The following is a 69,061-nucleotide window of genomic DNA, read 5'->3' as shown; positions in this document are numbered from 1 at the left end:
TTAAACCAAATGTTTCAAATGAGAATTAGACAGGTCTGATGCTGAGAAAGGACATTTTTGCCTACTTTACCCATATTTTATTTTTTACAAAAGAAATTGCTAAAAAGTTCACTTCTGAAAACACCAAGAATTGAAAGGACCCGGAAAGTTAAGAGTTAACCTCCCACCAATACACCTCACCTAAGCAGTGGTCCATGCCTAGATGGTAGACTTCCTGAGAGAAGTGAAGGCCAGTAGAGCACCACTCTCCTTGTTATGTATCATGTTCCAGGGCTGTGACAGAGACCTCACAGAATAATGAGACAGATATTTCAGGGGATGTATAAATGTGAAGCATCCGCTTGGCGTTTCCATTCACTACCAAATATGTTAGTGAGAGAGAGCCAAGTGGCCGGCAGTGGGAGAAGCTGGAGCAAGATGGATTTTGATCGACATTCTGCAAATGTGTCGTTTTCAACAGTTTGTCCTCAATACAGTTCTGTTCCCAAAGCTGCAGTCTGTTACGAACAGAGTGGACTAAATTTGAAAGACTTTAGCCTTTGCTAAAGTAAAAAAAAAAGGCATTGTTTAAAAGGAGTGCAAAGGCAAATTGAGATATTGCACTTCAAAGTAGGCGTTCACTAACAGCGATATGCAAATATATACTGCAACGCGCCAATAGGATCTTGCAAGCTCGTGCTTGGCTCTGCCCAGCCCCTTGCTTGTTCTGCCCTGACTCATTTGTTCTCATTTGAAATGACGGGCGGTGGTCTCTTAGTGTCTCCGAAGATTGTTATAACTAAACTGTCTTTCTATTTCACCAAATACATTCTAACCTGGCTCTCTGTTTCAGGTGCACCATCCTCACCCTCCCAAGATGCACCTCTGCCATCAGACAGACCAGCTTCAGCCGTGACAGCAGTATCCTGATTGCAGTCTGTGACGACGCCTCTATCTGGCGCTGGGACCGCCTGCGATGAAGACAACATTGGCAACGAGCAACCTATTCTATTATGACGGACCAGTCACTTTGCTGTCAAGAACCAGAAACATTTTCCAGGTACACGTTTTCTGTGTATAGTCTGCATCAGATCTGTCCAATGGAGGTGTTGTTTAACATCTCAGGAACCACTCCCAACATAACGGTGCTACAGGTCTGCACAGAAAAGTGTATCTGGAACCCACCAATTATTTTCCTTTTTGTTTCCCTTCTCCGGGTTATACTTATACCAGCCCCTCCTTATTAAATCCATGAGGGGGGTGGAAAGGTGTGCAATTTGGGGAGAAGGGTGGAGAATCAGACTACAACCCTGGAGCCCTTCAAGCTTTCTCTCCCCTTCTTGCTATTTAGTTCCCCTTTGCTTACTATTCACTTTTTAATGGGCTTTAATAAATGCTATTTTTCTAAAGGCTTCTTGTCTCATTCCGAGGTACTGAAGCTTGAAAACTCTAAGTAAATATATGGTCCGCTAAGCCCAGGCCATCTGAATGCATGGAGAAAATGAGTAGCGGGACAGTTTGGGTGTTAGCCTTTTCGTTAACTGCCCCAAAAGTGCATCTCATGCACTAGCAATGAACGTTTTCAACATGAAAATAAATGAAGCATCTAGGATCCGCTTGTATAGGCAAGCTAAATATGTATGGAATAAAGTAGTGGTGAAAAGAGAATTTTAAGAAACGTTTAATATTTGACAAAACATGTAGTAATTGTTGCTATAAAACGATCTTTTCGTCTTCTGTGGACCATTCCTGGACATTCTGGAACAGAAAATGAAGTCTTTGGTCTTCTCTGTCCATGCCCCTTTATCATGGTTTTTAACACTGTGGTATCGTTGAGACAACTCAAGTCTTCCAGAAATTAGGGTTTTGAGCCATGCGCCTCTGGAAGTTCTCATACCTGGGGAGAAAGATCAGAGGAGCACATGACTTTATGGTTTTGATTTAGGAAGCACATTCAGATCGTTTGCAGTGTCCATGCTTAACTGACTGAGAAATTCCTCAAATGTTAGTTTCCTTGTAGCCAGCCCAATAACCACAGGTTCCACAAACGTGGGTCAGGCAAATTGAAAATAATTGATTGGGTTAATTCAAGCAGGTGTTTAAATGGTGTGACTTTGAATAGGAGCAACAGGGAATCATTTTACCATTTGAGGATGGAACTGGCAGGGATGAACATTTCTGAGGGGTTTGGAGTCATCTGCGACTGGGAAACGGCAAAAGACGAGGAGAAATTATACAAACTGTCCAGCATCTTCTGAGTGAACTGAGGAGAGAGAGTTGAGTTGGTCAGCTGAGTGTGTAGGTGTTCTTTAGCAACATCAAAATAAAGGTCCTGCACATGTGCCATATGTGGACAAAAAAGGAATAACTTGTGGGGATGTATTTTGACACAAGGTAAGCAGAGAGGAAGTGGGTCTACAATAGACCCATGTTTGAGAAGTCTCAAATACCCCCTGTCATAATGACCAACTGTTCTGCACACTGACTGTTTGTGCAACCTAATACAATTGAACACAATGCTAGTGTGCCTGTAGAAAGTCTACCCCCCCCCCTGGATTTCTTCCCATTTTGTGTTAGTGTTAAAGATTAATGAAAAATAATTGCCAATATACCTTAATTAGTTAAACACCTTCGCAGCGATTACAGCTGTGGGTCTTCTTGGGTAAGTCTGAGCTTTGTACACCTGTATTGTGCAATATTTTCTCCTTTTCAAAATTCAAGCTCTGTCAAGGTGTTGGGGATCATGGCTAGACAGTAAGTCTTGCCATAGATTGTCTAGCAGATTTAAGTCAACTGTAACTTGGCCACTCAGGAACATTCACGGTCTTCTTGGAAAGAAACTCCAGTGTAGATTTGGCCTTGTGTTGCAGGTTGTCCTGCTGAAAGGTGAATTCCTCTCCCAGTGTCTGGTATAAAGCAGACTGAAGCAGGTTTTCCTCTAGGATTTAGCCTGTGCGTAGCTCCATCCTGTTTCTTTTCATCCTGAAATACTCCCCAGTCTTTTCTGATGTCAATCATTCCATGATGCAGCCACCACCATGCTGGAAGATGAGGCTCAGTGATGTATCAGATTTGCCAAAAAGTGTTTCCTTTCCAGTATTTAGTGCTTTGTCGCATACATATGTATGTTTTGGAATCTTCTGTGTATTTGTATTCTTTTCACTCTAATTTAGGTCATGGGATCACTACAATGTTGTTGATCTATCCTCAGTTCTCTCCCATCACAGCCATTGAACTCTGTAGCGGTTTTAAAATCAGCAATGGCCTCATGGTGACATCACTGAGCAGTTTCCTTCCTGTCCTGCAGCTCAGTTCAGAAGGACGACTGCATCTTTGATGTATTTGGGTGGTTTAATACAGTGGTTCCCAAATGTTTAATAGTCCCGTACCCCTTCAAACATTCAACCTCCAGCTGCGTACCCCCTCTAGCACCAGGGTCAGCGTGCTCTCAAATGTTGTTTTTTGCCATCATTGTAAGCCTGCCACACACACACTATACAATACATTTATTAAACATAAGAATGAGTGTGGGTTGTCACAACCCAGCTCGTGGGAAGTGACAAAGAGCTCTTATAGGACCAGGGCACAAATAATATAATTTTGCTCTTTATTTAACCATCTTACATATCAAATTGTGAATAACTCACCACAGGTTAATGAGAAGGGTGTGCTTGAAAGGATGGACATAACTCTGCAATGTTGGGTTGTATTGGAGAGAATTTGTCTTAAATAATTTCCCACGGATAGTCTGCCAGTATTTAGTTTTCATGCTAGTGAGGGCCGAGAATCCACTCTCACATAGGTACGTGGTTGCAAAGGGCAGAGTCTTAACAGTGCGATTTGCTAGGGCAGGATACTCTGAGCGCAGGCTTCTGATAAAATTTTCACTGAACCACATGAATGCAATTTCGATGAGACTCTCTTGTTCAGATATCGGTAAGTGGACTGGAGGCAGGGCATGAAAGGGATAACGAATCCAGTTGTTTGTGTCATGTGTTTCGGGGAAAGTACCTGTGTATTTGCGTACCCAACTCACTCAGGTGATTCGCTATATCACATTTGACATTGTCCGGAAGCTTGAGTTCATTTGCACACAAATCATACAATGATGGAAAGACCTGTGTGTTGTCCTTGTTAAAGCAGACAGAGATATCCAACTTCTTAATCATAGCCTCTATGTCCCGCACATTGAATATAGTTGTCCATGTTAATGCAGACAGAGAAGAGCTCCAACTTCTTAATCATAGCCTCTATTTTGTCCTGCACATTGAATATAGTTGCGGAGAGTCCCTGTAATCCCAGATTCAGATCATTCAGGCGAGGATTTAAATCACCCAGATATGTCACACGACTGACCAACTCGTCATCATGCTAGCAGTCAGACAAGTGAAAATTATGGTCAGAAAATAACTAAGCTTGTCTCTCAATTCAAAAAACATGTCAATACTTTGCCCCTTGAAAACCAGCGCACTTCTGTATGTTGTAAAAGCGTTCCATGGTCGCTGCCCATATCATTGCATAATGCAGAAAATACACGAGTTCAGAGGCCTTGCTTTAACAAAGTTAACCATTGTCACTGTGGTGTCCAAAACGTCTTTCAAGCTGTCAGGCATTCCCTTGGCAGCAAGAGCCTCTCGGTAGATGCTGCAGTGTACCCAAGTGGCATCGGGAGCAACTGCTTGCACACGCGTTACCACTCCACTATGTCTCGCTGTCATGGCTTTTTCTTCATCAGTACAGATACCAACACATCTTGACCACCAAAGTCCATTTGATGTCACAAAGCTGTCCAGCACTTTAAAAATATCCTCTACTGGTTTCCAGAAGAGGATGTCTTCCTTAATTGACCCCCCATAAATATAACGGACATGTGCCAGGCCAGTTATGTCTCATCCAGCTGTAACACATATTCACTGGCTTGTATGCAAAGCAGTAATGGTTTCAAAACATCTCCTGCCATGTCACTGATGCGCCGTGAAAGTGTTGTTCGATGAAGTCATTGTCTGTATAGTTTTTTGGACCTTTTCCCCCAGCATTGTTCCAGCCATATCTGCAGCAGCAGGAAGAATTAAGTCCTCCACAATAGTATGGTGCTTGCCTGTCCTAGCTACTCGGTAGCTCACCATATAAGACGCTTCTGGCCCCTTATTAATGGTATCTGTTGTCTGTCTGTTGTCTAATGTCTGCGCAAGAGTGAAGGTTTACTTTTGCACATATAACACACTGTGGCTGAGGAAAGGCACTACTCCCAATAAGTGAACCCCAAATCAATGTAGTTCTCATCATATTTGCGCCTCTTCGATGGTCCAATGTCCCTGTCTGTTCGGTGCTTTCCCGGAGAAGGGGGCAGTAGCTCTTCGGCTGCATCAGATTCACATCCATGCTAGCTGGTCTAACAACAAATGTAGAATTACTGATGCTAGCATTGGATGTGCTCGTGGAAGCAGACCAACTTGTTGTTGACAGGTGCAGGTTTAGTACTGCTGGTAGTAACAGTAGAGCTGGTATGTGTCTATTATATTTATTTTTATTTATTTTTTATTTTTACAGGGACAGTGCACATTAATCAACGTTTCAGTAAAAGTGCCGGTTTTAGCCAGCCGGCTAATTTTCAACCGCAGTCCCTGGGCAGGTTATGGACACGGGCCTTTTTTAAATTTGACCATTTATCCATTTTCCAGCAAACGGAATGAGCAGCAGCTATGTTTGGCTACATACGGACCATTAGTGGAATTTCCACGAGAGACTAATGTAAATTATTTGACTAGGCTACCTGTATTTGACAGTGTTGTTATTTCACTAAACGCTAGATGGTTTATTTTATTTTTTGGCAGTGAAGAGAGGCTACTCAGGTAAGAGAAAAAAAACTCACCCAAATGTACAGCCCTGTTGGAAAATATAAATGGACTTTTTAAAAATGTGAAATCACATTTTTATTTGGTGTACCCCCGATGGCATTGCACGTACGTACCCCAGTTTGGGAATACCTGGTTTAATACATCATCCACAGCATAATTAACTTTATCATGATTAAAGAGATATTCAATATCTGATTTGTTATTGTTACCCATCTCCCAATCACTGCCCTTTGAGGCTTTCGAAAAAGCTACTTGGTCTTTGTAGTTTAATCTGTGCTTGAAATTCAATACATGACTGATGGACCTTACAGATATATGTATGAGGGACAGAGGAAAGTGTAGTCATTAAAAACAATGTAAATCGTGTGAGTCCATATAACTTGTGATATGTTAAACCAAATCTGACTTCTGGACTAATTTAGGCTTGCCTAAACAAAGGGGTGAATGAATACATATGCAACAACTATAGTTTAGTTAGGTTTTTTGTTTTTTTTACACGTGTAGAATTTTATTTTCACTGACAGTATTTTGTGTAGCTCAATTACAAAACAATTGAATGAAATCTATCACTTTAAAAGCAAGGTGAAAAAAGTTGAAGGGGGTGTAGACTTTCCATAGGCACTATAAATACACCCGTGTTCCTGGTACACAGCAATCAAACCAAGCAGCTTGAGTATTGACTCGTATACATATTATCAAAGGACAGTTACTTTCACTGGTTATGTACACTGCAAAGCACCCATAATGCTCTAACCTGCATAAAGGAGTCAACAGCCCACACAGTGGCACCTGATACAGGCGTCTGCTGGACCAGCTGCTCCAAAGGCTCAATAGACACACCAACTTGGGCCACGGAGGCAAGCCGAGGTACTGTCATAACTCCAAATGGATGCTCTCCACCCTCACCTATAGGAAGACAGCAGAAACACCAATGATGTGTAACTTTTGCTCAACAGTTTACCCACCTTTTGCAAGAAAATGCATTGAAAGAAGAGGAAGGGTTCTTTTTTCCCCACCACAACTGGCGATCACAGTTTACCCAACTATTGTTTTAGCACTAAAACACACATACTGAAAAAACACCTTGTGACAACTACTAATGAAAGACGGGCTTTATTAAATACATTTGAATGATACTCACCTGGTTTTAATTGAGATATTTTAAAGATGGCACTTGGTTTGTCGTTGGTGATGAAACCCAGGAGCTGCCAGACCTGCCCACCGACAGGGTCCGGGAAGGAGAAGTAGACGGCTCCACCCATCCCCGCAGGGAAAGGCACTGTGCCCAACATGAACACCACTACATGGTTCACATTCTCATAGTCTGGTAGGTTGAAGACAAACTTGTCACCAGCAACCTGCTGGGCGTCAGTCTGGACCTAAAAGACAATTGTGACTCCTACTTGAGCTGGAGTTATTTCAAGAGGTACTTTTCATTTAATTAAAGGCACAATCTGTTTCTGTATTTCAGCAGTTTGACCCTGCCATTTTTTTGGTCAACTGATAATTGGGGTAGGTAGGGACCAGTGGAGGCTGGTGGGAGGAGCTGTAGGAGGATGGACTCAATGGATGGAATGGAACGGAGTCAAACTTGGTTTCCATATGTTTGATACCGTTCCACGAATTCCATTCCAGCCATTACACATTACAATGAGCTTGTCCACATAGCTCCTCCCACCTGCCTCTGGTAGGGACATCATGATGTATCTCTTTTGGGACTCTTACATTCATAGACAGCCATGCTTGCAAGTCCATGTACCCTGTCAGCTATACATTTTCTGTTTAGAATGACACCCCAAAACAACAAACATTTGAGTACAATTTGGGTTATGATACTAGCTAACTACGGTAAGAAAAGTTGTACAAGCTAAACAATGTACACAAAACCTCTGTCTCTGTTAGAGCATGTATAACTAGCTATATTGTTCAAGAATCAATGGGTATATGTAGCCTACGAGTAGAAATGACCAGTCAGCAGCCGGGAATACAATAACACATTGTTCCTTCATACCAAATGTGTAGTTAGCTGTCATTTCAGTCCCAAGTTAGCTTGCTGCCGTTAGCAAGTTCCATACTTACCAATCTACCAGCAACCAAACATCCAAACATTGTAATGTCCTTGGTTTACTTTATATTTCGGTCAAGATGACTGTCTTATACTTAATCGATAGCACCAGCTGAGTCCATTTCACAAAACTCCCGAGAAAGTTAGCTAGCTAACTCCAATGTTTTGTTACTTGTATATGTTCTGCTTCAGACCACGTGTATACGAGAACTTCCGGTTTAATTGACGTTTCAAAATAAAAGCAACCAGAAAGAAAGTGATAAAATACTCATTAGAATGTGATAGAACGCTTGCGTGGTTCTAATAGGTAGGCTGTTTGTTTAAGAAGAAAAAAAACATACAAAAAGAAAGCGCCAGAAAAAACAAATGTCTATAATCTAAGATAAATTGTATTGTGATGGGACTGCAGAAAAAATACATCATGTGAGTCCATGGAAGTATGAAAACAGAAATACTTAGTTCCGTGTAACCAACATAAGTGATACAATCCCAAAAGATCCATCCTATATCTCTCCCACAACTCTCCAACCTTTACTTGCAGGTTTATATTTGGAATTGAAGGAGCATTCAGTAGGAGTCAGTCAAAGGCTTCATTGTGTGGCCTATAAACCCGAGGATCTGTTCAAATCACTGATGCATGGCTCAGAGGAGAATGTTAGGGTGAATGTGAGCTGTTCGTCAAGGTCTGTGACCTCTGAGTCTTCTATATTCTTGTTTGGCTTGGAATTAATCCACATTTTAAACAACTGCCATGGAAGTCATGAGAATTCACCTATTATTGGCTTATTGGTCATCTAAAATTGGGATATATTGGGAAATGTAACCTAGATTTGTTTCATTGAAGAGTATTGTATTTTATTGAAGCTGGTTGCACTGGGTTGAGCAATGTTTGTTGATATGTCAATATAGATTGAATAGCACCAATGCCTGCCACAATGAATCCATTATTGTCAGCCAGGCCATAGTCGCCAATATCTAATAACTGTCACCAAAAGCTGCCAAGGTAAACCTACACCCCCCTAACTATGACTATGTGGACTTTTATAATCACACTCTATCAAACTCTATTGGTTTATACTATAGCTTTCTCTTTCCATGAAGTCAAGCACTCCAGCATTCCAGTGATGTGATAGTTTAGAGTTGACATCATCCATTACAGACAAAATTGGATAACTGTGACTTGTGTCATGTGGCTCATCCTGTTCGGACTGGAGTTGTCCATTGTTGTCTTGCCTTCAGATCCGTTCTCTGAAGAAGACTGCAGAAGGCCCCTGATCCAACTGGAAGTTTACCATGTATGGATCCACATGGCCCACTAAGTGGATGAGGAATTACCTGAACTATGTGAGTAATCTGGATACAGTGTTACCTCTATGTGTTTACATGTTCATGTTATTATCAGGCTTCAGACTACTTCTAAATTCAGAAAATCTCTATACTCTGATCAATGGCTTGGGTCAATAGACAATAGACAGTTGTGCTATATTTGAGACAACTTCAAGCATATGGGTTGTCGGGACATTCATTAATATCCTTCATAGAGCCTTTATTCAATATATATTATGTGTGACATTGTTGTTGAATAGTATGTCATACTCATATCGCAGACATATTTATATTATCTGCTTCTGCAATTAACTTTTTTTTTTTTTTAAACATTATAGTATGACAATTAAACAACTGTATGTATTAGTGTAATTGAAAAATAACGACAAGTTATTTTTATGCATTTACCATTATGAAAAGGTTATTTTCAATTCACAGAGTAGGTTTAGGCTAGGCTATGCTGAAGGTGTGAGTTTAGGATTATATATGCATGTTTGTAGCTAATACATGACACAGCACCGAGTTTGCTACGTTGTTGCACTCGTTTCCAGTATAAAGTGCAACGGGAGGGGCTTTGCGCGCGTCCTCTTCTAGCCAGGTAAATGATCTACAATACACGCCGTATCTGCACTACAATACAGTAACACAATCACCAAACTAAGTGCCCAGTGAAACACTGTCATGGGTTTCCGTGTTATTGTGGGGGTTCCACAGCTGTGCTGTGAATTGTTGTGATCATTCACGTGCCCACTGCTTTTTTTACTTGTATTATTACGTGTTATTAATTGACCGTTATTTATATATTTTTATTTCTCTCTGCATTGTTGGGAAGGGCCCGTAAGTAATAATATCACAGTTAGTCTACACCTGTTGTTAATGAAGCATGTGACGAATGAAATTCGATTTGTCCAAGAGCTGGGCGCAAAAGAAAGGCATTGCCAGAGACAGAGGTAACCGCAAGCAGTGCGACTGGACTTCAATCATGTGCACAGCTCTGCACTATGCGCTCTCTGACATTATAGTGGCGTGTTGCCTAATAGAAACGTGAACCACGAACTTTTGCCCTCTCTGGGTGTTGTGAGAAACAAATAAAGAACCACAGAGAAGTGACCATGTTTTCGCAAAATCCGATAAGTAGCCTTACTAAATATGTTTCGAAGCCGTCAGTCGTGGGACAGGTTGAGGTTTGTATGGTTGAATGTCAGTCGCCTTGCGCTGTTAGGACAGCTGTACCAGACGGACAAACCGCAGACCATGGGAGGGAAGCAAATCAGGCTGAACTAAAGGTAAGAAACACTAACTGACCGGTTTCTTAACTGTTTAAATTTAAATGTATATTCCCATTTTAGATATACATGTATGGCGTTATACTGCTCACAAAAATTCGGAATTTATTTATAAATTCTGAGTTGATGTATTTGAAATCTGTGAAAATATTGTTTTGAGCCACGAAAGTCAGACCATGTTGTGTGTTCATATCACATCTATCCCTTGACCCGTTGGTTTGAGGTAACTACTGTACATAGAAAGCTCTCTCTCGGTTGACATTCCCATCAACAAACATGGAATATCTTAGTATTTGTTTAACAGACAGTGTGAGCTGTGGCTTTCCTCATAGGACATACAGTAATGTAGGCTAATATACAGTACTGTAGGCTAATATACAGTAATGTAAGCTAATATACAGTAATGTAGGCTAATATACAGTAATGTAGGCTAATATACAGTAATGTAAGCTAATATACAGTAATGTAAGCTAATATACAGTAATGTAGGCTAATATACAGTAATGTAGGCTAATATACAGTAATGTAGGCTAATATACAGTAATGTAGGCTAATATACAGTAATGTAAGCTAATATACAGTAATGTAGGCTAATATACAGTAATGAAACAAATATTGTAAAAATGTATTGCCCACATGTGACACAAGGTCAGGAGTTCATATTGATCAGGTGAGGTGGTGTTATTTCTTATTGTATGGTAGACTGCAGTTTTACCATATTACAAAATGGCATTGGTAGTGTTCACAATGACTGCCAATGCACCGAATGCTCCCTGGCCTCTCCTCTCCTCCTCTCAGCCTGGGTGTCAGATCCAGATGAGCGTTGACTCTAAGCAGAGTCACATTGTTACCGTGTGAGCAGGGTTACTTATGGTCACGTGGTCCTGGAGCTTCTAGTAATCCATGGGTCTTTCAACACCTTTGTTTTACACCAGCAGTCTCTGGTCTGTGTGCTCCATCCTCATACAGTGGATGACCAGAAGTACTGTACGTTCCCAGAGTGGGCCACTAACGATGTTGACATTGGAGAATTCATTGTGAAGCAGTGGTGACCTAACTTGTCCTCTGCTTCAAGCCTTTTTAAGGGCCGGTCACAAATCTAACTCAAGATTTCAAGGAGCTGATTGCAATCAGCTTTTCATGGCAGCCAGTATTTAAAGGGCTATAAAAAACGTTGCTGCTTCGACTTCTGAAAACACTGAGCCTACATATAACTGACATGATCAAGTATGTGCATCTCAATCTGTTCTCTCTCTCTTGCTCTCGTCCTCTACCTCTCTGACCCTCTCTTAAGGAGAAGATGTGTCCCTGTGAGGCCTGGTGTTCCCAGAAGCGGACCTATGAGAACCTGGCCTACGAGCCTGGGAGTCAGAGTGAGCTCTACCCCCAACCTAAGGCCCTCTCCCGGGCTGTTTTCCAGCTCTCTGGCCTCACCCCCAAGTCCTCCATCCAGGCCATCGAGAGCCACATCGCTAGCCTGAAGGGAGTGGTGTCTGTCAACTTCTCTGTGGCCAGTGGCCTGGCTCAGGTGGATTATAACGCATCATCTATCTCTACCAGGGAGTTATCTATGGAGATCCAGGCCATGGGCTACAGCGTCGTGGACGTGGCTGGGGAAGAGGTGACTAAGATCGGGGAGACGGAGGCCACAGAGTCCCTGACGAGGATCAGGGTGAAGGGTATGACATGCCAGTCCTGTGTGCGCTCCATCGAGGGACGGATAGGGACTCTGCCTGGGGTTCTGCACATCAAGGTGTCTCTGAGCGATCAAGAGGCAGTAGTACAATTTCAGCCCCACATAGTGACATCTGAGGAGGTAAAGGAACAGATTGAGAACATGGGATTTGGTGCGACTCTTACGAACAAAGACACAAGTATAGATTGTGGTCAAGGGGAGACACCTGTGTCATCCTCCATCTTGGATTCACTGACTCAGACGTCTGTCATTGGGATTGTAGGGATGACCTGTAATTCATGTGTCCAGTCCATAGAGGGCAAGATCTCTGAGATGACTGGGGTGTGTTCTATAGCGGTGTCATTAAAGGAGGAACAGGGGACCGTCACCTTTGACCCCAGTCTGACTCAGCCAGAGGAACTAAGGGCAGCCATTGAAGACATGGGATTTGATGCTTCACTCATAGGTATGCTTAATATGTTTATTTCACCTTGAACAAAAATCACAACTACACTTTTCTAATCAGACATTTCATTCATGTAATATGGGGAGGGGGGCTCAACTGAGTAGGTACATCGTTGTACAGAATGCAGAGAAATAGATTACTTCAACATTCCAAACTCACCAAATTGGCAGTCTCACAGCAGTGGGCATACAGTAATACTGCTTTCAATGGACAATGCTGTTCAAAGCATTCTATTTCCATCCAGCCTTGCTATTGGTGGAGAGTATGCAGCACTTGGGCACAGGTCTCCTTGGAAACAAGACAAGTGTGCTTTCTAGTGTGGCATCAAGTGTTCTTGAATTACCCAGACTTGGGGCCAGTAAAACAAGCTTATAAACGGATTATGAACCGGTTTGGTTATTTTATGTCACCCCCCTTACACTGAAAGCACTCTCTCTCCATCCATGCATAACCCATCCAACCAACGGTCTTGTTAATACACTGCTCAAAAAAATAAAGGGAACACTTAAACAACACAATGTAACTCTAAGTCAATCACACTTCTGTGAAATCAAACTGTCCACTTAGGAAGCAACACTGATTGACAATACATGTCACATGCTGTTGTGCAAATGGAATAGACAACAGGTGGAAATTATAGGCAATTAGCAAGACACCCCCAATAAAGGAGTGGTTCTGCAGGTGGTGACCACAGACCACTTCTCAGTTCCTATGCTTCCTGGCTGATGTTTTGGTCACTTTTGAATGCTGGCGGTGCTTTCACTCTAGTGGTAGCATGAGAGGGAGTCTACAACCCACACAAGTGGCTCAGGTAGTGCAGCTCATCCAGAATGGCACATCAATGCGAGATGTGGCAAGAAGGTTTGCTGTGTCTGTCAGCGTAGTGTCCAGTGCATGGAGGCGCTACCAGGAGACAGGCCAGTACATCAGGAGACGTGGAGGAGGCCGTAGGAGGGCAACAACCCAGCAGCAGGACCGCTACCTCCACCTTTGTGCAAGGAGGAGCAGGAGGAGCAGTGCCAGAGCCCTGCAAAATGACCCCCAGCAGGCCACAAATGTGCATGTGTCTGCTCAAACGGTCAGAAACAGACTCCATGAGGGTGGTATGAGGGCCCGACGTCCACAGGTGAGGGTTGTGCTTACAGCCCAGCACCGTGCAGGACGTTTGGCATTTGCCAGAGAACACCAAGATTGGCAAATTCGCCACTGGCGCCCTGTGCTCTTCACAGATGAAAGCAGGTTCACACTGAGCACATGTGACAGACGTGACAGAGTCTGGAGACGCCGTGGAGAACGTTCTGCTGCCTGCAACATCCTCCAGCATGACCGGTTTGGCGGTGGGTCAGTCATGGTGTGGGGTGGCATTTCTTTGGGGGGCCGCACAGCCCTCCATGTGCTCGCCAGAGGTAGCCTGACTGCCATTAGGTACCAAGATGAGATCCTCAGACCCCTTGTGAGATCATATGCTGGTGCGGTTGGCCCTGGGTTCCTCCTAATGCAAGACAATGCTAGACCTCATGTGGCTGGCGTGTGTCAGCAGTTCCTACAAGAGGAAGGCATTGATGCTATGGACCGCCCGTTCCCCAGACTTGAATCCAATTGAGCACATCTGGGACATCATGTCTCGCTCCATCCACCAACGCCACGTTGCACCACAGACTGTCCAGGAGTTGGCGGATGCTTTAGTCCAGGTCTGGGAGGAGATCCCTCAGGAGACCACCCGCCACCTCATCAGGAGCATGCCCAGGCGTTGTAGGGAGGTCATGCAGGCACGCGGAGGCCACACACACTACTGAGCCTCATTTTGACTTGTTTTAAGGACATTACATCAAAGTTGGATCAGCCTGTAGTGTGGGTTTCCACTTTAATTTTGAGTGTGACTCTAAATCCAGACCTCCATGGGTTGATAAATTTGATTTCCATTGATAATTTTTGTGTGATTTTGTTGTCAGCACATTCAACTATGTAAAGAAAAAAGTATTTAATAAGAATATTTCATTCATTCAGATCTAGGATGTGTTATTTTAGTGTTCCCTTTATTTTTTTGAGCAGTGTATGTTGTGTTCTTTTCTCCTGAAGAATCTGGTTCTGCAGAAACTCTACCAACCCCTCCCCTTCAAAGACGAAAGACTCCCCTTTCCCCCCACTCCCCCAGAATGGCTCACAGTAGCTTTGGCTCTACCAAGACTTCCATTAACGGTAGCTCTGGCTCTACCAAGATGGCCACTGCTGATGAGGAGGGGAAGGTTCAGAAGTGCTTCATCCGTGTGACAGGCATGACCTGTGCCTCCTGTGTGGCCAACATTGAGAGGAACTTAGTCAAACACAGAGGTGGGTGATGTTATCCTTTAGGTCACTATCATTTCCCATAGAGTCACTAAGCAGAAGGCTTGACCTGGCAGTACAGTTTCTATCATGAGGATAAACAAGTATTTTGTGGTGATGCCACTTTCCCTGGTTAGGGGTTAACTGCACAACATTGTGTGTTCCAGGTGTCATCTCAGTGCTGGTTGCCCTCATGGCTGGTAAGGCGGAGGTGAAGTATGACCCTGGTATTGTTGATGCCAAGCGGATAACACAGCTCATAGAGGGTCTAGGCTTCGGTGCCACACTGATAGAGGACAATGCTGTTATGGATGGGAAACTGGACCTCTCTGTGAGTCCTCTCATTGGCTGAGACAACATGGAGAAAGAAGAAATACATTTCTATGCTTGGCTAAATACATTTCTATGCTTGGCTAAATACATTTCTATGCTTGGCTAAATACATTTCTATGCTTGGCTAAATACATTTCTATGCTTGGCTAAATACATTTCTATGCTTGGCTAAATACATTTCTATGCTTGGCTAAATACATTTTCTTTGATGTTTAGTCCAGTACTACATTGGGCCAACGGATTGTCTGGTACAGCTGCATTAAGTTTAAATTTGTTTTGCTCATCTCATGTGTAGGTAACTGGGATGACATGTGCGTCATGTGTCCATAACATTGAGTCCAAACTCACCAGGACCAAAGGGATTCTAGAAGCCTCAGTTGCACTGGCAACCAATAAAGCCCAGATCAAGTTTGACCCAGAAGTGCTTGGAGCTCGTGACATCATCAGAATGATTGAGGTAGCTAGCCAGAAGTTGACTTTGCTGCCATGTCTCTTTAAATTTGGTTGCTACATTTGTTTTTCCATCACCAACATCTTGTAATTGTTTTGATCACCTATATATTCACATTGTGCCATTACAGTCTTGGTACATATTCTTACCCATATTTACAACTGTAGTAACTCTGTCTGTTCTAGGGGCTGGGCTTTGGGGCGTCTCTAATGAAAGCTGAAGGCTTTGGGAACAACCTGGATCATGGGGAAGAGATTCAACAGTAAGTATCTGTTTTGGTCCTCTGTCGATTTTGACTTGAGATACGTGTTTTTGAATCAACCTTGAATTGATTTAACACACTCTCCTCTCTGCATGCGTCCTGCGTGTGTGTGTGTGTTCCAGGTGGAAGAACTCGTTCCTGTTCAGTCTGGTGTTTGGGGTGCCAGTGATGGGCTTGATGATCTACATGATGGTGATGGACAGTCAGCACGGGGAACACGGTGGCTCTATGCCCGAGGAGCAGAACCTTCTCCCAGGCCTCTCCCTCCTCAACCTGGCCTTCTTCCTGCTCTGTACACCTGTCCAGGTATACTAAGACCCTACCTATCCCTGCTACTGGCTCAGTCTCAGTACTGTAGATGTGTCTGTGACCCCCAGATACTATAGGATCCTACCAAGCCCTGCTACTGGCTCAGTCTCAGTACTGTAGATGTGTCTTCGACCCCCAGATACAATAGGACCCTACCAAGCTCTGCTACTGGCTCAGTCTCAGTACTGTAGATGTGTCTTTGACCCCCAGATACTATAGGATCCTGCCAAGCCCTGATACTGGCTCAGTCTCAGTACTGTAGATGTGTCTGTGACCCCCAGATACTATAGGACCCTACCAAGCCCGGATACTGTCTCAGTCTCAGTACTGTAGATGTGTCTGTGACCCCCAGATACAATAGGACCCTACCAAGCCCTGATACTGCTGATCTACTGTATGTCGTAGTCCATTATATAATAACTGTAAGTCACATTTCTCTCTCTCTTCATACTTCTTTCTCAATCTCTCTCTGTCTCTCTCTTCATACTTCTTTCTCAATCTCTCTGTCTCTCTCTCTTCATACCTCTCTTTCTCAATCTCTGTCTCTCTTGCTCTCTCTCTTCATACCTCTCTTTCTCAATCTCTCTCGGTCTCTCGCTCTCTCTCTTCATACCTCTCTTTCTCAATCTCTCTCTGTCTCTTGCTCTCTCTCTCTCCTCCTCTTTCCCTCCCCCACATCCTACTCCTCCATCAGATCTTCGGGGGTCGTTATTTCTACATCCAGGCGTACCGCTCGTTGAGACACCGCACGGCTAACATGGACGTCCTCATCGTCCTGGCAACCTCCATCGCCTACATCTACTCAGTTGTGGTCCTCATTGTGGCGATGGCAGAGAGAGCCAATCAGAGCCCTGTCACCTTCTTTGACACCCCGCCCATGCTCTTCGTCTTCATCGCCCTGGGCCGGTGGCTGGAGCACATAGCAAAGGTAAGGCTATTCTACCCTACTCTATTCTACTCTACTCTATTCTATTATGCTATATTCTACTCTATTCCATTCTATTATATTCTACTCAATTGTATTCTACTCTACTCTGCTCTATTCCATTCTACTCTATTATTTTCTACTCTATTGTACTCTATTCCATTCTACACTACTGTACTCTATTCCATTCTACTGACCTCTATTTCATTCTACTCTATTATTTTTACTCCACTGTACTCTATTCCATTCTACTCTACTGTACTTTATTCCATTCTACTCTATTCTACACTACTCTATTCCATTATATTCTACTCTGTTCTACTCTACTCAATTGTATTCTACTCTGCTCTATTCCATTCTACTCTATTATTTTCTACTCTATTCCATTCTACTCTATTCTACTCTACTCTGTCTATTCTACTCTATTCCACTCTATTCTACTCTACTCAATTCTAGTGTTTCTCCTACGATTAGTTATGCGGGTTTCATTCCACTTTCCTTTACCTGGACCACAGCTAAAGTCCTTTTGGTTGGAAGTACTTCTGTTGCTCTCAGCTTTATGGATGGTGGATCCCCAGGGGGTTATTCTAGGTCATATCTGATCAGTTTTTGTGGCATTTATGGTCATATTATGATTACAGATTATGTGTTATTATGGTGTCAGTGTGGGAAAGCAATCACCAGACTACAGGCTGAAGACTTATGCTGAGGTCGGCTGGTAATTCCCAGGTTTAATCAACACCCACTCATGTCATTGTCTCTGTGTGTCCTGTTCCTGTTCTGCAGAGTAAGACATCTGAAGCACTGGCCAAGCTGATGTCACTGCAAGCTACTGATGCCACTGTGGTCACGTTAGGTCCTGACCACTCCATCCTCAGGTGAACCTAAACCCAGCTTCATTTTCCCACAGTGAACACTTGTGGAAAAATATGTTTATTTTATGTGATGTTTATTTTTATAGTGGCCTCATATAATCAAACCTGCCTTAGCCATGATTTCTTTACAATCTGTTTAAAGCTGTGTCCATAAACTATTCTGAGAATATTTCACCACAATAAATCAGTACTGTGTCTGTGCTGTGTGCGTACGTGCTGTGTGTGTCAGTGAGGAGCAGGTGTCGGTGGAGCTGGTCCAGAGAGGAGACATAGTGAAGGTGGTGCCTGGGGGAAAGTTCCCCGTGGACGGGAAGGTGATCGAGGGAAGCTCCATGGCAGATGAGTCCCTCATCACAGGTAAGAACCGTTTTGTTGGGAAGCCAATGGGCCGTAGTGGTTTACTGTCATTATGGTCCTTTTGTGGTCTATTGGTGATTGACTGTGTTGCAGTGAAGGGTAAAGGCATGTAAATGCACCTTTTTTTATTTAACAGTAGCAAAATACCACTACATGACCCACCTAGTGTGGAGAAATGCATTGAAAATCTAGGTGCATGACTCTATTCACTAACGACGATCGTTGTCATTTAGTAGTCTGTATCGGTGGTTGCTGGTAGTCATTGTGGTCATTTAGTAGTCTGTATCGGTGGTTGCTGGTAGTCATTGTGGTCATTTAGTAGTCTGTATCGGTGGTTGCTGGTAGTCATTGTGGTCATTTAGTAGTCTGTATCGGTGGTTGCTGGTAGTCATTGTGGTCATTTAGTAGTCTGTATCGGTGGTTGCTGGTAGTCATTGTGGTCATTTAGTAGTCTGTATCGGTGGTTGCTGGTAGTCATTGTGGTCATTTAGTAGTCTGTATCGGTGGTTGCTGGTAGTCATTGTGGTCATTTAGTAGTCTGTATCGGTGGTTGCTGGTAGTCATTGTGGTCATTTAGTAGTCTGTATCGGTGGTTGCTGGTAGTCATTGTGGTCATTTAGTAGTCTGTATCGGTGGTTGCTGGTAGTCATTGTGGTCATTTAGTAGTCTGTATCGGTGGTTGCTGGTAGTCATTGTGGTCATTTAGTAGTCTGTATCGGTGGTTGCTGGTAGTCATTGTGGTCATTTAGTAGTCTATATCGGTGGTTGCTGGTAGTCATTGTGGTCATTTAGTAGTCTGTATCGGTGGTTGCTGGTAGTCATTGTGGTCATTTAGTAGTCTGTATCGGTGGTTGCTGGTAGTCATTGTGGTTCTTTGGTGGTCTACCATGGTTGATGGGGTGGTCAATGTTCTCTCTGTGGTCAGGTGAGCCCATGCCTGTGAGTAAGAAGCCCGGCAGTTCAGTGATAGCTGGCTCCATCAACGCCCACGGATCTCTACTGTTGCAGGCCACCCACGTAGGAGCAGACACCACCCTCTGTCAGATAGTCAAACTAGTGGAGGAGGCACAGACATCCAAGGTAAACAAACCACTTTATGGCCAAGGTCAAGACGGGACATCTTTGATTGTAGGCTACAATTACCTGTGTAAGTTACAATATAATCAGTTACTTATTATATTTTCTAAGTATCTGAAACATCTCTTGTTGGACTAGGCCCCCATCCAGCAGTTTGCAGACAGGCTGAGTGGCTACTTTGTACCCTTCATAGTCATTGCCTCAGTGCTAACACTGCTGGTCTGGCTGGTGATCGGCTTTGTCAACTTCCATGTTGTGAAGGAGTACTTTCCTGTGAGTAACCACAAGAGCTTATCAAACTCCTAACAAAGCCTTATGGCATTGATGTACTTTCTGAATGAAAAGACCAGTTCTGAATCATAGTGTTTGTGTGTTTCTGTTTGTGTGTTTCAACCTCACAGGGTTACGATGAGAACATCCCCAAGACAGATGTTATTGTCCGCTTCGCCTTCCAGGCCTCCATCACAGTCCTGTCCATCGCCTGCCCCTGCTCTCTGGGCCTGGCGACCCCGACAGCTGTCATGGTGGGCACGGGGGTCGGAGCCCAGAACGGCATCCTCATCAAGGGAGGGGAACCGCTGGAGATGGCCCACAAGGCAATGCACCTCTATTTACTACCTCCCAACCGAAACATACTTCCCCTAAACGTCCAGTGTTTTCCAAACTGTATTGTGGGCCGGGTACAGGGTAGAGTCGGTTATGGTGACTTAGTGTGAAGCTGTTTTCCAAACTGTATTGTGGGCCGGGTACAGGGTAGAGTCGGTTATGGTGACTTAGTGTGAAGCTGTTTTCCAAACTGTATTGTGGGCCGGGTACAGGGTAGAGTCGGTTATGGTGACTTAGTGTGAAGCTGTTTTCCAAACTGTATTGTGGGCCGGGTACAGGGTAGAGTCGGTTATGGTGACTTAGTGTGAAGCTGTTTTCCAAACTGTATTGTGGGCCGGGTACAGGGTAGAGTCGTTTATGGTGACTTAGTGTGAAGCTGTTTTCCAAACTGTATTGTGGGCCGGGTACAGGGTAGAGTCGGTTATGGTGACTTAGTGTGAAGCTGTTTTCCAAACTGTATTGTGGGCCGGGTACAGGGTAGAGTCGGTTATGGTGACTTAGTGTGAAGCTGTTTTCCAAACTGTATTGTGGGCCGGGTACAGGGTAGAGTCGGTTATGGTGACTTAGTGTGAAGCTGTTTTCCAAACTGTATTGTGGGCCGGGTACAGGGTAGAGTCGGTTATGGTGACTTAGTGTGAAGTTGAACATGTATGACAGGCATTTTCCACTGCTCTAACCCTAAAAGCCACAGCTAAAGCTACCAGCAGTAACACAGACAGAAAATGACAGTGTTGTCCGCTCCCTCCTTTCCTCCCATTCAGATCGGTGCGGTGATGTTTGATAAGACGGGCACCATCACTAACGGTGTCCCGCGGGTGACCAGGGTGTTGGTGCTGTGGGAGAGGGCACGGCTGCCCCTGCGTAAGGTCCTGGCACTGGTGGGCACAGCGGAGGCCAGCAGTGAACACCCACTGGGGATGGCTGTGGCCAAGCACTGCAAAGAGGTGAGGGTATTTCATTGATATCTACCAGGTATCTGTGCTTTAGCCGCTGTATAAACACAGACCAGGTCATTCTATCCACTTTACCCTGGAATTATTCTCCAGGTCGTTGATATAAATGAGAATGAATGTTCACAGTCAACTTACCTAGTGAAGTAAGGGCTCAATATAATGAAATAAATAACTAGTGTGAGCGAGCGCCTGTCCGTATGTATATCAGGAGCTGGAGACAGATGTTCTGGGTTCCTGTAAGGACTTCCAGTCGGTGCCAGGCTGTGGGATCAGCTGTAAGGTGTCTAACATTGAGGAGGTACTGCTGGAGGGTGACCAGGACTCCTGTCATACCCAGGTCACACTGCAGGGGGCCACGACTGATGAGAGCAGCCTGGTCGGCGATACTGTGTCAGTGTCAGGTCAGTGTTGCTTTACAACATCACGGTTTTTACCCCTTTACTTGGTGGTCGTACTCATGATGTACAGTACCAATCAAAAGTTTGGACACACCTACTTATTCAAGGGGTTTTCTTTATTTTTACTATTTTCTGCATTGTAGAATAATAGTGAAGACATTAAAACTATAAAATAACACATGGAACCACATATGGAGATCATCCGTTCACTGACTGCGTCTCACAAAGACACGGTGGTTGGAACCAAAAAGCTCAAATTTGGACTCATCAGACCAAAGGACAGATTTCCACCGGTCCATTGCTCATGTTTCTTGGCCCAAGCAAGTCTCTTCTTATTGGTGTCCTTTAGTAGTGGTGTCTTTGCAGCAATTCAACCATGAAGTCCTGATTCACACAGTTTCCTCTGAACAGTTGATGTTGAGATGTGTCTGTTACTTGAACTCTGTGACACATTTATTTGTGCTGCAATCTGAGGCTGATAACTCTAATAAACTTATCCTCTGCAGCAGAGGTAACTCTGGGTCTTCCTTTCCTGTGGCAATCCTCATGAGAGCCAGTTTCATCACAGCGCTTGATGGCTTTTGCGACTGCACTTGAAGAAACTTTCAACGTTCTTGAAATTTTCCGGATTGACTGACCTTCATGTCTTAAAGTAATAGTGGTATCATGTTTTAGGGAAGACCCAGATGCAAACAGGGGCAGGCAAACAACAGGTCAAGGCAGATAGGGGTCAATAATCCAGAGAGGATGTGAAGGGTCCAGAACGGCAGGCAGTCTCAGGGTCAGGGCAGGCAGGGGTCAATAATCTAGAGAGGATGTGAAGGGTCCAGAACGGCAGGCAGTCTCAGGGTCAGGGCAGGCAGGGGTCAATAATCTAGAATGGTGGGGTAAGGTACAAAACGGCAGGCAGTCTCAGGGTCAGGGCAGGCAGAACGGTCAAACCAGGAAGGACTAAAAAACAGGAGCAAGAAACGGGCAGGAGTAGGGAAACAAACGCGGGTAGGTTTTACGAACAAAACGAACTGGCAACAAACAAACAGAGAACACAGGTATAAATACACAGGGGATAATGGGGAAGATGGGCGACACCTGGAGGGGGGTGGAGACGAGCACAAAGACAGGTGAAGCAGATCAGGGTGTGACAGGTGGACTGTCGTTTCTCTTATTTGAGCTGTCTTTTACCAAATAGGGCTATCTTCTGTATACCACATCTTCCTTGTCACAACACAACTGATTGGCTCAAACGCATTAAGAAGGAAAGAAATTCCACAAATGAACTTTTAAGAAGGCATACCTGTTAATTGAAATGCATTCCAGGTGACTACCTCATGAAGCTGGTTGAGAGAATGCCAAGAGTGTGCAAAGCTGTCATCAAGGCAAAGGGTGGCTACTTTGAAGAATCTCAAATATAAAATATATTTTGATTTGTTTTAAACTTTTTTGGTTACTACATGGTTACTACATATGTGTTATTTCATAGTTTTGATGTCTTCACTATGATTCTACAATGTAGAAAGTTGTCTAGCCTTGAAGTCCACTCCATTGCTAATGGTGGTTTGTGTGTTGTCCAGGTCCCTCTGCTAGCCCCTCCTATTCGGTCCTGATCGGGAACAGAGAGTGGATAAGGCGGAACGGGCTTCATGTAGGAGCTGACGTGGATGACGCCATGTCCAGCCATGAGACCAAGGGGCAGACAGCCATCCTGGTAGCTATAGATGGTACAGTCTCAGTCCAATGACAGACATTTACATTTGAGTAATTTAGCAGACACTGTTATCCAGAGAGACTTACAGTTCGTGCATTCATGATAGCTAGGTGGGACAACCACATACATATCAGTCATAGTAAGTACATTTTTCCTCATTAAAGTAGCTATCAGCAGAGTCAGTGCTGGTAAGTGGAAAAAGTCAAGTGCGAGTGTTAGTTCACAGAAGGTAGTTTTTTGGGGGGGGTCCAACAGAAGAAAAGCCTTCACATCCCACTGGGTCAGGTTATGGACACATATTGTAATAGTCCTGAACTGTCTCTCAACAGTGGTTTATCTATGACCCTCATGACTGTGTCCTACTCCAACAGTGGATTATCTATGACCCTCATGACTGTGTCCTACTCCAACAGTGGATTATCTATGACCCTCAGGACTGTGTCCTACTCCAACAGTGGATTATCTATGACCCTCAGGACTGTGTCCTACTCCAACAGTGGTTTATCTATGACCCTCAGGACTGTGTCCTACTCCAACAGTGGTTTATCTATGACCCTCAGGACTGTGTCCTATTCCATCAGTGGTTTATCTATGACCCTCAGGACTGTGTCCTACTCCAACAGTGGATTATCTATGACCCTCAGGACTGTGTCCTACTCCATCAGTGGTTTATCTATGACCCTCAGGACTGTGTCCTACTCCAACAGTGGTTTATCTATGAGGTACATACACTGAACATGGGATATGTGTCAATCCCCTGCGTCAACCTCACCGTTCCGTGTCGGGGACATGTTCCATCTCCTCTTCCTATGCCCTAGGTGTACTGTGTGCCATGTTGGCCATAGCAGACACAGTGAAGACCGAGTCTGCCCTGGCTGTCCATACTTTACTCAGCATGGGGATAGAGGTGGTCATGATCACTGGGGACAACAGACGTACTGCTAAGGCTATAGCCACACAGGTAAGAGAAAGATAGAGACCGCACGTATGCATGTGCAGCACATGGGGATGTGGGAAACTCCTCAGCCTGAAGGGTCGCCACTTGTGCCGCCAAATTGTACATTTTATGGTGGTGCCGACTGGTAAGACTCTTTGGGAGGGCCGTCACGTGTGCTAGCAAGACAGAGGTTCTGGGTTCGAGTCTTGGTGTGAGCTGAATCAGGAGGAAGTGGTACTTGCTAAGCAAGCAGCGTGGCATTCATTACACACACACACGTCTGAATTGTGTCTCTGTCCCTCCTCCAGGTGGGCATCAGGAAGGTATTTGCGGAGGTGCTGCCGTCCCACAAGGTGGCCAAGGTGCAGGAGCTGCAGGAGAGGGGTCTGAGGGTGGCCATGGTGGGTGACGGGGTCAACGACTCGCCCGCCCTCGCCCGCGCCGACGTGGGCATCGCCATAGGGACGGGCACAGACGTGGCCATAGAGGCAGCTGACGTGGTGCTGATCAGGGTGAGGAGCAGAGTGGGGTGTGGTTGGGATGTTAACTACATCCTAGTTACATGTGTTGTGAGATGAGGTCTCCTGGGTGTATTTTCTGTCCCAAAGGAACTTCAGTGATTTGAGTTGTTTTCTCCGTTCTACGTAGAATGATCTGTTAGACGTGGTGGCCTGTATTGAGCTGTCCAAGAAGACTGTTCAGAGGATACGCATCAACTTTGTCTTCGCTCTCATCTACAACCTGGTAGGGATTCCCATCGCCGCAGGTCAGTAACAAATCATATTTTATTTTGGTCGCATACACATATTTAGAAGATGTTATTGCGAGTGTAGCAAAATGCCTGTGATCCTAGCACCAACAGTGCAGTTCTGTGTGTGTGTGTGTGTGTGTGTGTATGTAGTAAAGCTGGGTTGCACTGTACCCATCCAGGTGTGTTTCTGCCCGCTGGTCTGGTCCTACAGCCATGGATGGGTTCAGCAGCTATGGCAGCTTCCTCTGTGTCTGTGGTCATCTCTTCCCTGCTGTTAAAACTGTGAGTGAATGCTTCTGCTTCTCTGTCTGTCCGTCCTTCCATCTATCTCCCTGTCTGTTGGGGATTTTGCTGTGTATTTATTTCAACCAATCAAACTTGCCCTCCTAGATGTTTTGCATACCTTTCAACATCCCAGATGGGAACTTTTACTGGACGTCATGCAAGCATTTTTATACCACTTTTCATGCACCAAAATCTCAATCTCTTCCCTGTAAACTCGGTCCATTGAGAAGCGTTTCCATAGTAACCTGAGTAAAGTAGTGTGTGCCTGTAGAACAGCCCAGGGCACCGTGTCCAGAGTGTCTCTGTTGCAGCAGCCCACTCACTGAACACTACACAGACTGAACACAGTGCACTTTGACCTCTCAGCTGTATCTAGTTCACTATTTGGAACCACTCCAACTCCCTCTTTATTTATGGAAAACAGTGTAAATGTCTCAATCTTTCTCTCCTTTTCTGTTCCTTACATGCCACATGTTTTCATGTCATGTTTGTCTTACTCACTCACACGTTATTCTGCCTGTATTAACACGCCACTTGTCCGTTTCAGGTCAAGTCTCTGTCGCTACACTTTTCTCCCCATCCTCCTCATACTCTCGTTTACTCGTTCAAATATTGTTTATTGAACACGCACCAGAATGGTGTATAGGTATAAAAGACAAGTCTGCAATTCTTATCTAAACATAAAAGAGCAGACAGGAACAACAAGACCCAGAGTTCTGGGTACAAAACAAATATTACAAAACAAGACATACAGAACAAGGACAGGTAGAAGGTAGAGGGTAGATGTCACCCCCCTTATCTCCCCCATCTATTCCCCTCCTAACTGCTCGGGTGGCGGGGCCAGCACATGCTGCCTATAGGTAGATTAAAATATTAGAATTGAGAGTGCGTTAAAATGTACAAATCCACAGCGCCGACTGGTCCAAGTAAGAGAGGAAAGGCTGACAGATTTGATCAAATGTTAGAATATATCTCATTCTTTCTAAGTGTACAGTGTTTGCCAATTCGCTAAGCCATAATTTGGTAGAGGGAGCTTCCCTCCTTTTGCTCTCTCTCTTACTAAAACTGACCTCAGTCCTCTCCTGCTTCTTCCTGCTCCAGGTATAAGAAGACGTCAATCGAGACGTATGAGTTCCGAGCCCAGGGGAACATGAAGAGCCTGAGCCCCAGCCAGGTGAGCACCCACGTGGGTCTGGACGACCGGCGACGCACCCCTCCCTCCCTCCGCGGTGCCTGGGAGCGCCTCTCCAGCCAGCCGGACAGCCGAGGTCCATCCACCCCCTCTCTCCAGGACCGCTGCTCCCTGCTGGACCACGAGAAGGAAGTGGGCCTCGTAGTGTAGCAAGGTGCCAGGTAGAGGACATTATGTCGAAAGGGAAACTACCTGTCCTATGGAAACCATCTGATGGAAAGGTCCAAGGGAAACTGTCCACATTCCTTAGTCTCATCCTCTTCATGTCAATTAGATGTATTTTAATATTTGACTGAACCATAACTGAGAAATAAATCAATACCTAGAAATTAATAATTCACGGTTAAACAATATGGCTCTTCAGTTTACATTATGAGGAAATGTTATTCATTGTGAACTTTTTTTAGGGGGATTGTCATGTGTGGTTTGCCCACCTATTGTCTGTTTTGAGTGAGTTCTAATGGTTCATTTGTTTCTCCTTTGTCCCTGTAGTCCAAATATATTTCAGTAAAATCCACCAAGGTTTCTGCTTTGTACTTCCCTTGACTTGCTTTTGTAGCCCATCTCATTAAGCCTTTTACACAACATCTCCATCAAAATGTACATGTAGGCCTGTAAGTAGGCCATATGTGTATAATCACCTTCTAAATGAAAAGCATTGTGTCTGTAGAACCTCATCAGAAAGACTTTTGCTACATCTTCAGAGCTAAAGATACACATCATTCTGTGTCCGTGAGAGAATGGATCATTCATGTTGCATGGCCTGTCATGTCTTCACACTAGTGGTAGTAGATGGTGAGGACAGGGAATAGGTTACACCCCTGAAGTAGTCCCCTGGGGTGCATCTCAATAGTCTGCAGTGACTTCCTCAACTGTCTGTCATTTGACTTGCATGAGAGAACGGCAATGAATTTGGATTCCTTGTAAGATGTTATTTTTCCCCTCATCTTTACAAAGTTCAGGGTAAGGGAGTGGGGTTACCAATCACTGTCTACGTTGCTTGATAATGAGGTCCACAAAATGCGCTCATCTTTCATTCAGTAAACTGAGAAGACTTCTTCTGCTATTAAACTTGTATGTCTATTTCTAAATGATGTTACATAACTGTTTTAACTGGTGGGGGGGGGGCAGCTGTGGTGGGTGGGCAGCTGTGGGTGGTGGGTGGGCAGCTGTGGGTGGGAAGCTGTGGGTGGTGGGTGTGCAGCTGTGGGTGGTGGGTGGGCAGCTATGGGTGGTGGGTGGGCGGGCAGCTATGGGTGGTGGGTGGGCGGGCAGCTATGGGTGGTGGGTGTGCAGCTATGGGTGGTGGGCGGGCGGGCAGCTATGGGTGGTGGGTGGGCAGCTGTGGGTGGTGGGTGGGCAGCTATGGGTGGTGGGTGGGCGGGCAGCTATGGGTGGTGGGTGGGCGGGCAGCTATGGGTGGTGGGTGTGCAGCTATGGGTGGTGGGTGGGCAGCTATGGGTGGTGGGTGGGCAGCTGTGGGTGGTGGGTGGGCAGCTGTGGGTGGTGGGTGGGCAGCTATGGGTGGTGGGGGGGCAGCTGTGGGTGTGCAGCTATGGGTGGTGGGGGGGCAGCTGTGGGTGGTGGGTGGGCAGCTGTGGGAGGTGGGTGGGCTGCTGTAGGTATCCTGCAAGATGAAAAAACAGGATTTTAGGCGCAAGATTCAGAGAAACGTATTTGGACAATATTCCTCCTATTCATGAAAACATTGCACTCGCCCATGCAGTTGTTTTAATAAACTACTCTGCGGGGACGTGGGAGGGCGAGACTCTCCCTGATAAAGGAGAGGGGCTCAAGAATACAGTTTCACAGAAGATGCTCAACTGAAACCGTCTCCTAGTTCCACTTGTTTTGTTGTGCACTGATTAAAAACAGATCTTTACACACCTTGTCCAGACTATTTCAGGAAGGCCAGAAGGTAAGTAATTGTGAATTGGTGGAGTTTTTATATTATTAACAAGTATGTGTGGAGAACATTATTTTAAATTCTATCTAAACAGTAGGCTAACCTTTTTGTCTCTGCGTTGACATAATTGACCATGCAAGTCATTCGATATAGCCTTTGAGCTATTTGAATTGGATGTGCATGGTTACCAGTTTTCCAGTACGCTCTCCCTCTGTTGTCTGGTCAGTGTGGATGAAAAATAATGTTCAGGTGGATGTTAGGTTCTAGGGGACTGTAAGGGAATTCTGCCCTATGCACACTAGAGACCACAGGAACACTTCTTTGATCAGAGGTTTTGTTAAATAAGGATTGCAACCCGGAGCAGAACACACTTACAGCAATTTGCAAGCAAGACACTCAGTTCTAAAGATGGTGTTTTCTCTTTTTATCCCGTACTATAGTTCACCCCGCCCAGGGTGATGTCCCTTAACTTTAATACCATATAAGCTCATAATTTTCTCTCCGCTGGGCGGAGTTCAGTTTATTGTGTTATTGGCAGTTAGTTTCCCAATTCTTCTTCCTCTTATTGCTATCATGTGCTAGCAGAAGTAAGACTGGAAAATTGCATCAACAGAAACTGGCTAAGTTCCCTTTATCTCTCTGTTACCAAATCTAATTTTATTTGTCACATACACATGGTTAGCAGATGTTAATGCGAGTGTAGCGAAATGCTTGTGCTTCTAGTTCCGACAATGCAGTAATAACCAACGAGTAATCTAACCTAACAATTCCACAACTGCTACCTTATACACACAAGTGTAAAGGGATAAAGAATATGTACATAAAGATATATGAATGAGTGATGGTACAGAACGGCATAGGCAAGATGCAGTAGATGGTATCGAGTACAGTATATACATATGAGATGAGTAATGTAGGGTATGTAAACAAAGTGGCATAGTTTAAAGTGGCTAGTGATCCATGTATTACATAAAGATGCAGTAGATGATATAGAGTACAGTATATACATATACACATGAGATGGGTAATGTGGGGTATGTAAACAGTATATTAAGTGGCATTGTTTAAAGTGGCTAGTGATACATTTTTTACATCCATTTCCATTATTAAAGTGGCTGGAGTTGAGTCAGCATGTTGGCAGCAGCCACTCAATGTTAGTGGTGGCTGTTTAACAGTCTGATTGCCTTGAGATAGAAGCTGTTTTTCAGTCTCTCGGTCCCTGCTTTGATGCACCTGTACTGACCTCGCCTTCTGGATGATAGCGGGGTGAACAGGCAGTGGCTCGGGTTGTTGTTGTCCTTGATGATCTTTATGGCCTTCCTGTGACATCGGGTGGTGTAGGTGCCCTGGAGGGCAGGTAGTTTGCCCCCGGTGATGCGTTGTGCAGACCTCACTACCCTCTGGAGAGCCTTACGGTTGTGAGCGGTGCAGTTGCCGTACCAGGCGGTGATACAGCCCGACAGGATGCTCTCGATTGTGCATCTGTAAAAGTTTGTGAGTGCTTTTGGTGACAAGCCAAATTTCTTCAGCCTCCTGAGGTTGAAGAGGCGCTGCTGCGCCTTCTTCACAATGCCGTCTGTGTGGGTGGGCCAATTCAGTTTGTCCGTGATGTGTACGCCGAGGAACTTAAAACTTTCTACCCTCTCCACTACTGTCCCGTCGATGTGGATAGGGGGGTGTTCCCTCTGCTGTTTCCTGAAGTCCACAATAATCTCCTTTGTTTTGTTGACGTTGAGTGTGAGGTTATTTTCCTGACACACACCGAGGGCCCTCACCTCCTCCCTGTAGGCCGTCTCGTCGTTGTTGGTAATCAAGCCTTGATGACGAGTTTGGGGGGTACTATGGTGTTAAATGCTGAGCTGTAGTCGATGAACAGCATTCTCACATAGGTATTCCTCTTGTCCAGATGGGTTAGGGAAGTGTGCAGTGTGGTTGCGATTGCATCGTTTGTGGACCTATTGGGGCGGTAAGCAAATTGGAGTGGGTCTAGGGTGTCAGGTAGGGTGGAGGTGATATGGTCCTTGACTCGTCTCTCAAAGCACTTCATGATGACGGAAGTGAGTGCTACGGGGCGGTAGTCGTTTAGCTTAGTTACCTTAGCTTTCTTGGGAACAGGAACAATGTTGGCCCTCTTGGAGCATGTGGGAACAGCAGACTGGGATAAGGATTGATTGAATATGTCCGTAAACACCCCATCAGTATAGTTCAATACACAGGCTTGTACAATTGACCTCTTAATAGTTGTAATGTGTCGACACTGATCCTTAATCTCAAGCTAAAGCAAAACATCAAGCGTTGTACTTTCGTAATTACAGGTGTTCTTAAGTAACAGTTAGTATGTCTTTTCCACACCCAAGCATCTTCCTATAATGTACAGCTATTATAAAATTCCTTCCAGTGACCTGCGCAGAATTCATCATGACTGGTGTGGCGAAGACATGTCATCACTGTCTGTCTAAGATGGCCAGTAATGGTGAGTGAGTAACACACACAAACACACTAAATGTATTCAAAAACATTCATTAACATGAATGAACTGAATTGCACTGTGGAATATCATGGATAAAATGTGGATCCTCTGTAGCTGCACTCGCAACGCCATGATAGTGATTCCAGCGACCAACCATACGTAAAGAATGTATGCGCGCATGACTGTCAGTCGCTTTGGATAAAAGCATCTGCTAAATGGCATATATTATATATTAAAATAGAGTTGGTGATCAATTTATTAGCACTTCAGATATGGGTACTTTCCCTCTAATCAATAGACTCTGTTAAGTCCTGCTAAGTACCAGAGGCTAAATCTGTTAAATCCTGCTAAGTACCAGAGGCTAAATCTGTTAAGAGCTGCTAAGTACCAGAGGCTGTCTCTCTAGGATGGACTATAGGAGGGGCAAAGGGGGATAGTGTCAGTGTTGTGTTCGAGATCACCTAAAGCCAGTCCGAGTCAAGACCAAGACCGGAGCAAATCGAGACTGAGTCAAGACCGAGACTGGGACGGGGGCGAGGGGACGAATCCAAGTCAAGACCAAGACCGAAGCAAATCGAGACTGGTTTTAATATGCTATAAAACATGTGTCACGAAGGAGTGTGGATATCTGGCCCAGCTAAGTGGTTTTATGCGTTGACTGAAGGGGGAGATAATTATGAGTTTTGATGTTTGTTTTTTACACCTACGGTTTCTGAGTCCAAGTCAAGACAGAGTAAAAATGTATCCAAGACCGAGACACTCAATATGTGGTCTCGAGAACGGACTCATCTGGAGTAGGCCTGCAACAACACTGGATAGTGGTAATGGTAGTTTAATAAGAGGTTAGATTCAGAAAATGTTTGTCATCAAGAGGAATTCATTTTACAGAAGTCAAAGTGCATACAGAGGAGGCCACTTATTAACATGGAAAAACACAACAACAGAAACAAAAGCTACATACTTGTTTGATGGTTAATGCTTTGTATGTATTTTTCTGGACAGATTTATAACGGTTTCTTTTTCTCTAGCCTACTTTGTGGTGGGACTTCTGTTCTTTCTTGCCGTTCCTCTCACCATGGCGTTTGTAGGTAAGACCATGTAATTATAAATGACAATACTAGAATGGACATGAACCTTGTTATGATTGATGGGAGTAAAGTCAGCCATTTTGGTCAGGGAGTTGGTCAGCCAGCGTGGTAAGATAATGTGTTAAAAGAAATGAAGAATTTATCAACACTGTATGTTTGTTAGCTAGATAGCCAGACAGTTTTAGAGGAATGATTCAAATTAAATGCCAATATGCCAACATTCCATTCAAACAACGCAGTCAATCCACAGCCATACATACACTGGCTGAAATCAGTTGATGATACTGTAGGACTTAGACAAGTGGTAAATCATTTAAATGATTAATTTGATTTAATGCAATTCCCCCCTCCTACAAATCAAAAATGTGTTTATATGTTTATCTTTTTGGTCTCTGGATATACCAATATTCTCAACTCCAGAGCATTTAAAAAATTCCCATAGGCCTATTTCCATGGGATCATGTCACCTTATTTCTCTTTAAAATGTATTGTTGTCCTACCATAAACACACGTACAGTACGTACGTACAGTATACAGTGCCTTCGTATTCAGACCCCTTGACTTCTCCCACATTTTGTTACGTTACAGCCTTACTCTAAACATTCTTTATAAAATAAAAAACTCATCAATCTACACATGACAAAGCTAAAAGAGGTTTTTTGACATTTTTACAAGTTTATTCAACATAAAAACAAAAATGTACATAAGTATTCAGACCCTTTGCTATGAGACTTGAAATTAAGCTCAGATGGATCCTGTTTCCATTGATCATCCTTGAGATGTTTCTACAACTTGATTGCAGTCCACCTGTGGCAAATTCAATTGATTGGACATGATTTGGAAAAGGCACACACCTGTCTATATAAGGTCCCACTGTTGAAAATGCATGTCAGAGCAAAAAACAAGCCATGAGGTCGAAGGAATTTGCCGTAGAGCTCCAAGACAGGATTTTGTCGAGACACAGATCTGGGGAAGGGTACCAAAAAATGTCTGCAGCATTGAAGGTCCCCAAGAACACAGTGGCCTCATCATTCTTAAATGGAAGAAGTTTGGAACCACCAAGACTCTTCCTAGAGCTGGCCGCCCAGCCAAACTGAGCAATCGGGGGAGGAGGGCCAATCGGTCAGGGAGGTGACCAAGAACCCAATGGTCAATCTGACAGGGCTCCAGAGTTCCTCTGTGGAGATGGGAGAACCTTCCAGAAGGACAACGATTTCTGCAGCATTCCACCAATCAGGCATTTATGGTAGAGTGGACAGACGGAAGCCACTCCTCAGTAAAATGCACATGACAGCCTGCTTGGAGTTTGCCAAAAGACTCTCGACATTTTGAAATGTTGCGTAGCCTAATTCTAGATGTTTTTCTCTTTCTACCCTCTCCAGCTAGGCTACTCCGCTACCTTGCTATATTTGACAACATTGTTTGAAAGGTGTTGAAGGTTAGTTTATGAGTTGGGTATAACAGGGCAGCGGGTGATAAGATAGAGTATGTTGAATATTTGACGCATGGGTCCGCCCTAGACTATAAACCAGCAGCGCAGTTAATACTTAGACCTATGTGGATTGCTGCATGTTGTAAAATGAAATGAGTATTGTGATGCATAATTGCCATAGTACTTTGGAATGTCCAGTCAATGAGCATTATGATTAAGGCCAACTAGTCATTCTACAGATCGATGCTTGATGACAGCATCATCTCTCGTAGTAACGGTGCCAGTTCAAAACCCGGGGAAATAAGCCGAAAGGACAATAACCAGGTATGTGAGGAATCTAAGGTCTCCCCCTTGCCAACTTTCTTAACGTCTCCCCCTTCTCAACTCTCCTCTTGCGACTAACGGTTTAAGAATATCGGTATATCCAGAAACCAAAAAGCTGAACAGATATACACTTTTTATTTGGAGGAAGGGGGAATTGCATTGAATCAAGTTATTACGGAAGGTAAGGGATCCAATGTGTCAACGTTTTAAATAAATAAATAAATTGTTAGGTCTACATTTAATTGTCAGGGACAGATACAATGTCTCAATATTTTGTTATCCTAATCTACTTATTTAACTGACTATTTAACTGACTAAAAAACTCTAAACCATCTAATAATAAAAAGACAAAGTCGTAACAGTTTTAGTTAAACGCCCATCTTTTATTTAAGCAGACTTTTAACATCTCTGCACTACCAGTGGTCGAGTCTGGAGGGAGAACCGGTAGGGGGCGGTTAGTTCAGGTAGGTTACCCGGCCTGTCTAACGCCTCCTGCGGCCTCCTCTCCTGCGACGCCGGGACACCCTGGGGCGACGGCGCCTGCGGACACGGCGGCTGGCTCTGCGTCTTCTAGGCATAGTGATTGATAGATAAGACTATGAATGACTTTGAGATGTGCCGGGGGTTCCTTTTATAGGGCCGGAGGGGGGCGGGAGTTATGTCATCATGGGATAAACGATGACGCAATAATTATTAATGACAATTAGAATTTTGAAAAGGTTTGTCATAAGTGAGGTCATAGTAGCATTGTCAGGATGATGCAATAGTCACTGTGCCATTCCAAACACAAAACACAGATGTGGTAATATGACAAGCTTTGCTTGAGCCTAAAATGAAAAAAAAAAATTGGCCCAAAGTTGTAGGAGACCTTCCTGCAGCTTAGAATCCTTAGCACAGGCCTATTATAATATACATATGACAATATTTGAGGATGACAATAATTAATTATATTACACAATTTCTGAAATATCACATGCCTTCACTTTTATTTTCCTGCATAAGTAAAATCAGGATTATGCCTATACTGCCATTCATTCCAATTAGACTGGGTTGGATTTCTCCCTGACCAAATATGGCTGCCATTTTCATCCCATTATGGAACTTTGTGGGCTAGGAAAAACTCCCTAGAAAGGCTGGGAACCTAGGAAGAAAGCTAGAGAGGAACCAGGCTCTGAGGGCTGGCCAGTCAGTCCACTTCTGGCTGTACTAGTAGGAGATTATAAGAGAACATGGCCATTAAGGCCAGATCGTTCTTCAAGATGTTCAAATGTTCATAGATGACCAGCCAGGTCAAATAATAATCACAGTGGTTATAGAGGGTGCAAAAAGTCAGCACCTCAGGAGTAAATGTAATTTGTCTTTTCATAGCTGAGAGAGAGAGAGAGAGAGAGAGAGAGAGAGAGAGGCGCGAAGCAGCAGGTCTGGAACAAGCAGAAACTCAGCAGCATGACCAGGTGGACTGGGGCCTGACAGCCAGTAGTTGTCAGGCCAGGTATTCCTGAGGCATGACCATAGGGCTCAGAACCTCCAGGAGGGGAGAGAGAGATGGGAGAATTAGAGGGAGCACACTTAAGATCACAGGTGTCCAGAGAAGACAGGAAATTACACCAGATAGGACAGACTGACACTAGCCCCCCGGCACATAGACTATTACAGCATAGATACAGGGGGGGGGTCTGGGGAGATGCACATATTGGTTTTGGTACTGTATTTGTTCTATTGAGTTATGTTGGTAAACTGATGAACTATTGATGATGTTTAACCCCTGCAGGTGTGAAGTCTATAGACGACTGCCCTGTTCAGCCAATGATTCCTCTCTACCTGCTGGTGGGCGGGGTTATTGGCAGTGTAAAGGTAATGGATGTGTTCCAGATCATAGGTTGTAATGTGGCAACAGGAAAGTAGAACAGGTTCCAAACACTTCCAGGCTGTAAAAATGATAGACAGTGCAAAACAATATGTAAGGAAGGCAGGCACTGTCGCTCTAGTGCTCACCCCAATCTGACCCACGACCTCTGACCCTGAACCTTCCAGGTCACGCTGCTCCTGTACGACACCACCCGCATGAGGTCGCTCATCTCCAAGTCGGTCGTCATCGGCGACGACGATGCCGACGAGTATCCATGGAGACAGAACGCAAACAAGTATTACGTGCACGTCATCCTCAGCCTGTTCCTGTTCGTCTGGTTCCTCCTGGGGAACTACTGGGTGTTCTCTGTGTTCCAGCCTAACTTCATCACACCCTTCCACCAGCCACAGGACTACTGCAGGAAGTCTCTGTACCTATTTGCTGTGTTTGTGTTGACGCTCAGCCACACCGTGCTGCTCCTGCTACTCTGCTGTGGGGTCTGTGTACACGTCTGCTCTCAGACCAGCACCAGGGACGACTACGAGGATAGTGATGAAGACTGAGTGACTGACTGGCTGGCTGGATGACTGACTCAGAGAAGCATACAGATGTAGGATTTTAATTTGATCATCCTGTTTTTGCAGGAATGTTCCTGCGCAGCAGGAAATACAAGCTTGTAGTGTGTCTGAGTTTTAAAAGGGCTTCTGAAGTTTGTAATTTCCACTTTGAAATTTCAGACTTGATTTTCCCTTACAAAAATTATACTGTAATGTCCAGTAATTATAATCCACATAATAATTTACATTTCCTGTATATTTTCCTGCTGTAGCAAACTGTTTCAAATAAAGATCCTACATCTGTACAGAAAGATTGTAGAGCACTGGGGCATTGCAGTTAGATGGTTCTGTAGTTAGTAGAACAGTGGAGCATTGCAGTTAGATGGTTCTGTAGTTAGTAGAACAGTGGGGCATTGCAGTTAGATGGTTCTGTAGTTAGAACAGTGGAGCATTGCAGTTGAATGGTTCTGTAGTTAGTAGAACAGTGGGACATTTCAGTTAGATGGTTCTGTAGTTAGTTGAACAGTGGGGCATTGCAGTTAGATGGTTCTGTAGTTAGTAGAACAGTGGAGCATTGCAGTTGGATGGTTCTGTAGTTAGAAGAGCAGAGCGACAGGCGAGGTTGGGTGTGTAACGTTGGGGAGATATGAGCGCAGGGAAAGACTCACCTTAGCATAACTATCAGAAGTTCTAGGCCTCTATATGTGACCTAGACAGTTGCACTAGGAAAGAAGAGTCATTCTGGTGGCAGCTCCCAAACAACTCTGTGAAATCTACATGTATCATATGTAACCACACAGGTGGGCCTAGGAGCCTGTTGTTAACTTGACTGCATCATGTGGGGGTGTTTTTGTGCAATGTAATTGTCTTTTTAGATATTCAACTACACAAATGAAACATGTGCTACAATTCTACAACTGTTTCATGTACTTTGTAGGGTCTGAAATGAATGTACAAGGCATGTTTTATATACAGTTCCAGATCAACATTTGATCAACACAGATGTCAGCATGTGTTTAACTCAATGTAGGATTTTAGCACTAATATTTATTAATTCATGTTTGCACTTTCTATAATATTTTAAATCATTTTGTTTGTCAGGAGGCAATGTGCACTGTTGCATTAGGCTCTTGACTTGTGGAAGATAATTTTTGAACGCCGCCAATCTAACAGTACAGCAATACTACTCCACCATCTAGTGGTCAAATCAAGTACTATGAAAACGTAATCACACGACAGTTCATTTTTTAAATGTAATTATAATCTTTAGTGGGTGTGATGAATAATCTCTTAATTTAATTGGTGTTCATTTTTTATCATAAGGACATTTGAATGCAAATAAATAATACATTTTTCAAAAGTCTTACACAATCATTCATGAAATCAATTTATTTTGGAGGCAGTAGCTAAATAGGCCATACATTCCACTCTGATATGTCTACCCAAATTAGTTTGGACGTGCCTCCAAATCTGATTGGTCTATTCGAAGACGCTTCTGACGAGTTGTTAAAGGAAACACCAATCCCTCACGCCATTGGCTATTCGCGCCCTATCCCTGCGCATTGGTTTGGTCTGCGCTATCTGGAATCCTTGGGACGTCCATTGACGTTGATATTTAAAATGGTTACTGTAGGTAAACGTTATGGTTAGGTAAAAGGGTAGGGACGTCCCAAGGATCCCAGATAGCAATGTTTGGTGCTGCTGCGTCATCAGAAGCAGTCTCACGCATGCGTCTCTGTGAGCTTAAGCGGTCGAAGTGTCAGCAGCTAGGTACAGGCAGCGGCAAAAGAAAACCAGCTACAGTCCAGTGCTAGCCCCGACCACCGCAAGGACATAGGGCACATGAACAGTAGAATGGCTGCGTCTTCGAGCAGGGTAATGCTGGGGCCACTCGTTGCTGCCATTGACCAGGGTACGAGCTCGACGCGGTTCCTGGTGAGTTACAACCCCCGCAGTCGCATTGAATGGTTCTTCTTGCCTAACGGTGAATGTCCTTTAAATAACCTAGTTAGACACCCGGTTGATTTCGTTATAACTCTCCGATTAGCTTTTTTAATGTAACCTATATAGCCGTACACATTCTATTCTAGTCCTATCGACGGAATGTTTGTGCTTTCTGCAGATGTGTTGTTTAGTAATCGTTCATTCATGCATGGACACGCAGGACTGTAGTGGGACTAACTAAGGGACAGTTCACTCAATTTTCCTAGCTAATTGACTAACTTACTGTCTTCCTCTTGGATGTCATTTCGGCTTGTCAATTCTGCAAGGGTGGTTGGTGTCCAATCTCGGTTGTTACAGCCATTCGGCCTAAATCTCCAAATGGCTGGTGTGGTTGCAGGCTCTTTCTCCAGCAGAAATACTTGATTAAACACTAAGCACATGAACCTGATGGCTGGAGTGAAAGCCTGAACACACACACACACACACACGCCAGCCCTTTGTTGATAGGACTATCCTGTTCTAATGTGTAGCCGCTATAGAAATGCTGAGTCTGTAATTCATTCATTGTGCAGACCAGCACTTCCTCCAGTGCCTGAAGTTTGTGTAACAGTAGGCTTGGAGGGACTCTCTCCCTCACTCTGTCCCAGTCCTCCCCCTGCTGCTATTCCCCTATGGCATCTTCTTACCCCACATTGAAACCAGCTGTTGTGTCCTACGGAAGCCAGTTTGGACCAGAATGGACAGGTTGACGGGTCACCCCTAAAATCTCAATGTTTCACTAGCCCTCTGAAGGGCAGGCAGGAACACAGGGTGGGTGTGTGTGAAAGCTAATGACTAACAAGGACACTTTTTGATTTGTTAAAGAGCTATCCGTGTTATTGTTGTCACATTTCCTGGAGAGGTGTCTGCTGTTGAGGATACTACTGTGATGGGGCATGGAGCTGTCTGTCCCGTCTCCCTTAACACTGTCCCCTCTTCTCTCCTCTCCCACAACTGATACATCATAACTCTGTGTGCTGTCTCTCCTGTTGTTGTCCGTCTCTCCTGTTGTCGTCCGTCTCTCCTGTTGTCGTCCGTCTCTCCTGTTTTCATCTGTGTTGTCATGAGTTGTTTTTCAGTTCCACTCTGCGGTTTAGGTAGCAGAGATGCTTTGGTCCAGATGTTCACTCCTGTTCTCTCTTCTCATCCACAGGTGTTCAATGCTAAAACAGCCGAGCTCCTCAGTCACCACCAGGTTGAGATCAACCAGAGTTTCCCCAAGGAAGGGTCGGTACATGCAGCCGTGTTGCCTCTACAAATCCCCATTCCATTCAAACTGGATGACCTGTAACCTCTGAGGTCTATTAACCTCTGACCTTTAACCCTCTGTTTAGGTGGGTGGAGGAGGATCCCAAAGAGATCCTGCAGTCTGTGTACGAGTGTATGGAGAGAACCTGTGAGAAACTCACCCAGCTCAATATTGACATCTCCAACATCAAAGGTAAAACACACACACACACACACACCCACACAAACGCTTCCTCATATTACAGACTGTCACTTTCACTCACCAAACGTGAACTTTTCTAGCCATTGGAGTGACCAATCAGAGAGAGACCACGTTGGTTTGGGACAAAGAGACAGGCGAGCCCCTCTACAATGCTATTGGTGAGATATGAATATGTGCCTGTGTTCACATCTCTTTCCTCATGACCTATAAAGCCATCATCTAAGGCCTGTAAGGATTTTAAAGACCCAGGTTGTGTTGGTTGTGTGCAGTGTGGCTGGACCTGCGGACCCAGTCGACCGTGGAGCGTCTGATCAACAAGACACCTGGGAGAAACAAGAACCATTTGAAGGTGAGACGTCGGGGAACACCGACTGCAGACAGTCATGTTTTATCAGGCCTAGTTTACCTGGACGTCAAAGGCAAATGTCCTAGAAACAATCCAACAATTCCAACTATCTGAAGTACAACAAAAGAATAAGCTCAGTTCTACCTCTGAGGTATGTGTTATAATTGTCCCCCCTCTCTGCTCAGCACAAGACTGGTCTCCCAATCAGTACGTACTTCAGTGCTGTGAAGCTTCGCTGGCTGATGGATAATGTGGACGAGGTCGCTGAGGCAGTCCTGACACACAGAGCCATGTTCGGCACCGTCGACTCCTGGCTCATCTGGGTAGGAGGGACACACCTCTTTAGATGGGGTTTATGATGTCTGTGTGTGAGTGGTAAGGATAGGAAAGGCCCACCATGGCCTTGTCTACTCCAAGACAAGTTGTCCTCTGTTTCTGATTAGATCTTACATGTGTCCAGTATTGTCTGTGTTTGCCCCCCCCCCCCCCCCCCTCCCCACAGTGTCTGACAGGTGTCTGTGTTTGCTCCCCCCCCCCACAGTGTCTGACAGGTGTCTGTGTTTGCCCCCCCACAGTGTCTGACAGGTGTCTGTGTTTGCCCCCCCACAGTGTCTGACAGGTGTCTGTGTTTGCCCCCCCACAGTGTCTGACAGGTGTCTGTTCCCCCCCCCCCCCACAGTGTCTGACAGGTGTCTGTGTTTGCTCCCCCCCCCCCCACAGTGTCTGACAGGTGTCTGTGTTTGCCCCCCCACAGTGTCTGACAGGGGGGAAGAGTGGGGGAGTCCACTGCACAGATGTGACCAACGCCAGCAGGACCATGCTGTTTAACATCCACACCCTGGACTGGGACCCAGAGCTTTGCAAGTAGGTGAACGTCCACTACATAGTGTACTCCCTCATACATGTCCATTCAGTGAGACAGACCATATCTCCTGTGTATTTACACTTGTTCCTGTTTTTGACACGTTCTTTCAGGTATTTTGATATTCCAATGGAGATTCTCCCAAAAGTGAGGAGTTCCTCAGAAATCTACGGCTTAATGGTAAGTCCCCATTGTCTTTGTGTGAATGTCTGTGGGTTGGGAGAAGGTGAATTATGAAGTGTTGCTCTGTCTATTCAACATGCTTATGATTATTATGTAACAACCTGTGCTTAGCTGTACTTCTATCCAATCATAAGCATTTATGAATCACATTCGTAGGGCATTTAGTCTGTTTTTCATAGTCTGTACTTGCTTGAGGTGTTGTCACAAGCATTCTTTTGTGTGTGTCCCTGTTGTCTATAGAAAATATGTTCTAGCCTGGTGAGTATTGGGGTCTTCATCGATGTCCTCATCACTGTTAATGCTCTGTCAGAACGTGATCCCCAGTCATCTTGCTTCTGTGTCAGTGACTGAACCATCCAAAGGTGCATTTCCAAGCCATTGAGAAGACGGTTAGATGTGTTGAGCAAGACTTTAAGGCTTTGAGACAAATATATGTATTTTTAGGGAGTTACGCCTCACCCTAAATGTACTTATAGGGATCCCCCCCCCTTTATTGTATAGGATGTAAAGCATTTTAAAAGTTTGGGTGAAACAGATTTTCAAGGTACACACATAATATATATATTACACACATAAGAGTATGTGGACACCCCTTCAAATTGGTGGAATCGGCTATTTCAGCCACATCCGTTGCTGACAGGTGTATAAAATTGAGCACACAGCCATGCAATCTCCATAGACAAACATTGGCAGTAGAAGGGCCTTACTGAAGAGCTCAGTGACCTTCAACATGGCACTGTTATAGGATGCCACCTTTCCAACAAGTCAGTTTGTCAAATTTCTGCCCTGCTAGAGCTGCCCCTAGTCAACTGTAAGTGCTGTTATTGTGAAGAGGAACTGTCTCGGAGCAATAATGGCTCGGCCGCGAAATGGTAGACCACACAAGCTCACAGAATGGGACCTTCGAGTGCTGTAGCGCGTAAAAAATCGTCTGACCTCGGTTGCAACAATCACTACTGAGATCCAAACTGCCTCTGGAAGCAACGTCAGCACAATAACTATTTGTTGGGAACTTCATGAAATGGGTTTCCATGGCCGAGCAGCCACACACAAGCTTAAGATCACCATGTGCAATACCAAGCGTCTGCTGGAGTGGTGTAAAGCTCGCCACCATTGGACTCTGGAGCAGTGGAAACGCGTGAATCACGCTTCACCATCTGGCAATCCGACGGATGAATCTGGGTTTGGCAGATGCCAGGAGAATGATACCTGCCCCAATACATAGTGCAAACTGTAAAGTTTGGTGGAGGAGGAATAATGGTATGGGGCTGTTTTTCATGGGTCGCGCTATGCCCCCTAGTTCCAGTAAAGGGAAATCTTAACGCTACAGCATACAATGATATTCTAGACTATTCTGTACTTCCAATTTCGTGGCAACAGTTTGATGAAGGCCCTTTCTTGTTTCAGCATGACAATGCCCCCCGTGCACAAAGCGAGGTCCATACAGAAATGGTTTGTCGAGATCGGTGTTGGAGAACATGACTGGCCTGCACAGAGCCCAGACTTAAACCCCATCATCAAACACCTTTGGGATGAATTGGAACGCCGACTGCGAGCCGGGCCTAATCGCCCAACATCAGTGTCCAACCTCAATAATGTTCTTGTGGCTGAATGGAAGCAAGTCCCCGAAGAGTGGAGGCTGTTATAGCAGCAAAGGGGGGGGGGGGGACCAACTCCATATCAATACCCATGGTTTTGGAATGAGATGTTAGATGAGCAGGTGTCCACATGCTTTTGTAGTGTATTTGTAGAACACATCTTGAGTAGTCAGGTCCGACTGAAACAGACACAGACATCCACCAAACCGTTCTGGATCAGATTGGAAATGTACTGGATGGGTGTGTGCTTCCTGCTCCTGTTGTGGCATGCCGCTCCGCTACTGTGGATGATGCCGCCCTACACCTTACTGCAATGCCCCACACCTTGTCCAGGTGTTCAGTGGGCTGCTGTCTACTTCCTGTCTGGCTGCTCCTCATCCTGTTGACATGTTTCTACAAGCTGTTCTGTAAATCTCTTCACTCTTCCACTCAGTTCCATTGCGGTCGTCTCCGTTCCATTTCGATCCCTAGCCCCTTTTGGTGATTTGAGGGTTATAGTGAGTTCAATGGGAGTGAAGATATTTGACTTGTGTGCCTTAAACCATTTGTCTCCAAGACAACCGCATTTGTCTGTCTCCTTCATGCTCTTTGATTGGCTGCATCGAGAACTTCTGTTGGCTATAGCACCGTACTGTAGAGTAAAACACTTCTACAGTCTGTCTGTACACAAGCAACACTTCTACAGTCTGTCTGTACACAAGCAACACTTCTACAGTCTGTCTGTACACAAGCAACACTTCTACAGTCTGTCTGTACACAAGCAACACTTCTACAGTCTGTCTGTACACAAGCAACACTTCTACAGTCTGTCTGTACACAAGCAACACTTCTACAGTCTGTCTGTACACAAGCAACACTTCTACAGTCTGTCTGTACACAAGCAACACTTCTACAGTCTGTCTGTACACAAGCAACACTTCTACAGTCTGTCTGTACACAAGCAACACTTCTACAGTCTGTCTGTACACAAGCAACACTTCTACAGTCTGTCTGTACACAAGCAACACTTCTACAGTCTGTCTGTACACAAGCAACACTTCTACAGCAGCTTGAAACATCAAACTGACATGGCGTTTCATACAGGGAAGAGTCTTTCTTTGCTGGGTCTTGTGGTAACAGAGTAGGCCAGAATTTTAAGCTGTGAAGCTGGTTCATTTTTCTAACACGTTTTGTTTCTTTGACAGAAATCGGGCTCTCTTAGTGGCATACCCATCTCAGGGGTAGGTTTGGATCCTGTCTTACTCTGTTCAAGGTCTCTTATTACATTTCCTGATGTTATGAGGAGTAATTGGCACCTGTTCCCACCAATATGAACGGTCTTTGTTTACAGTGTCTTGGGGACCAATCGGCTGCTCTTGTTGGACAGATGTGCTTTCAGGAAGGGCAGGCCAAAAACACGTAAGACTTCTCTCCATAAGGTTTTCATAGCTGGTGATATAACCATGTATTTGGGATGTACTGTAAGATAGTTTTGAGATATTTTTCTGTGACAAACGTTAGTGACCAGGTATGATTATCTTTCAGATATGGAACTGGCTGCTTTCTACTCAGAAACACTGGAGCCAAGGTGATTTTCTTCCAAATCATCTTTTAAAAAAATGTTAAGATGTGGAACATTCATCTGTGACATCACTCAGCCTAGACAGGCATTTGCCTGTCTCTTGAAAGGTCTGTTTTAACATATCTGTTTAACTGTTATCTCTTGCAGCCTGTCATGTCGGACCATGGCCTACTAACCACGGTGGCCTACAAACTAGGTCGAGACAAACCTGCCTGCTACGCGCTAGAGGTAGGCATGGATCATAGATTAAACTTGTACTGCACTATTATGCAGTCATATCTGACCTGATCGGTCTGTTGTCAGTTCTATTTTCTGATTGGTCCTTAATTCCCCTACTGGTCTATGATTGGTCGTTGCCAGGGCTCAGTGGCCATAGCGGGGGCTGTGGTTCGCTGGCTGAAGGACAACCTGGGGATCATTCAGACTTCCACAGAGCTGGGTAAGGGGAAGTCCTTCACAACACTAATAGAGGGGTGTGTTCCAGAACACCTCATGACATAACTCTCTCCCGTCTCTATACCTCCCGTCTCTATACCTCCCGTCTCCATACCTCCCGTCTCCATACCTCCCGTCTCCATACCTCTCCTCCTCGTTTCCTTCATCCTCAGAGAAACTGGCGGCTTCAGTGGGCACGTCGTATGGTTGTTACTTTGTCCCGGCGTTCTCTGGTCTGTACGCTCCCTACTGGGAGCCCAGTGCACGAGGGTGAGTACGTGTCTTTAAATGAGCCCATTCTCTTTCCCTTACGTTTGGTAAAGAAGGAACGTTAAATCAAGAAGTGTAAAATATCTCGCTCTCATACACAGGATAATCTGTGGTCTGACTCAGTTCACTAACAAGAGTCACCTGGCCTTCGCTGCATTGGAAGCTGTCTGTTTCCAGACTCGAGAGATCCTGGATGCGATGAACCAGGACAGTGGGATCCCTCTGACCCAGCTCCAGGTGGACGGGGGCATGACCTCCAACAGACTACTGATGCAGCTGCAAGCTGATATACTCTGCATCCCCGTTGGTAAGAGACTCTCTCTCTGTTTCTTTGTCTCTATAAGTCTGTCTTTCGCTCGCTCTCTCTCTTTCACACAAACTATGTTTATGTTAATATCCACAATGATGAGGAAGAATGTGTTTGTAGTGAAGCCCTCCATGCCTGAGACCACTGCCCTGGGGGCGGCCATGGCTGCGGGGGCAGCAGAGGGGGTCAGTGTCTGGAGCCTGCGTCCCGAGGACCTCAGTGAGGTCACCTCTGAGAAGTTTGAGCCACAAATCAACCCTGAAGGTAAGGGACATGTAAAGCACTGTTACCTTATTTCAATACTAGCAGTTCCTATTTGTTTCAACACAGACCTACAGTAACAGTCAAACGTTTGGACACACCTACTCATTTAAGGGTCTTTATTTATTTTTACTATTTTCTACATTTTAAAATAATAGTGAAGACATCAAAACTATGAAATAACACATGGAATCATGTAGTAACCAAAAAAGTGTTAAACAAATCTAAATATATTTGAGATTCTTCAAAGAAGCCACCCTTTGCCTTGATGACAGCTTTGCACACTTGGCTTTTTTATCAACCAGCTTCACCTGGAATGCTTTTCCAACTTGAAGGAGATCCCGCATATGCTGAGCACTTGTTGGCTGCTTTTCCTTCACTCTGCAGTCCAACTCATCACTCGTCCAAACCATCTCAATTAGGTTGAGGTCGGGTGATTGTGGAGGCCAAGTCATCTAATGCAGCACTCATTAGCACTCTATCATCCGGTTGTGATAGAGCCTGGAATCGAACCAGGGTCTGTAGTGACGCCTCAAGCACTGAGATGCAGTGCCTTAGACCACTGAGCCACTCGGGAGCCCTGTGATGGACTGTTTCTCATATTTGAGCTGTTCTTGCCATAATATGGACTTGATATTTTACCAAATAGGGCTATCTTCTGTATACCACATCTACCTTGTCACAACACAACTGATTTGCTCAAACGCATTAAGGAGGAAAACAATCCCCAAATGTACTTTTAACAAGGCACACCTGTTAATTGAAATGCATTCCAGGTGACTACCTCATGAAGCTGGTTGAGAGAATGCAAAGTGTGGCTTCTTTGAAGAATCTCAAATATAAAATATATATATATTTTTGTTTGTTTTGGTAACTACATGATTCTATGTGTTATTTCATAGTTTTGATGTCTTCACTCTTCTACACTTGAAAATGGTGTAAAGAAAAACCCTGGAATGAGTAGGTGTCCAAGGTTTTGACTGGTACTGTAGGTCAAAAGTATTTGTCTCCATTCTGGAGGTAAGGGACACCACTGTTACCGTATCTCATTGCTAGCCGTTCCTATTTGTTTGAACACAGACATAGGTAAATATATCTGTCTGTCTCTCTCTCTATGAACCCTGGAGGTCAGGGAGCCTATGGTAAGGACAATATACATGAACCCAGCAAACTGCAAAATGTTTGCTGTTGTGCCCATGTGAATAAATGGGATGATGTATTTATTTCTGTCTTGCTCTCTCGTGTTCTCCCCCTCTCTCGTGTTCTCCCCCTCTGTGCTCTGTAGAGAGTGAGTTTCGATATGCTCGCTGGAAGAAGGCCGTACAGAGAGCCATGAACTGGGAAACCACTGAACCCATCTCTAATGGAAATGGTAGGGACTGTTCTCCACTTCAATACTGACGGGGTTTAATGTAGGCTGCTCCATAATAGCACCGTGTATAACAACCAGGGTCAGTAAGACTAAACAGTGGCGCCCCTAATGAATACAGTGACAGACTGGGTGGCTGTTCCAATTCCTAAAAACACAGTCAACTTCTAAACTGAAAAAGTCCAAGACATTGTAATCTAGAGTGGCGATGTTGTTGAGCTGTAGCCTGGTCCCAGGCCTGTTTGTGCTGTCTTGCCAACTCTTATGGTCATCATCACGCCAATAACCGTAGGAGTTGGCAAGACAGTAGAAATAAAGGGATCTTGGAACAGGCTGGTTAAGCTGTACCCAGAGGTGGTAATTCTGTGTCCCGCTGTTTCTCTCTCTCTCTCTCTCTCTCTCTCCTGTCTGGCTTGAATTGGACCTGGGTTTGGACATCGTCCAGGTGAAACTAGTATCTTCAGTAGTGTCCCACTGGGCTTTTACATTCTGGGTAGCATGTTAATGTTAATTGGAGCAAAATACATCGCAGGTCAGTGTCCGCTTTAGTGTGGATGTGCTAACAGTGCATGAGAGAGAGGTGTGTGTGTGTGTGTGTGAAACATGTACTTTGTATGAGCAAGGATGAATCTGACTGAACAGGTGTGTGTGTGTGGTGTGTACTCTATCATATAGACTAGCTTTTAGTTGATCTGAGGGATAAAGTGGTGTGTTTGTGGTTAATCTGTATCCTTTGCTCTAACTCTTGTCCTAACAAAGTTAGACTGACTAGTTAGCTCTCCCAACCTGCTTCTACTGCAACAATCACATGCTTTACCTGATCGTTTCTCCTGCAGTAACACCATAGCACCTGCTAGCTCTTCCTTCCAAGACTTAGCGATACTACCAGCTTGCATCAATTGCATGACATTACCCTGTAGTTTCAATCCCTGGCATTTATAGAAAAACATCCCCTCCTATGTGGCCTGGTTTTATTAAACTCATTCTGTGTTTGTTTTTACCTAGGCCACAGGTAGACTGTGGCCAGTGATGCATTGCAGTGGATCAGAAGGGGCGGGTCCAGGAAAGGACACACCCTGCTCTTCTTCAGTTTTTCCGGACCACTCCCTCCCCGTACCTTTGGTTGAATGGCCAAAACCCAACCGTTACCTGGGAACCCAACTGTTGGCCTGGAGCCCAGTGGCTGATGGGAACTGTAGTGTGGAATGGACCCAGTATGAATAAATCTGGTGTTTAGGAATGATGTTGCTCTACATCCTAATGGACATTGCTCTTCTTGTGTGACTGCGTGAATGGGGGGTGGTGAATATGGGATGGATGCAATATCTATCCATGTCATTTTTGGTTCCTTGTTTTTGGTCAACGATCAGTTTGTCGAAGGATATTCACTAATGTAGTGCTGTTCACGGAACACAACTCTTCCTCATCTAATCCAAAAACACAATCTGTCAATTGTAACATTGCCCTGCTGTCACTGTCACACATTCCTCCCTTCACTGTTGTGCTTGAACGAATTCTCCCAATGTTATCTTGGAAAGGTAGCCTGATGTTGGTAAGGGCCTTGCAATGAACTGCAATGTGGGTTTCTGGAGCACGTTAGATTTTGTCCTGGGTTTGTGTAGTATGTAAATGGTCTGAGAGATGAACCCTTTCTAACCCTGTTTGGTTGAACCCACTGCCTGGAGAGCAGAACTTGAATCTCGTGGCCCTAAGAAATGGTAATGCAGGGTTATTGTAAAGGACTAGTCTTTGGTTACTTTCAAGTTGCCATGTATATAGACAGACTGGTTAAGGATATAGTTGCCCATATGCACTGATTTGGGGGTGGTTAGTGTTCCCCTCTTAGGGAGGACTGGGGTAAGCTGATCCTAGATCTGTGCTCTGGGGCAACTTCACTTCTAAGTGAGAGTTTGTCCCATATGGTACACTGTTCTCTATGTAGAGTATAACCTTTGACTGGGACGCAGCCTGAGTAAGGGACCCATTGTATATGATTTAATGTACCAAAAAGAAATGTCTCTATGGCAACTGAATACTACTGTAAATTTGGCCAATGGATGCCTTGTCCAGAGTAAGTAAAATAGATATGAAAGGTTTCAGGTTGGAAGACACCAGACTTTAAAGGCTGGATTCAATCCATATCTTGGAAGATCTGCATTACAGCTGGTTGAGATTTAAAGGCGATGTTTGGAGACTGTTCCCGGTATACGATGACTCAATACGGATTGAATCCAGCACGGCAGCACAATTCTTGCTTCTGCCTAGTCTGACTGATTTGAGTCTTCATATTTAAAGTCAAATGGAGACCAGTAGTGTTCTTAAAGGAACTTTCAAGCCACTCGAAGGACAATTGATTTCTTTGGTTTCTATTGTCATCAGGTATGATTATGCCTCTAGCTGACCCCTGTACTGTGGACATGTATATTTCTCATGTGGTGTTTGAGATGAACCAGTTGTCCAAATGTCAGCCTGTACAGACCTGCATATCAGGGTGAGGAAAATGACTTTCAACTTTAATACAGCTGATGATTTTGAATAAAAAGGAAATAAAATGGTTTATTTTAGTATCACTAGCAACTCAGCTTGTCATTCTATAAGATGACAAATATAGAACTGATACTTGGTATCCAAAATAATATTGCGGTCCTTAAGAGGTTTTAACTGTATACATTTTCCCCATCACTATTTCAGGCGCTGGTGGTGATCCAGGTAACTTAACACAACTATTCATCAGTCATTTTTCAAACGGTTTACTACAACAAAAACATGTTTACATCTACTTTGTTGTAAATAAACAGATTTTCACTAGCACAGCTTGATCCTTTGTGGTCTGCCACAGTCATTCTCCTTTGGCCTATTGGTGGCCATCTTGATTTCCCAGAAGGCACTGGGAGAGGCCCTGTGTGATGAGGTCAGTGTCTCTTGGCTACATTCCGATGTTCATCCTAGCATACTACAGCACTTAAAATGCTTGCCCAATACATTGCTTCATTGGAATGTAGCAGTGGTATGCTAGTGTGGATATTGGAACAGAACCTTGTTGAAGCTGCATCATCGTACTCTTGAGTGGCTTCCTCTCCTTGTCTCCTTTCCTTTATCAGTGGTTAGATGTAGAAGAACTGCAGTGGGTCTGCTTCACACCACTCAATGGTTATTCAGGTCAGAGTGGATGATGGGAAGTCCACCACTCAAGAGGTTGTGGCTGCATCCTACACGAGCATGTCTGTCTCCTCCAGAGAGGCCTCGCTCATCACCTCAGAGTCCTCACTCTCGTCCTTGTCACAGAGAGCGTCCCCCGCTGTCCTCTTCACACCCTTCTGCTTGGACAGGGCGACTGCGTAGCGGATGGTGTACATGTTCCAGTCACAACTGCACAGGACACAGAGACAAATGAACACGACCACATTCCACACTGTTACAGGACACAAAGACAAATGAACACGACCACATTCCACACTGTTACAGGACACAAAGACAAATGAACACGACCACATTCCACACTGATACAAGACACAGACAAATGAACACGACCACATTCCACACTGTTACAGGACACAGAGACAAATGAACACGACCACATTCCACACTGATACAGGACACAGAGACAAATGAACACGACCACATTCCACACTGTTACAGGACACAGAGACAAATGAACACATTCCACACTGTTACAGGACACAGAGACAAATGAACACATTCCACACTGTTACAGGACACAGAGACAAATGAACACGACCATATTCCACAGAGACAAATGAACACGACCACATTCCACACTGATACAGGACACAAACGACCACATTCCACACTGTTGCAGGACACACACACACACAGATCTGTACCGAGACAAAACATAACTTTGTGAGAAAAGAAAGTTAAAATAAGAGAGAGGTGTAATATATTTGGACTTACAGTTTTGAGAGATCCTCAAAGTGTTTCTGAATACTCTTCTGCAGTGACTGAATGGTGGGGAGAACAGCTCCTGACCTGATCACCACAAACCAGTGTTTATCAGTCTGCCCTCTGCTGTGGCTTCACAATCCTTTAAATGACTCTACAAGATGGCCTGTCTCCTCTCAGTAAATGGTCAACTGTTTTTGATACGGAAGATAACAGGCTTATTTCTATGGTGTGTTTGTGGCCAGCAGTACCCACCTGGTTTTGAGTTTCTGTCCATGCTGCGTGAGGAGAGACTGGGACCAGCTCAGGTAGAACTGCAGGTGACCACATCGCTCCAGGGCTGATGCTATGAAACCTAACAGTTTCTCTACATAGACGTCAGGCAGGGAGCCGCACACCACGGTGACTAAAACACACACACACAGGACATGCTGATGGCGTGTGACTACTTCCATGATAATCTACTCGTCTGTGGTTACAAAAAACTAACTCTTACATCCTCCAATACCCAACCTCTCATTTTTACAAACAAGTACAGATCGCAGCACTTTTTACCAGAAATTAAAGTCACAAGACATTATTCAATTAAATGCCCATGAGCACTCACTCTGGTGGTGTGGCACGGCCTCCAGGACTTCTTGTGTGAGGGCGGTCTCGTTGAGGCGGAATGCCAGCACGATGGCTGCTGCCCACTTGGCCTGGCGCAGCTGTCGGCGGACGCTGGCGGGGGTCACGTCCAGGTCAAGGTCGTAGGGGTCAAATACCAGCGCCCCGTCCAGAGAGTAGGTTAGCAGACCCTCCGTGGAGGTAGCAGCCCAGCTACGACCTGAGAGAAGAGAGAGGTGGAGGGGAAAGAGAGAGGTGGAGGGAGAAGAGAGAGGTGGAGGGAGAAGAGAGAGGTGGAGGGAGAAGAGAGAGGTGGAGGGAGAAGAGAGAGGTGGAGGGGAAAGAGAAGAAGAGAGAGGTGGAGGGGAAAGAGAAGAAGAGAGAGGTGGAGGGGAAAGAGAGAAGAGAGAGGTGGAGGGGAAAGAGAGAAGAGAGAGGTGGAGGGGAAAGAGAAGAAGAGAGGTGGAGGGGAAAGAGAAGAAGAGAGATGGAGGGGAAAGAGAGAAGAGAGAGGTGGAGGGGAAAGAGAGGTGGAGGGAGAAGAGAGAAGAGAGAGGTGGAGGGGAAAGAGAGAGGTGGAGGGGAAAGAGAGAGGTGGAGGGAGAAGAGAGGTGGAGGGGAAAGAGAGGTGGAGGGGAAAGAGAGGTGGAGGGAGAAGAGAGAAGAGAGGTGGAGGGGAAAGAGAGAGGTGGAGGGAGAAGAGAGATGAGAGAGGTGGAGGGGAAAGAGAAGAGAGAGGTGGAGGGGAAAGAGAAGAGAGGTGGAGGGGAAAGAGAAGAGAGGTGGAGGGGAAAGAGAAGAGAGGTGGAGGGGAAAGAGAAGAGAGGTGGAGGGGAAAGAGAAGAGAGATGGAGGGGAAAGAGAAGAGAGGTGGAGGGGAAAGAGAAGAAGAGAGAGGTGGAGGGGAGGGAGAAGAGAGAGGTGGAGGGGAAAGAGAGGTGGAGGGAGAAGAGAGAAGAGAGGTGGAGGGGAAAGAGAAGAAGAGAGAGGTGGAGGGGAAAGAGAAGAAGAGAGAGGTGGAGGGGAGGGAGAAGAGAGAGGTGGAGGGGAAAGAGAGGTGGAGGGAGAAGAGAGAAGAGAGGTGGAGGGAGAAGAGAGAAGAGAGGTGGAGGGAGAAGAGAGAAGAGAGGTGGAGGGGAAAGAGAAGAGAGAGGTGGAGGGGAAAGAGAAGAGAGAGGTGGAGGGGAAAGAGAAGAGAGATGGAGGGGAAAGAGAAGAGAGAGGTGGAGGGGAAAGAGAAGAGAGATGGAGGGGAAAGAGAAGAGAGATGGAGGGGAAAGAGAAGAGAGGTGGAGGGGAAAGAGAAGAGAGGTGGAGGGGAAAGAGAAGAGAGGTGGAGGGGAAAGAGAAGAGAGAGGTGGAGGGGAAAGAGAAGAGAGAGGTGGAGGGGAAAGAGAAGAGAGAGGTGGAGGGGAAAGAGAAGAGAGGTGGAGGGAGAAGAGAAGCGTTGACATTGGATATCCGTGGTACAGAACGATGCACCAGGTGGACTCTTCAGCAGAACCAGCGCAGATGAGACACTTGTAATCCTGATACTAACCAGTAGGAGAGAAGCGGAGAGAGCTCACTCTGATTTCAGGCTTGAAATGGCGAGAGCTCATGTCTCCTTTCCTAACCCCTGGCAGACTGAGCTCTACCCCGTCCCCATCGCCCACCCCCTCATCCACCAGCGCCAGACTCCCAAACTCTGTAATTTTCCTCCGGTCCAAGAACTCCTGAAGGAGATAGAAAACAGACGAGATCAATCTCACGCAACATCTGACTAGAAGACAGCTAGCCGCCATTCTATTAGCACAGTGTACTGTGTATATGCTCTGTAGGTGTACTGTATATATGCTCTGTAGGTGTACTGTATATATGCTCTGTAGGTGTACTGTATATATGCTCTGTAGGTGTACTGTATATATGCTCTGTAGGTGTACTGTATATATGCTCTGAAGGTGTACTGTATATATGCTCTGTAGGTGTACTGTATATATGCTCTGTAGGTGTACTGTATATATGCTCTGTAGGTGTACTGTATATATGCTCTGTAGGTGTACTGTATATATGCTCTGTAGGTGTACTGTATATATGCTCTGTAGGTGTACTGTATATATGCTCTGTAGGTGTACAGGTCAACCTGTGGTCAATATTGTACCTCCATGGCGTCCAGGGACAGGTTGCAGGAGATCTCAAACTTCTTCATGAGGATCTGTTCTCTGATGTTGTAGATGCAGACAAACTTGGACTGGCCTCCAGCCAGGATGGACTCCCCGTCTGCAGAGTAGCACAGCGATGTGAAGGACCTGGAATACACAGTACGGGTGGCCACACTTAATGCCCGAAGGGAAACTATGAGGTAATTGCTAAGACGCTGCCAGGGAAATGAACTGTTGGTCCAATAACCAGGACCCTGGCAGAAACACACAGGTTATTCCACTCACTTGCCCTTGGCAGACTGTTTGGAGGTGATCTTCTCGGTCTCCTTGCGTCCCATCTTCAGGTCGTGGCGTCCGCTGACCGAGCCCGTCTGATTGGCTGACTGGGGGCTCCAGAAGGAGATCTCTCCGTCCAGCGTGGCCACGGCCAGCTCCTGACCATCTGGCCGGTACGACACCGCCAGGCCTGCACAACCAATCGGAGACAGAGACATTCATTCAGTGTTTCCCCTACTACCATTACTTCCGCTGAATCCCAAATCGTCTCTACACTCGGCCACACTACGACTAAGTGTCTGTCTGGAAACAACTAACAACTCTGGATTAGGAAAATTAGGAAGAAATGCTAATTTAGCAGGAAACTATCCCATTAACATGACTGTCAGTCAGAGAGCTGTGGAAGGGACTGAGGGGAGACTGAGGTCGGGACTTACCATCAGAGGTGAGACGGAGCGTCTCTTTGGTCTGCCAGCTGTCCATCATGTCCCAGAGGCGGACCGTCTTGTCCCATGATGCACTGGCCAGGATGGACTGCACCGGGCTGAAACACAGACAGCTCACCGGGCCCTCGTGGCCCCCCAGGACCTCTAGCAGGCGTCCAGTTTGCATGGACCAGATGAAGACCTCGAAGGAGTCCTGGGCCCCAGCGCTCACCAGGTCCCCGCTCGGGTCCACCGCCAGAGACGAGAACTGGGCCGGCCGCGGAGACGTGAACGTACGGAAGTTACGGTACCTGTGTAGATACAGGAGTTCCAGACAATCACCTATCAGTATGAACCACTCATTAACCATAGAGCCTGTGTCTCTATGAAACCTTCCTAGTGGATGTGATTGAAATCAACTATCAGTATGAACCACTCATTAACCATAGAGCCTGTGTCTCTATGAAACCTTCCTAGTGGATGTGATTGAAATCAACTATCAGTATGAACCACTCATTAACCATAGAGCCTGTGTCTCTATGAAACCTTCCAGGTGGATGTGATTGAAATCAACTATCAGTATGAACCACTCATTAACCATAGAGCCTGTGTCTCTATGAAACCTTCCTAGTGGATGTGATTGAAATCAACTATCAGTATGAACCACTCATTAACCATAGAGCCTGTGTCTCTATGAAACCTTCCTAGTGGATGTGATTGAAATCAACTATCAGTATGAACCACTCATTAACCATAGAGCCTGTGTCTCTATGAAACCTTCATAGTGGATGTGATTGAAAGGGAAAACATGTTTCTGGGAAGGTTTATATAATGTTGCATTGCTAGTTTGTTGTCATTTTAATTGAAAGGGTGAGTATTGTGCATGTCTGTCTTAAACAGGTTTGTGGTGTGGTGTGTAGGCGTGGTGTGTAGGAATGGTGTGTAGGTGTGGTGTGTAGGCGTGGTGTGTAGGCGTGGTGTGTAGGCGTGGTGTGTAGGAGTGGTGTGGTGTGTAGGTGTGGTGTGTAGGTGTGGTGTGTAGGTGTGGTGTGTAGGCGTGGTGCGGTGTGTAGGTGTGGTGTGTAGGTGTGGTGTGTAGGCGTGGTGTGTAGGCGTGGTGTGGTGTGTAGGTGTGGTGTGTAGGCGTGGTGTGTAGGTGTGGTGTGGTGTGTAGGCGTGGTGTGTAGGCGTGGTGTGTAGGCGTGGTGTGTAGGGGTGGTGTGTAGGGGTGGTGTGTAGGCGTGGTGTGTAGGCGTGGTGTGTAGGCGTGGTGTGTAGGTGTGGTATGGTGTGTAGGTGTGGTGTATAGGCGTGGCGTGGTGTGTAGGTGTGGCGTGGTGTGTAGGTGTGGCGTGGTGTGTAGGCGTGGTGTGTAGGTGTGGTGTGTAGGTGTGGCGTGGTGGTGTGGTGTGTAGGCGTGGTGTGTAGGTGTGGTGTGTAGGTGTGGTGTGTAGGTGTGGTGTGTAGGTGTGGCGTGGTGTGTAGGTGTGGTGTGTAGGCGTGGTGTGTAGGTGTGGCGTGGTGTGTAGGTGTGGCGTGTAGGCGTGGTGTGTAGGTGTGGCGTGGTGTGTAGGTGTGGCGTGGTGTGTAGGTGTGGTGTGTAGGCGTGGTGTGTAGGCGTGGTGTGTAGGCGTGGTGTGGTGTGTAGGCGTGGTGTGTAGGTGTGGTGTGTAGGCCTGGTGTGTAGGTGTGGCGTGTAGGTGTGGCGTGGTGTGTAGGTGTGGTGTGTAGGCGTGGTGTGTAGGCGGGGTGTGTAGGTGTGGTGTGGTGTGTAGGCGTGGTGTGTAGGCGTGGTGTGTAGGCGTGGTGTGTAGGTGTGGTGTGTAGGTGTGGTGTGTAGGTGTGGTGTGTAGGTGTGGCGTAGGCGTGGTGTGTAGGCGTGGTGTGGTGTGTAGGTGTGGTGTGTAGGTGTGGTGTGTAGGCCTGGTGTGTAGGTGTGGCGTGTAGGTGTGGCGTGGTGTGTAGGTGTGGTGTGTAGGCGTGGTGTGTAGGCGTGGTGTGTAGGCGTGGTGTGTAGGTGTGGCGTGGTGTGTAGGTGTGGTGTGTAGGCGTGGTGTGTAGGTGTGGTGTGTAGGCGTGGTGTGTAGGCGTGGTGTGGTGTGTAGGCGTGGTGTGTAGGTGTGGTGTGTAGGCCTGGTGTGTAGGTGTGGCGTGTAGGTGTGGCGTGGTGTGTAGGTGTGGTGTGTAGGCGTGGTGTGTAGGCGGGGTGTGTAGGTGTGGTGTGGTGTGTAGGCGTGGTGTGTAGGCGTGGTGTGTAGGCGTGGTGTGTAGGTGTGGTGTGTAGGTGTGGTGTGTAGGTGTGGCGTGTAGGCGTGGTGTGTAGGCATGGTGTGTAGGTGTGGCGTGGTGTTTAGGTGTGGTGTGTAGGTGTGGTGTGTAGGCGTGGTGTGTAGGTGTGGTGTGGTGTGTAGGCGTGGTGTGTAGGTGTGGTGTGTAGGGGTGGTGTGTAGGTGTGGCGTGGTGTGTAGGCGTGGTGTGTAGGTGTGGTGTGTAGGCGTGGTGTGAAGCGACCTTCACCAGGTGTCTTCTCTTACCTGTGCAGGTCGAAGGCTCGGACCGTTCCATCCAGGGAGGCGCTGACGATGACAAAGCCTCTGGAGGTGAAGGTGACGTTAGTGACAGAGCTGGTGTGTTCTGTGAACGTGACGAAGCACAAGCCGCTGGTCATGTTCCACACTTTCACCTGAAACACAGAAAACCATCAGCATTCACATGCCTGTTTGAAAACACAGGAAAATCCTGCTGTTACCTAACCATAGAATCATTTGGGGGGTGCTTATACTTGTTGTGTAATTAAATTGTGTTTCTTGCATATTTCAACTCCCCCTAAAGCTCCCGCAGGGAGTGGGGTCACGGCCAGGGTCACCATTTCCATGACCTTGGTATTCCAAAAATGTCGTATCATTCAGCCAACGTGGTTTGGCACAACAGAACAACTGAGATACAGCAGCTAACAGGCCATGGAGAAAAATGTATAAGAACTCACTTTCCCATCATCCCCTCCTGTAGCGATATACTGTCCGTCGGGGGAGTAAGCCAGGGCGGCCATGTTGTTGAAGTGTCCCTGCTGTTTGAACACGTAGGATTCACTCTGCCACTCCCACACCAGCAGCTGGCCCAGACCTGGACAACACAAGGTCACATGTCACACGGGTAATTGATGATATTTTGGATGTGCTAGTTGGGTATGTTAATTGAGACACCATGAGACCATACCTGAGCAGCCAAAGCCTATCCAGTCACCAGAGCTGTTCATTGACACTGTGGCGATCCTCTGGTCTGAGATACTGAGAGAACACATGAAAACATACAGGCTCAGTTATTGCTACTAGCCAATAATACAACAAAACCTAATTGTCTTAACAACTTATGATGAATGACACCCACGAGCAAGAACTGCAGACTTGGGGCCTGAATGAAACTGGTCATTGAGTGGTTCAACAGTCGAGGAGTTAGTGTGTGTATGACCCCTGACCTTAGGGAGTGGATGAGGTTGAACTCGGGCAGTTCGTGGAGATGGAAGATCCCCGAGGCGAACCCAGTCACCAGGATGTGTGTGGGCTTGTGGAACGCTGCAGCCGTCAGGTTGTTGAAGTCACCCTCCTTGTTAAAGAAGTGTCTGATGGAGACCAACACAACAGGCAGCGTCCAATCAGAAACCAACCTCACATCGGTAACACTCAGTCGGCCCAAAACAAATGTAAGTATCATCAATGTTTATTTGTAAATGGCTTGGTAAGAGTTGGTTAGACTCCTGGCCAGACAAGCCGTTGGCAGTCTGCTGCTGTACCACAGATACTTCAACATGTTTGTGAGATGACATACTTGCTCCTCTGTTTGTATCTGACGTTCTTGGTTCCCTCCTTCTCCTTGGGTCTTTCTCCTTTCCCTCTGATCACCTCTCCTCTGGGCTCTTCCTCCTCTCCTTCTCCTTTCTCCTTCTCCTCTCCTCTCTCCGCTGGTAGCCTGGTCTTTCTCAGAACCAGCCCGTCCAGCTCCGTATCACTCTCCCACACACACAGCGTCCCATCCTGGCTCACTGTGTACAACTGGAACACACACATATTCAGCAGGTCACTATGGAAACATGTACACACACACACACTTAAAGGGATACTTTGGGGTTTTGGCATGATAGCAGATACCCATACACTTCAAGTCATTGTGCTACCTCTAACGTCCTTCATACTGGACACAGAGACATAAACATGGTATCCACCAGTTTGTCAGACTGTTGAAGTAGACAAAGGGCCTCGTTGACAACATCCCGAAGCATCCCTTTAACTCACATACGGTAAATGATGCACAAGCACACGCAGGTTCCAATCTGCAAACACACACAGGGCACAGAGAGAAATCCAGAACATGTTGGACACAGAGAAGGGCTGAGGGGGAAACCCGAGAGAGAACACTCACATCTAAACTGTCCTTCTCGAAGAAGCAGCCCACCATGATGTCCTTGTGTCCCCCCAGAGAGTAGTAGATGAGGTTGGACCAGCGCTCGGCTCCAAACACCCAGGTAGACATGTCTTTGCTGCCCACCACAAAGCACCTGCGTGGGGGAAACAGAGTTAAGGCAGGGGGTTTCTCTTTACTACTACCATTATATAAGGAAGGGTCACAAGACAAAACTGTATACTGGGGGATGCTAAACTCCAGTGGTCGGGGTAAGCAGTGTTAGCTGGTTTTCCATTGCCAGGTGACATGAAACATGTTCTAGGTGGGCCAGTGACTTACTTGGAGTCGTCGGTCCAGTCGATGCAGGTGGTCTCATCGTAGGGTCCGTAGTAGCTCTTGTCCAAGACAAAGGCATTGAACTCCCGGTTCCTCCCGGGAGCGTGGTACATCAACGCTACATTCTCCTTGGTTACCACAAACTTCCTGAAGACCAGGAGAGAGTCACACCAACAGACATTAGGCTACATCAGCTGATGTAATGATGTAGCAATGCAGCGTGTGTCATGATGTGTGAGGGACTGACCTGCCATCAGGAGAGAAGCGGATACTGGCCACAGGTTTGTGGAAGTGGAAGTGATGGAGAACAGCCCTTGTGATCAGGCTGATCAGCAACGCTGCTCCATCTTCATCCACCAGTATAGCCAGGTTCCCATCGGGGGAGAGGCCGACACAGGTGATGTTCTTGGCAGTGGACACTGGCAGTGTCTCTGACTTGTTGCTGTTAGAAAGAGAACGTGATCAGTTAGTCTGTTCTCCAAATGCAATAAGTTAAAAACGTATTTTAATCAACACAGTCTTGTAAAGGAATCTAGCTAGCTATAACATGTAGCTAGTTAGCAGATAAAAGGAATCCTATAATCAGATGCCATCTTACTTTTTTAGATCAAAGACGGAGATGCGGTTTCCCACCGGACTTATCACAGAGTTGCCATCCTTGGAGAAACTCAGATTCCCACGACGATACACAGCTCCCAACAAATTGGAGAACTGGAGGCAGACATTAGAAAGATTAGCTAGCTAACTAACTAACCACTAAAGCTAGCAAGCAGATACAGACTACTAAATGGTATCACTTACCCTGTAAGCAAACTTCATGTTGGTAGTTGTTCTCTATATTTGTTATTATTTAAATTATCATAAACATCACAGAAAGAGTACATTCATTTATTTCAAGCATGCCACACATGTGTCGGCATGTTGACAGTAGTCATTTCCGTGTGTAAAAAGGGCAATTTACGAGTTGTTAGGGAAATCTACAGAGCCCTCTAGCGTCGAGGAGGGTATAAATGCACGTGAAAGTGAAAAGTTACAAATATTGTTTTGAGACCATACAAAACTCATCAAGGTGACTTTAATAAACTGGTATGTTACACAATTTAAATAGCCTCCTATATTGCCATATATATCCGTGGGAACCCCATAACCCTGAGTCATAAGCAAAGCTTTGTAGCTTTACATTGTGCAGACGGATAAACTTGTAAAGAATGTTAATCCAATTACAAAGTAGGTTAGATGGTGTTTACTCTTGACAGATTAACATATTAGGAAGAAACAGTAAACAATCAGCTCCCTGCAGACAAAGTGCACATTATTTACCTACAGGATTGTTCTAGAACATTGATCATAAGATGTAATTGTGCACCAGAACTGAATGCAGTCTGCTGCATACACCAATCCTGTCTGTCCCAATAATTAATTCACAATAGATAGTCCCCAAATATCAGACAACAGACAGAGGGGGGGGGGGGGGGGACACAGAGACAGAGAGAGAGACGGAGAGAGAGAGAGAGACAGACAGAGATGGAGAGAGAGAGAGAGAGAGAGTGAGACAGAGAGGGAGACGGAGAGAGAGAGACAGACAGAGACGGAGAGAGAGAGAGAGTGAGACAGAGAACGAGACGGAGAGAGAGAGACAGACAGAGACGGAGAGAGAGAGAGTCAAAGAGAGATGGAGAGACAGGGTGGGGGGGGCTACAGAACTGTCTGAGAAGAACAGTTTTCAAAGGAAGGATGGCATTCTGGTGGAATATTTTCCCGGAAGGAACGGAGCTGGAAGTGTTCTCTCATGTCATGCAGATCATTGATCGTATTGGGGATATCTTGTCATCAGAGCCCACCATAGAGCCCGAGCTTGAGGGAGATGATGACGAGGATGATGAAGAAGAAACAGATTATAGCTCTGATGATAGTGAGGAAGACATGAGTGCAGCTAACACAGTAAAGGATGGTGAGGTGGTACAGGGAACATCATCATCATCATCACAACCACATAGGTCGCTGTTCTCTAAAGTGGGAATTAGTGTGGTGGTCACAGAGACAATCAATGATGACCCTTGTAATGGGGCCACCATGGCTGCTGCCAGCGATTCCATGGTACAAGAGAGAGGGACAGCAGGAACTACAGCCAAAAATCACAGCGGGATGTTTTAGTCCCATCACTGGACAATGGTGAACAGAGAGAGAGAGCGAGAGAGAGAGAGAGAGAGAGGGCAGAGTGTTAGCAGCGGGACAGCCTGTGATGCAGAAGAGCCCCTAACAGAGCCCCAGTCACAGACGCTGCCCCCTAGGACTGGGACAGAGCTGTTACAGCTGGAGCTGCTCTGGTCCCCCCAGAGACCTCCAGAGCAACAGAGACAAACTTCTCATCTAGAACCAAAGCCTGGACCAAGCACACAGTGTGGCCCAGAGACAGATCTTCACATAGAGCAAGGTGGGAAGCTCCTACAAGGTATTTCAATATGGTTGGTGAGAACAGTTAGTCAGGAATGTGGTATGATTTTTGCATCTTGACATTATTGAATTATGGAGAAGATGTACTCAGATAAACTCACAATAAGGAGATATTTTGATGCACTTGGACACATACATGCACCTATCTTATTTATGTCTAGTTGTGTGTATAGACAAATGGAAAAATAAAATAATAATTTATTATCACATGCTCTAGGATCTATGTGTTGTGGTGTGTGAGTGCAGTCGAGATGTATGCGAAGCAGCGTATTTTTTGTAGGCTCATTGCACACCAACAACTGTAGTGCAACACAAATTAGGGCATCAGGCCTAGCTGGAAGTTTGTGATTAATTAGAATAACAATTAAAGTTCCACAGAGTTGCTCTTCTCATGCAATGCCATGTTGCCAAACATTGATTGTCCAAAGTGTATCAACAAGCCTCTTTTATATTGGACAAAAAGCCTTTGTGTCTCATCAAGAGAGCTATAATTATGGAGGATTGTTGGCAGAACAACAACTATTGATAAACAATTGAAATGTTTTGTCTCTGCTCACTAGCACCTGTTTCTGCATAACTAGAACAGGAAGTGACATCTTCAATGGAGAGGACACTACAGGAGACAAAGCTGGAGACTGGGGTGTCCACTGGTCAACCTGTAAAAGGGGCAGGACCTAACACATTCACCAAGCCAAGACAGAACCATGAGGAACCTGAGGAAGAGTGTGAGGAGGAGGAAGAGGGGTCAAATGGAGGTGGGCGCCATAGTGGTGGGCGGCAGTCCCCTGATGAGAAGCCTGGCAGCAAAAATGCTTCAAAGTACAGCACCGTCTCCTACAGGAAGATACGGAAAGGGAACACCAAACAGAGGATTGATGAGTTTGAGTCCATGGTAAACACATAACCCTGATGTCACGTACGCGTTTATGAACTTTTTGCCCTGACATTGTGTCATAATAAATCTTTGTATATTAAAATGTCCAATAATTGCAAGAAATGCTTTTTATACAGTTCAGAGAATGTAAATCTTCTGTCCTGTATGTTATAAATTAAGTTGAATAATCTACAGCAGGGGTGTCAAACTCATTCCATGGAGGGTCCAGTGTCTGCTGGTTTTTGGTTTTTCCTTTCATAAGACCTAGACAACCAGGTGAGGGGCGTTCCTTACTAAAATAGTGACCTTAATTCATCAGTCATGTACAAGGGAAGAGTGAAAACACGCAGACACTCCGTCCTCTGTGGAATGAGTTTGACACGTGATCTACAGTATTTGCTGTAAACTGGTGTTCAAGTGTGTTTCTTTTGTAGATTGTTCTTAAAATGTTGTTTCAGAGATCCCGTGACGAATACCACAGCGAAACATGTCTTGCCACACACAAAACAACATCAAACTGAATCTGATCCTTTTCTTTCACATTCCAGTGTATTCCATAAGACCATCCTGAACAGTCAGACCAACAACAGAGATTTGGACTAACAGTGAGCTAACTGCAAAATTGACTTGGATGATAATTATTCTGGGACTTGTAGATTCACTCTGCACACATAGAACAGACCTTGAGACAAGAAGGTCTACATTTAGAAAAATAGACTTTACACATACACTGAGTGTACAAAACATTAAGAACACCTTCCTAATATTGCGTTGCAGAACAGCCTCAATTTGTCAGGGCATGGACTCTACAAGGTGTGGAAAGGATGCTGGTCCATGTTGACTCCAGTGCTTCCCACAGTTGTGTCAAGTTGGCTGGTGGACCATTCTTCATACTCACGGGAAACTGTTGAGTGTGAAAAACCCAGAAGCGTTGCAGTTCTTGATACAAACCGGTGCGCCTGGCACCTACTACCATACCCCGTTCTTGCCCATTCACACTCTGAATGGCACACACACACACACAATCCATGTCTCAATTGTCTCAAGGCTTAAAAATCCTTATTTAACTGGTCTCCTCACCTTCATCTACACTGATTGAAGTGGATTTAACAAGTGACATCAATAAGGGATCATCTTTCACCTGAATTCACCTGGTCAGTCTGTCATGGAAAGAGCTCTCAGTGTACTTTTACATTTACGGACACAAGGTGGCGCTTGAGATCTAGATTAACTGAGGATCAAACAGCAGGCTGTGTCTGTGTCTGTGTCTGTGTCTGTGTGTGTGTGTGTGTGTGTGTGTGTGTGTGTGTGTGTGTGTTTCTTCACACATGGTCTCCCTGGTCAATATCTGTGTGTGAGACAGAGAGAGAGACAGGGAGACAGAGAGACATAGAGACAGAGAGACAGAGACCGAGAGAGAGAGAGAGAAAGAGAGAGAGAGAGAGAGAAAGATGAGCCCATTTTGCAATGCAGTATTGTCAGACAGCAGCATAGTTGAGGCTAGACTGCAGTGCCACCTGCTACGTTAATTCTCCTAAATTGCTGAGTAAGTTCTCCTAACCTGCTACGTTAATTCTCCTAACCGGCTGAGTAAATTCTCCTTACCTGCTACGTTAATTCTCCTAACTTGCTGAGTAAGTTCTCCTAACCTGCTACGTTAATTCTCCTAACCTGCTACGTTAATTCTCTTAACCTGCTACGTTATACTGAGTAAGTTCTCCTAGCCTGCTACGTTAGTTCTCCTAACCTGCTGAGTAAGTTCTCCTAATCTGCTTCGTTAATTCTCCTAACCTGCTGAGTAAGTTCTCCTAATCTGCTTCGTTAATTCTCCTAACCTGCTGAGTAAGTTCTCCTAACCTGCTACTAAAAGCCCCCCACCACAAAACATCTTCCTGCGGCCATAATAGTGCCGTTGGCATTGTAACATAGTGGTTGATTGAATTTCAAACTCAAACTACAATGTGTAGTTTGAAAGTGAGTAGATGAAAGTGATTTGTGTGTGAAAGTGATCTAAATGTAGCTGTCACAGATTACGGCAGTTTGGAATGTGACATTTAAACCTTCATTAATATTTATAGACTGTATTTCATTGTGCCCTTACTGCCTGTATTCACATACATATCTACAGAAACCAAAGGAGTAATCATGGGCCAATCCTGCCCATTAAGAAAGGTAGTAAACATCAAAGGTCTGATGAGTTGTTTCCCTCCATTCTAATCTTGATTTAGCTGTTGTGACCTGGGGAAGTATGACAGATTAGTTGATTTTGCTAATTTGTCTCTTGGAAGTTTGTTTCATGTTTGTGTTTTTTCTTATGCTCCACGGTGTCGTAAAATGTATTTGATGACATTTTCCAAAGCTAACTTTGTATTCACCTTAGCATATTGTCAACAATAGAGCACTTTCTTGTCTCTTTTTGGGCAGTGGTAGTGCGTGTATTTTATTGAATCCTCTTGGCTGAGACTGGAGAAGGAGAATGCAATGCACATCGTTCGGTTTCATTTGGTTTTGAATAGATGGGAAACAGCTTTATTCAAATTGGACTTTTCGTAGAAGGTTAGGAGAACGTACTCAGTAAGGAGAATTAACGTAATCGGTTATAAGAATTAGATTAAGGTTAGGAAAACAGTTAGGGATAGCTAAAATGGCCCCCAAAAAAATCAACTTTTGATGTTAATTTGACAAAAGCTGGAGCCCTTCTAGCCCTGACTGTTACATTTGACTAGAGGCAAATGTCAGATAATATGGCTGCAGGCGACCTGTTCATTCCATGATGAGCTCCGTTGGGCTTCTTTCCTGATGTAGCTGGGGGTCACAGGAGGTACCAGGTCACATTCAGCACTCTGGTGTTCTGGGGCCACGCTTGACCTTTAGTGCAGTTGTGCAGGACAACATTCCTCCAATTCATAAATAAGAATATTCTTTATATGCTACAAAACTATTCTTCTTAACATTGGACTACAGTATGGATACACGACAATGACACAGAGGACAATCTGCTGCTATACATGTCACCAAGTCCTACATTACACACACCTGTTGTGATTTGGTGCTCAATGAGATACAGGTGAAATAAAGGACTTTATCTCATCTGTGGACCTATGTTCAGCTAACCATAGAGACAGGGATAGTTAGTGACACTTCTGTGTCAGTGTTCACACCACCATCATTAGCCAAGCAGGGGGAGCAATATGTGAGGGTCTAATTAGCTTTCTGTAGCAGCAGGGTGGCTAACATGATTGGTTCTTCTCATACCGATGTCTTTCTTTCTTTCCTTTGTTCTTTCTGTTTGTTCTCTTTCTGTCTATCTGTCTTTCTGTCTTTCTGTCTTTCTGTCTGTCTGTCTGTCTGTCTGTCTCTTTCTTTCTTTCTGTCTCTTTCTTTCTTTCCGTCTTTCTGTCTTTCTGTCTCTTTCTTTGTCTGTCTCTTTCTTTCTTTCCGTCTTTCTTTCTGTCTGTCTCTTTCTTTCTTTCCGTCTTTCCGTCTTTCCGTCTTTCTTTCTGTCTGTCTCTTTCTTTCTTTCCGTCTTTCCGTCTTTCTGTCTTTCTTTCTTTCCTTTGTTATTTTGTTTGTTCTCTGTCTGTCTGTCTGTCTGTCTGTCTGTCTGTCTGTCTGTCTGTCTGTCTGGCTTTTGATTCTCACATGCACTGAACAATGTTCATCGTCTTTTATTATATTTCCTGGAAGTTCCTTCAACGTGTCATAATTAAATAGTCACTACATTACCTAATAATAACAACACAAACTGTGTTGATTTGAATTCAAAATCAAGACAACCTTTCGCCATGCAGCACGCTGTTCCAGTTCCTGCTAGTGCTGGCGAATTCCACTTAACGAGCTCTTAATCCAATTTATAAAACAGTATGCTCTCTGGTGACATTTCTCTAAGACATTAAACCATGATACGTGAGAACTGTTGGGGAAAGGGTGGTTTCAGGGCAAGACTATGTGCCCAGTCCTACAGTGGTTCTAGGATTTACAGGTCAGGACTCTTTTTAGATTTAATATGGAGATGAACAACAGCCTTACAAGATACATTGCGCTATCACAGAATGTGTCCGTTTTAACAGCTTCCTGTTTTAGAGAGCTTTCTACATTGGTGGTCCGTGCTATCCGGAATCCTTTGGATGTCCCTACCCCATTGAAGTTGAAGGTTGAAAGGTTAGTATAAGGGTAGGGGTTAAGGTTAGGGTATGGATGTCCCAAGGATCCCAAATAGCACTTACCCTACATTGGCTCCATCAACTCTCAGAATGGTAGACCATAATATTTGCCCGACTTCGGGGCCACGGCGTAAAGCACCTACATACAAAACGTTGTTTTGGTCGTTGTCTTGGTTTGTAGTCCAATCAGAAAGTAAGGCAGTGCACCCACCCACACACTGTATGAATGGTTGGCAGTCTTGGCCCATTTCTTTCCTCAAGTAATTGTGTTTGAGATACAACAGTAAAAAAGACAGTAGTTTCACCATGACCATTGACACTGAACAATCTTCAAGATTAGAACAAGACCATGAACTTTTAATATGAAGTCCTAGTCTGGGTACCAGTCTCTGTAACATTCCACTCCTTCTACTCCGTGTCATGTGTCATTTGCCAAATGACACAGAGTAGGCTACAAGGACAAGTTGTTGAATGTAGCTGAAAAGAGATTGGCAGCCAGGCCGATAGTCCTTCTTAATGGCCAAATTGCCAAAGACCTGAAGGATATTTGTTGGTTTACACAGATGCCTAAGCTAAGACGGGAGGCAGCCTTCATTCTGTGTTTCCGTTAACTCCATGGTGACCACTGAAACAGACCTGTGTGGCAGTCAAAACGCTGTAGAATATTCATGACAGGCCTGGAAGGGGGAGATTAGTGAAACACCTAACCTGGTGACATAGGGACCAATGTTCTTCCTGTAACCCTGAGTCCCCCCCCCCCAGGGCTCTGAGTAGTCTTGCAGAGAGGATGACTCAATAACCCAGGAATGCTAAGAACCTTCCATTGTGTGAAGAGAATAGATCATTGAGCTTCACCCCCAATTCTGTACATTCCGTCTCCTCCTCCTCCCCAATGATGCAATAATACTGAGGTAATTTGGAAGGTGAGCCGGCAGGCATTTATCCAGGCCATCCACTGCCTGACGATAAGAACCACATAGTGCTGCATATCAATGCTCAAGCAGGAAGCTCTTTCTCTGGCATTTGAAAGGACACCTGTCACTCAGTCTGTTCAGCAAAATAAGATGATTTTCTCTTTATTTTCCTATTTTCTATGTTATCAGCAGTATAAACTAGAACAAAGCGGCCTCCCAGAACCTGGTTAGGTAAAAAGCTGAGGAATGCTTTTTGTAACCACTCTCAAATTCATAGACAGAGCTGTGGATGTAAGCACTGACCATCCAGGGCATTAAAATGATAGTTTTAACCATGTTTTGAAGCTAAATAGTGTTTGTTTACATTTTCTTTGTTTACAAACATTGGAGTTCTGATGGGGTACGACAGTTGAACTACATTATTATTATTATAAGTCAGTTAAGAACAAATTCTTATTTAAAGTGACGGCCTACCCCGGCCAAACCCGGACTACGCTGGGCCAATTATGCGCCGCCCTATGGGACTCCCAATCACGGCCGGTTGTGATACAGCCTGGATTCGAACCAGGGTGTCTGTAGTGACACCTCCAGCACTGAGATGCAGTGCCTTAGACCGCTGTGGCACTCGGGAGCCCAACTAAGCTCACGAGGCATTTATAAGTTATATATCTTCAAGAATCAATGGGTACATATCATTAATTTACAAGTCCAAAAATGGACGTAGCAACTGGTTTATAACAATGTACAGTGGAATGTTGAAAAATATTGCTTTGTTATCAAATGAGCCTGTATGGATGGTATTTAGCATCATACAGAGATCTCCCTCCTACTGACGTGGATGTTCCATACAGTGTGTTGTAGGGACATACTCTGCCAGCAAACACTGCAACTCATTCCATCTCTACAGTGAGACACTAGCTTCACTTGTCCACTGAGGTCCTGCCCTGTCCAACTGGCCAGCGTCATCCCAGGATTGCTGTCTCCCTCAGAGCACTTGTGTGTGGAAACACCAGGGAATGAATTGCCTGCATGTCATCTCTCCCATCATTGTTCTCCCCACGTAGAGAATCAGAGACTGTTGCACTCTGGGTTAAGGAAGTCAACACTTCAACTACTTTCCTCACTCCCTTTTTCTCCCTCAAATATTTTCCAGTTTCTCTCCACCGCTCTCAACAATGTCCTCTTTGAGACCAGGCGCGGGGTTCACAAACTCATTCAAACCCATGACTGTTCCCCCTGTAACTACTGTAACACCAGACTCTGAGTGGGCTGCCTAAATTACAGATATATATGAAGGGATGGCTCCAATACTGCCCTGGCGTCGTTCTGTTTCCTCCCACTAATTTTTTTAAATGAATTTAGCTGTCATGTTGTCTTTGACAGATTCCAGAACTCTGAGGCTGCAGCATTCAGTTCTCCTTTGGCCATCATGCAGCGTCCATCAGTGCTGCTGCCTCCATTATGTGTTAGCTGTTGCAGCAGCTAGCAAGGCAATGCAGTTTCTCCTGAAGCACTTTCAAAAACCTCTCAGTGCTCTTCTGTACTACAATGTGTCTTAGAGCAACAGTGGTGACCTTGCTATGAATAGCTTCAATGTGGTGGTGGAGATCACGCCTTTGTCACATTGTGACGTCAGCAACTCTAAGACCCTTTGTGTACAGAAGAACGCCCACCTCAAAAATGTACTCCCACGGGGCATAGCTAACTAGTTGTACTTTGAACAAAGGTGGGCCAAGGGCAGAAGGCCTGGGAGCTATGAAGAGCAGAAGGACTGGGAGCTATGGAGAGCAGAAGGCCTGGGAGCTATGGAGAGCAGAAGGCCTGGGAGCTATGGAGAGCAGAAGGCCTGGGAGCTATGGAGAGCAGAAGGCCTGGGAGCTATGGAGAGCAGAAGGCCTGGGAGCTATGGAGAGCAGAAGGCCTG

At 45.3% G+C, this 69,061-nt stretch overlaps 6 protein-coding genes across 10 annotated transcripts in view; 4 read left to right on the top strand and 2 right to left on the bottom strand.

Annotated features, from left to right (window-relative positions):
* Positions 1 to 1,388, top strand: part of LOC139373709 (polycomb protein eed) — a 5,922-nt gene extending 4,534 nt beyond the window's left edge. Inside the window, exon 11 of the mRNA XM_071114593.1 lies at positions 833 to 1,388. Within this exon, the coding sequence (XP_070970694.1) occupies positions 833 to 959 (127 nt within the window). The 3' untranslated portion in view covers positions 960 to 1,388. The remainder of the gene's footprint in view (positions 1 to 832) is intronic.
* A 257-nt stretch (positions 1,389 to 1,645) lies between these two features.
* On the bottom strand, positions 1,646 to 8,099 carry LOC139373710 (protein Hikeshi-like). The gene is made up of 5 exons (XM_071114594.1): positions 7,917 to 8,099; positions 6,979 to 7,216; positions 6,592 to 6,743; positions 2,124 to 2,242; positions 1,646 to 1,876 (listed from the first exon to the last, which is right to left on the bottom strand). Exons 1-5 carry the CDS (start codon positions 7,944 to 7,946, stop codon positions 1,822 to 1,824), a joined length of 594 nt encoding a protein of 197 aa, XP_070970695.1. The 5' UTR covers positions 7,947 to 8,099; the 3' UTR covers positions 1,646 to 1,821.
* A 2,075-nt stretch (positions 8,100 to 10,174) lies between these two features.
* On the top strand, positions 10,175 to 26,716 carry LOC139373708 (copper-transporting ATPase 2-like). Its single transcript, XM_071114592.1, has 21 exons — positions 10,175 to 10,514; positions 11,809 to 12,655; positions 14,735 to 14,986; positions 15,148 to 15,311; positions 15,609 to 15,770; positions 15,950 to 16,026; positions 16,149 to 16,332; positions 17,030 to 17,263; positions 18,047 to 18,138; positions 18,365 to 18,492; positions 19,418 to 19,572; positions 19,708 to 19,842; positions 19,971 to 20,165; positions 20,937 to 21,119; positions 21,337 to 21,529; positions 23,098 to 23,244; positions 24,050 to 24,192; positions 24,477 to 24,680; positions 24,817 to 24,934; positions 25,099 to 25,201; positions 26,306 to 26,716. The coding sequence occupies exons 1-21, from the start codon at positions 10,341 to 10,343 to the stop codon at positions 26,544 to 26,546; spliced, it is 4,131 nt and encodes a 1,376-aa protein (XP_070970693.1). The 5' UTR covers positions 10,175 to 10,340; the 3' UTR covers positions 26,547 to 26,716.
* Positions 26,717 to 35,388: 8,672 nt separating this feature from the next.
* Positions 35,389 to 36,045, top strand: LOC139372720 (transmembrane protein 272-like). The gene is made up of 2 exons (XM_071112516.1): positions 35,389 to 35,470; positions 35,651 to 36,045. Exons 1-2 carry the CDS (start codon positions 35,423 to 35,425, stop codon positions 36,026 to 36,028), a joined length of 426 nt encoding a protein of 141 aa, XP_070968617.1. The 5' UTR covers positions 35,389 to 35,422; the 3' UTR covers positions 36,029 to 36,045.
* A 1,510-nt stretch (positions 36,046 to 37,555) lies between these two features.
* Positions 37,556 to 49,464, top strand: LOC139373707 (glycerol kinase-like). Of its 5 annotated transcripts, none has more exons than XM_071114588.1 (20): positions 37,556 to 37,957; positions 39,159 to 39,232; positions 39,340 to 39,446; positions 39,536 to 39,613; positions 39,725 to 39,804; positions 39,987 to 40,124; positions 40,556 to 40,665; positions 40,777 to 40,843; positions 41,087 to 41,104; positions 43,629 to 43,664; positions 43,775 to 43,842; positions 43,969 to 44,011; positions 44,153 to 44,233; positions 44,366 to 44,444; positions 44,614 to 44,710; positions 44,812 to 45,017; positions 45,138 to 45,281; positions 46,564 to 46,650; positions 47,093 to 47,179; positions 47,653 to 49,464. In XM_071114588.1, exons 1-20 carry the CDS (start codon positions 37,865 to 37,867, stop codon positions 47,661 to 47,663), a joined length of 1,704 nt encoding a protein of 567 aa, XP_070970689.1. In that variant the 5' UTR covers positions 37,556 to 37,864; the 3' UTR covers positions 47,664 to 49,464. The 5 variants fall into 5 exon arrangements, with proteins under 5 accessions (XP_070970689.1, XP_070970687.1, XP_070970691.1 ...); XM_071114586.1 differs by lacking the exon at positions 47,653 to 49,464 and adding an exon at positions 46,406 to 46,420 and having other exon boundaries at positions 37,753 to 37,957; positions 47,093 to 47,596; XM_071114590.1 differs by lacking the exon at positions 41,087 to 41,104 and having other exon boundaries at positions 37,753 to 37,957; positions 47,653 to 49,217.
* On the bottom strand, positions 49,140 to 59,670 carry LOC139373706 (periodic tryptophan protein 2 homolog). Its single transcript, XM_071114585.1, has 18 exons — positions 59,534 to 59,670; positions 59,331 to 59,443; positions 58,980 to 59,174; positions 58,736 to 58,879; positions 58,415 to 58,550; positions 57,824 to 58,047; positions 57,474 to 57,617; positions 57,215 to 57,285; positions 56,985 to 57,121; positions 56,533 to 56,681; positions 54,011 to 54,309; positions 53,583 to 53,763; positions 53,297 to 53,444; positions 52,697 to 52,871; positions 51,158 to 51,376; positions 50,806 to 50,956; positions 50,563 to 50,637; positions 49,140 to 50,016 (listed from the first exon to the last, which is right to left on the bottom strand). The coding sequence occupies exons 1-18, from the start codon at positions 59,549 to 59,551 to the stop codon at positions 49,857 to 49,859; spliced, it is 2,739 nt and encodes a 912-aa protein (XP_070970686.1). The 5' UTR covers positions 59,552 to 59,670; the 3' UTR covers positions 49,140 to 49,856.
* Between the last annotated feature and the right edge of the window lie 9,391 nt (positions 59,671 to 69,061).

The sequence above is a fragment of the Oncorhynchus clarkii genome, chromosome 18 (assembly GCF_045791955.1).
Source record: "Oncorhynchus clarkii lewisi isolate Uvic-CL-2024 chromosome 18, UVic_Ocla_1.0, whole genome shotgun sequence".
NCBI classification, from domain to species: Eukaryota; Metazoa; Chordata; class Actinopteri; order Salmoniformes; family Salmonidae; genus Oncorhynchus; species Oncorhynchus clarkii.
This window is presented reverse-complemented; position numbering and strand designations above follow the sequence as displayed.

Coding starts and splice junctions, on each gene's coding strand:
- LOC139373710 (XM_071114594.1), bottom strand. CDS start 7,946: ATGTTTGGATGTTTGGTTGCTGGTAGATTG. Junction 6,744..6,978: donor AATATCTCAATTAAAACCAG/GTGAGTATCATT, acceptor GTCTTCCTATAG/GTGAGGGTGGAGAGCATCCA. Junction 1,877..2,123: donor GCCAGTTCCATCCTCAAATG/GTAAAATGATTC, acceptor CTTTCTCCCCAG/GTATGAGAACTTCCAGAGGC.
- LOC139373708 (XM_071114592.1), top strand. CDS start 10,341: ATGTTTTCGCAAAATCCGATAAGTAGCCTTACTAAATATGTTTCGAAG. Junction 14,987..15,147: donor GAACTTAGTCAAACACAGAG/GTGGGTGATGTT, acceptor TGTGTGTTCCAG/GTGTCATCTCAGTGCTGGTT. Junction 19,843..19,970: donor TTGTGAAGGAGTACTTTCCT/GTGAGTAACCAC, acceptor TCAACCTCACAG/GGTTACGATGAGAACATCCC.
- LOC139372720 (XM_071112516.1), top strand. CDS start 35,423: ATGATTCCTCTCTACCTGCTGGTGGGCGGGGTTATTGGCAGTGTAAAG. Junction 35,471..35,650: donor GGGTTATTGGCAGTGTAAAG/GTAATGGATGTG, acceptor TGAACCTTCCAG/GTCACGCTGCTCCTGTACGA.
- LOC139373707 (XM_071114586.1), top strand. CDS start 37,865: ATGAACAGTAGAATGGCTGCGTCTTCGAGCAGGGTAATGCTGGGGCCA. Junction 39,805..39,986: donor GAAACAAGAACCATTTGAAG/GTGAGACGTCGG, acceptor CTCTCTGCTCAG/CACAAGACTGGTCTCCCAAT. Junction 46,651..47,092: donor ACCCATCTCTAATGGAAATG/GTAGGGACTGTT, acceptor GACATCGTCCAG/GTGAAACTAGTATCTTCAGT.
- LOC139373706 (XM_071114585.1), bottom strand. Junction 58,551..58,735: donor GACTGGACCGACGACTCCAA/GTAAGTCACTGG, acceptor TCCCCCACGCAG/GTGCTTTGTGGTGGGCAGCA. Junction 53,764..54,010: donor GCTCCGTCTCACCTCTGATG/GTAAGTCCCGAC, acceptor TTGGTTGTGCAG/GCCTGGCGGTGTCGTACCGG.